General features: G+C 34.5%; 4 protein-coding genes and 1 pseudogene across 7 annotated transcripts; 2 read left to right on the forward strand and 3 right to left on the reverse strand.

The window, feature by feature from the left end:
• The first annotated feature begins 18,524 nt into the window (after positions 1–18,524).
• On the forward strand, positions 18,525–23,518 carry LOC132602872 (GCN5-related N-acetyltransferase 7, chloroplastic). Its single transcript, XM_060315661.1, has 5 exons — positions 18,525–18,909; positions 19,938–20,093; positions 21,783–21,878; positions 22,070–22,190; positions 23,115–23,518. The coding sequence occupies exons 1-5, from the start codon at positions 18,607–18,609 to the stop codon at positions 23,291–23,293; spliced, it is 855 nt and encodes a 284-aa protein (XP_060171644.1). The 5' UTR covers positions 18,525–18,606; the 3' UTR covers positions 23,294–23,518.
• A 1,998-nt stretch (positions 23,519–25,516) lies between these two features.
• On the forward strand, positions 25,517–32,895 carry LOC132602873 (mannosyltransferase APTG1). Of its 3 annotated transcripts, XM_060315662.1 has the most exons (9): positions 25,517–25,887; positions 25,990–26,107; positions 28,495–28,599; positions 28,749–29,035; positions 30,008–30,289; positions 30,905–31,106; positions 31,589–31,740; positions 31,852–32,014; positions 32,555–32,895. In XM_060315662.1, exons 1-9 carry the CDS (start codon positions 25,667–25,669, stop codon positions 32,639–32,641), a joined length of 1,617 nt encoding a protein of 538 aa, XP_060171645.1. In that variant the 5' UTR covers positions 25,517–25,666; the 3' UTR covers positions 32,642–32,895. The 3 variants fall into 3 exon arrangements, with proteins under 3 accessions (XP_060171645.1, XP_060171646.1, XP_060171647.1); XM_060315663.1 differs by lacking the exons at positions 25,517–25,887; positions 25,990–26,107 and adding an exon at positions 26,235–26,291; XM_060315664.1 differs by lacking the exons at positions 25,517–25,887; positions 25,990–26,107 and adding an exon at positions 26,842–26,862.
• Positions 32,896–33,438: 543 nt separating this feature from the next.
• LOC132602874 (VAN3-binding protein) lies at positions 33,439–38,030 on the reverse strand. The gene is made up of 8 exons (XM_060315665.1): positions 37,575–38,030; positions 37,413–37,484; positions 37,257–37,325; positions 36,448–36,805; positions 34,979–35,146; positions 34,759–34,808; positions 34,092–34,149; positions 33,439–33,961 (listed from the first exon to the last, which is right to left on the reverse strand). Exons 1-8 carry the CDS (start codon positions 37,752–37,754, stop codon positions 33,744–33,746), a joined length of 1,173 nt encoding a protein of 390 aa, XP_060171648.1. The 5' UTR covers positions 37,755–38,030; the 3' UTR covers positions 33,439–33,743.
• A 10,191-nt stretch (positions 38,031–48,221) lies between these two features.
• LOC132602748 (caffeoylshikimate esterase-like) lies at positions 48,222–50,217 on the reverse strand (annotated as a pseudogene).
• A 4,897-nt stretch (positions 50,218–55,114) lies between these two features.
• Positions 55,115–56,499, reverse strand: LOC132602875 (transcription factor IBH1-like 1). Of its 2 annotated transcripts, XM_060315667.1 has the most exons (3): positions 56,342–56,493; positions 56,016–56,093; positions 55,115–55,880 (listed from the first exon to the last, which is right to left on the reverse strand). In XM_060315667.1, the coding sequence occupies exon 3, from the start codon at positions 55,856–55,858 to the stop codon at positions 55,280–55,282; it is 579 nt and encodes a 192-aa protein (XP_060171650.1). In that variant the 5' UTR covers positions 55,859–55,880; positions 56,016–56,093; positions 56,342–56,493; the 3' UTR covers positions 55,115–55,279. The 2 variants fall into 2 exon arrangements, with proteins under 2 accessions (XP_060171650.1, XP_060171649.1); XM_060315666.1 differs by lacking the exon at positions 56,016–56,093 and having other exon boundaries at positions 56,342–56,499.
• Between the last annotated feature and the right edge of the window lie 15,590 nt (positions 56,500–72,089).

A 72,089-nucleotide genomic window follows, 5' to 3' on the forward strand; every position in this document is an offset into this window, starting at 1 on the left:
CATGTAGATTTCCTCATTTAGTTCTCCATTGAGAAAAGCTATCTTCACGTCCATTTAGTGTAACTCTAGATCCAAACGTGCAACAATAGCCAAAAGTAACCGAATTGAGGTAAACTTCACAACTGGTGAAAATGTTTCCTCATAATCTATTCCAGCTTGTTAGGTAAAACCTTTTGCGACCAATCGTGCCTTGTATCTTTCTATTGACCCGTACGCTTTACGTTTAACCTTGAGAACCCATTTGTTCCCAATAGCTCTAAGCCCAGAAGGAAGATCGACCAGATCCCAGACTTTGTTGGTTCTCATGGACTCCAATTCTTCTTTCATTGCTTTCATTCATTCATATTTTCCAGATCTTGCCAAAGCCTCAATCACGGAATTAGCTCATCCAAATTATACGGGAGATACTAAGAAAACGTAATCCTCAATCTCGTATGATCGTTTAGGTATACCTTTTCTAGTACTCTTACGCAATTGAAGTTCAGATTCCTCAATAGGATTATGGGATTCAAAACTCCCACTTGGATCAGGAACCGATCCTTGATCTATTTGACTATCAAACATATCTGAAAACATTGTCTGATCATCTGAACTCAACATTTCGTAAAGAGGCTCTCCTTCCTTTATTTCGCCCTTTTTGGGAAAATCATTCTCTAGAAATGTGACATATCGTGATTCAATTTCAGTTATACTTCCATCTTCTAATTCACGAATGAACACATACCCTTTGGAGTATTCTGAGTATCTTATAAAGATACATTTCTTCCCTTTTGAACTCAGTTTTCCAAACTTACCAAAACAATCTTTTACATATGCCGCACAACCCCAAGGTCATAGATCATTCAGGTTCGGTTTATGACCAGTCCATAGCTCATAGGGAGTGGAAGTAACTGATTTAGAAGGCACTTTATTTAGTATGTAGGCCGCAGTTAATAACGCATATCCCCAGAAAGAGATAGGTAAATTTGCCTTCGCCATCATTGACCTTGTCATGTCCAATAATGTTCTATTCCTCCTTTCTGCTACACCATTCTGTTGAGGTGTGTAAGGAGTAGTTAACTGTCTCGTAATGCCTTTTTCATTACATATTCTTCAAACTGTTTTGATAAATATTCACGGTCTCTATCGGTTCTTAAAGTCTTTATACTTTTATCTAATTGATTCTCAACTTCATTCATATATCTTCTAAAGCATTCAAGTGCTTCAGATTTATGAGAAATCAAATAGACATAACCAAAGCGCGTGAAATCATCAATAAATATAATGAAATACAAATCACCAAACCTTGCCCTCAATTCATTGGACCACAGATATCAGAATGGATTAATTGCAATGGAGAATCTGCTCTCTTGGCCTTCCCAAATGGTTCACGCGTAATCTTTCCGGCAAGACAATTTTCACAAGTTGGCATTTCAATTTTGAAGAAAGGACCTTAATGCCCTTCCTGCACCAATCTATTCCTCTGGTCTTGCCCTATGTGACCTAATCTTGCATGCTATGTAATAACATCAACATCACTGTTACTAGAATAACATGTCATTACACAACGGTCAACATAATAGTCATAAGTTGAAGGATTAGAATCTAAAATGATAAAACCATCACAACGAAGTCCGAAAACATAAAAAATATTGTCTTGAGTAATTCTAACACCATTGCGACTAAACTTTAAATCGAAACCAAGATTTAGAAGAACAGACACAGATACTAAGTTACGTCGGATCTCTAGAGCATATAGGACGTCATGCAACATCAAAGATCGGCCACCATGCAAGTCCATTTTGTAAGTGCCTATCCCTTTTACTTCAAGCTTTGCATTATTTCCTATATATATCCACCTTGATCCAAGTGAGACTTGACGAAACTCCAAAAACGCTTCTCGATCATGACTCACATGGTCGGTGGCCCCTAAGTCTACAATCCACACAGGATAAGATTCAGTTAGTAAAACGGTGCTAGAAACATATGTAGCACTTAGAGATGCGTTTTGAAATGCTACCTTTTTCGGCTCGGGACACTTATGAGCGAAATGCCCTGGAACATGGCAGTTGTAGCATTTCATCTTACTCTTGTCTTTCTTCTTGAAAACCCGTTTTCCTTTCTTGGGATTTGGCTTGTTCCTTTTCTTGGAGGGTCCTTCTCCAGTCTCTTTACCGTTTCCGTCATTTTTCCAATTCTTCTTGCGCTTGAAGCCAGATGACTTTGTGTCACTTGATTCTGCCACATAGGCATTAGATACAGGTTTGGCAGCACCAAGACGCTCGTCTTCAAGCTCGACATGACGGGCAACATCAAATTTTTTTTTGATGTTATCATTATAGGTTAAGTTAACCTTCAAGTGTTCCCAACTATTGGGAAGAGACCGAATCACTGCCTGAACCTTCTTCTCATCAGAGAGAACATGACTAGCACTTTTGAGTTGAGCAATCATGTTAGACATCACCCTAAGGTGTTATTTGACATTATGATCATGTCGCTTCTTGTAAGTGTCAAATTTGATAGTCAGCTATCTAAGGTAGGTCACAGTAGTACCCCCATATGTCTCTTGTAAGTGTGCCCACATAACATGAGCAGTAGGGTGCCTCACATTCATGAATGAGATCATCAACAACAGAACTCACAATAATCTCACGTGCAGTAGAATCTTTCTTTTTCCACGCATTGTAAGTTTCTAGATCCCTTATGTGTTAGGCAGTGTTACCCTCTTCTGGGTGAACCAAAACATGGTTAATACCTTCCAGAGCATCTTGTTCTTCCAGTACATACCACATTTTACGACTCCAGATGTCGTAATTTTCACCGTTTAGTTTCTCAACCTTGTTTAAATCAGTAATGATGCTCTTAGATGCCATATCTGTTGATTGAGACAATTAAGCAAGTTTTTCATACATCAATATGCATGTGATATTCACACTCAAGCAAATTAATTCTCATAAATGACTTCACATTTAGTGTAAAATCGAAAGGTCACAAAGTTTCCGATCATCATCTACAGTCTAAACGTTTAATAAAAAAAAAAATCAGTGTGAATATTATTTTAATAACTTTCAATTAAGTCTCAACCCATTTTAAAATAAATAAATGGGATATAAAAGAAAGTTAAACAACATAATTCCATATATTAAAAAAGAAACTCACAATGCAAATTACAAGTTCATAAGGACATGACTCTCCCACTCTGCTTCAAGTATTCGAACATACAACTCAAAATGTTGACTTGGCCAAACCTTGTGATAAATAGCAATTAAAATACTACCCCAAGGTTCTCTGAGGGAATCTACTAATATTGCAAAAGCATCCCAATCCGTGATTACAATAAAATTAGCAAGTACATCACATTTCAACCTAAAAAGTTCAATATGTTCAGGCACTGAAGCATTAGGAGACATCTTGAAAGCCTTAAACTCTTTGAATTTCTTCTCTTCTTCCCTTCGTATAGCCCTTTGATACCTAAGTAGATTTTGCCTCGCCTTCGGGACATTATTCCTTATGACTTCATGTCCACGGAAATGTGTCCTACGACGACGTACTCTTCTACATTATTCCCTTGCTCGATTTCGGGAACTCCCGCTTGGAGTACTTCGAGCTTGTCCCTGTCCAGCCATGTCTGAAATAGGAACAATGAAACAATAAGAATGGACATACCATTCAATATGACAACATATGCCACAATACTCGTAGAAGACAAAATTACTTTTAAGTATCATATACTATTGTAATGGTATGGCTATTAGGAGGTTAAAAAAAACTTTTATTTTTATTTTTTATTATTTAACAAAATTTCAACACATCATAACTCGCTCGTTTTTAATCCGTTTAACATCCATAATATATCAACGGAAAGCTTGTAACGAGTAGATTCTGAAAATATATATCACACATTGTAACTCATAACAATTAATTCCAGATTTTAAATTTCAGAAGCAGTTTTTCATAAAAACTCTCATAATTTTCAGCATAGCTTCAAAAAATCTTATCTTACTCGTTTTAAATCCGTTTTTAATGGGTAATATATCAACGGAAAGCTTGTAACGATTAGATTCAAAAAATATAAGGGTCATGCCGAGATTTAAATGTGTGATGCACTGAAATTAATATTCAGAACGTTTTTTCTTTTGTTTTGAAAAAAATGATTAAAAGTAATCATTAACCTCTTCAAAAAAACAAAAAATCTGAAGCCCTCTTTTATGATATGTTAACAGTGGCTCAAAAAAAAAAAGGAATGATATTTCATTCTAACCTTTTAAACACTGTTAATGAGAAATAAGTATATGGCTTGAAAATTAACTTTGTAATCCTCGTGATGCATTGTTTTCTAAGTAAAAAAAAATGCAATCATGCCATAATCTTGAAACAAGAGATTCAACTGGAAATTAATTAGAATTCTTCTCTAACAGTGATTCTTGGATTACACTTTCAAACCGAACAAAAATTGAAACAACAATTTTCCTTTACGGCAATATCTTTAGAAAGACTAGGAGGACACAATAAAACCTGGCTCTGATACCATTGTTAGAAATTAGTAACAGGAACAAGAATCGTGTACCTGTTAACTGCAGCGGAAAATTCACAGAATCTTTGTTGAAAAATTGCTCCAAGCCAATTCTACTTCATTAGGAAATCGAACACTAATATCCACAAACTAAATGCCCTTTTTGTTTTGTGTGTGTATTCCTTTCTTTAAGAACACCAGATGAATATTTTTCTCTCTTTTTTTAAGAAGAAAACATTCTGGTTTCTTTTAAAGCAAAAGAAGGAGAAGTGGTTACTTGGAAGAAAATGTTCCCACAATTTCACGTTGTTAACGTTTAGAGTAGTGGTAACCTATTCGTAGGAAACTGCTCATTATTATCCTACTAACCGGGTCGGGTCAGCCCAACATTGAGCGACCCGCAGCCCAGCCCATTATCCAACAGTGTCTGAATAAATAAGAATAATTAAGATTTATAACAAAGTCTTCATATCATTAATATATTATTTATTTAAGGAGATGATATTCACCACTACTCCATTCACATCACAACTAACAATTGTTGTTGTCATTCGCCATCCAGTACCATTATCAACTGCCACAATCTTCTAGTGTCCACAACTACAATTCTCATCCACAACCACCATGCTGATAATCACTATCAGGGACGGAGGCACATACGGCTAAGGGGTTTCATCTAAACCCCTTCGATGGAAAATTACACTGTTTATACACGATTAAAATTATTTTTTATGCATAGATAGTAGATGTTGAACCCTCCCCCCCCCCCCCCCCCCCCCAACCCGAGTTTCTTCGTGTTTTTACTTCTTCATATTTTAAACCCTTTTATCACAAAACTCCGCTACTGATCACCATAGTTAGCAGTGAGCAACACTAATCACTATTTGCAATCATTACCACCAACTATTATTACTACAACAAACTACAATTACTTCCAACAATCAGAGTCCGAAACCAAAATGACCCAATAAAAACTCAAATGAACCAAAATACCAAAAAAAAAAAAAAATTGGCACAAAAGTACCTTTAGCGCAGTAAAATACTGCGCTAATGCACTTAACTGTAACGACACCGTTAAGTGCAAATACTGCGCTAAACCATATTTCTCTCTCCCCTATAGCGCAGTAAAATACTGCGCTATAGGACTCCTTATTTTCCCAAAATAGCCTCTTATTACATTTTCACATTTTTTTACGTACTTTAGCCGCATATTAATCATGCTTTGAGACTCCGGAACTTCAATATTTTATATAGAACCCTACTTATTTTTGTGCGATTAATAAGATAGGCTCAATACATCAAGGATACGCAAAAGTTTGGATTATCGTTTTAGTGGTTGAAAAGTGCTTGAAGTCCATTTTTGTTTGAAGACTTGTAGTCATTAGCTTTACGTTATTTATGTTTTAGGGTTTCATGTTATTTTTAAATTAATGCTTAACTTTATTTCGAATGTGTCACTTTTTTTAATTATTAATTTAGGATGTGACACTATAAACTAAGACTAAGATAATATTTATAAATATAAATAGATATGCAAAAAATATATAATATTTACGATAAACTGTACAACACTAACGTATATACACTATCGTGGATGGGTCCCACATGTGGTATGCCTGAGACTATCCTTAGGCCTAAGGCTCATACCATCCCCACCGCCTTCGCCATCGTCTCTATCGCCCTTTTTCCTCTTAATGACCGAGCGCTTCAAGTCATGATCATCTCCTCTTCCCCTAGCCATTGCGCCCTTGACTAAAACGTGCTTTTTCATGGGATCTAGTCCCGCTGGCACGCTCAGAACCTCAGGCTGAGCTGGGTCTGGAAACTCGACCTCTTCCTCGTCTGGAGTTGCCACCGCAGGCGCCGAAGGATGAACCTGAAAAATATATAATAATTAGTACCATTTCTTATTTATTTAATTTAATACATTAACGTTTGTTGAATAATCAAACCTGTGTATCGATGGCGCATGAGTAGGCTCCTGAGGTGGGTCTGTAGGCGTCTGAGATGGGTCTGGTGCTGAATATGATGTAGTCTCCTAGACGAGATGTTGTTCGACGTCCAAATAAAGGTTAAAAAATTAAGTTAACATTCACCTTATATTGAATAAAATTGATTTTAAGTAAAAAGCTTACCTGTGGCTCGATAGTATGCGGATGGACTAGAACGGGAACGTCCTCTGGAATGGGAGCGGCCTCATCTGTCTCATTTACCAGATGGTGTCCTCCAACAGCAGGTCCTCTAGCAGCAGCACCGCGTCCTCTACGTGCACCGCGTCCTCTGGCAGCACGGAGTCCTCTGGCAGGACGGCCTCCTCCTCCAGCAGCACCACGTCCTCCTCTTGGCGCTAGCTGATACTCATCCTCTGGAACAGGCTCCTCCATGCGCCTAAACTCTCCTGCCTGCAGGATACCATCCTCGTATATCCGTACCATCTCCGCCGCATTCCCTACAAGCCCGGGGTAAGACATATGCTGTAAGACATATGCTCTAACCCCAACATGCGTAATCGTTGTACGGCCACCAGCTGCATTTGTGTTCAACAGTAAAAAAAAGTTATTTTTTAAAACGTAACAATTAATACAATTAAATAAATCTAAATACGATAAACTTACCAATGTCTCGTACTGCCCCGCGAGTGCTAAGTATCCTACATCCCTTGCGAGATACAAAGCTGGGTTGCCGATCAATCGGCTTGTGATCTGATGATACCAGTGCATGTAATCCTGAATGGGAGTCAAATGGCCGAGCTCCACTAAAGTGTCCAACCTGTGCTCCCAACGGTGGAGCTGGACAGCCATGAAAGCCAAAAATGCATCAGCAACGGCGGCCCGATCATCTCGCTGGTAGTGTCGCAGCTCATGACGAACGTCAAGGGGTATACTCTTTGTATGCCCAAACCGTCGTAAGATGCGCTCGGGCATGTGGTCCTCAACGATGACCAGGTGTATCAATGGACACCGCGACCTCCATACCCCCTGCCCTGCCCTGCAAAAGGCCGGCAACCCATCTAATATAGCAGCGTACGACGTCCACATAAATAGCCGCATAATATATAAATACAAATTAGTGATCACCAAGTAGAAAAGACGTTTCATTAAATTAATAATGTAAAGTTAAATAGTTTTACCGCATCGTCCGTCATGTGATCAAGCTGGTCCCGGATTGGAAGAATACTGTGGTGCATATCCACATCCCGGTCAAAACCAACTGTCCACCTCCTCGCATAGGACATGACAATATCGAGGTGATGCCTAGGTACGGACTGAAAAGGCAGCATCCTCTCCCACGCCCATAACTGTAAGCGATATTAGAAATATGATTTTTTAGTCGTCGTTTCAAGAGGTTTGTTTACATTAAAGGAACGCACACTTAAAATATTACCTGGAGAAGAGGAAAAAATCCACACACATCGCTGACAACACCAATTGACGCTCGGCATAGGCATCTGTAAAGGTACTCCAAAGCAGCACCGCCCCAGCTGTTGTCTCCCAAGCGGTCCAGATGCTCCGAGAAGACCAAATATTGTAAACTGACAAAGGCACCCGATGAGTTCGAGAACAAGATGCCCCCGAATAATAAGCATGTACAAACGGGCATGACGATCAACAACGTCCTGCTAGGTGTCGTCCTCAACAGGAGGCAGAGCCTCCAAATAAGTATAGAGTGCAGTAATCTGAACCCGACTCCGTCCCGACATCTAGCCCTCGGCACCAGGCACGAAGTGGGTGAGCCTAGTCAACTCCGTCAGCCATGTACTACCATGAGGAGGCTCGTACCGAGTGTATAATGACTCTCCATCTACCCGCAATCCAAAGAGGACCTCCACATCCTAAAGTGTAATCGTGGCCTCACCGGTGCGAATATGGAAGGTATGTGTCTCCGACCTCCACCGCTCAACCATGGCCGTAATGAGAGCCCAATCATGTTGTACCCAACCAACGGACACACAACGATAGATGCCGCCCCGAAACAATATCTCTAAGACGCGGGGGGGGGGGGGGGGGCGCTCGCGTAAAAGAGCCCACACTCTCTGCAACCTACGGGGATGGAGCCTAGTCGATATCCCTATAGTACCAGCCCATAATAACTCTGACCTGTGATTGTCTTGCAAAGACAATACTGATCTATCATCAGGCCTCGGGTGATCATCGGGCCCCGAGAGAACATTCGAATCCATGAAAGAGTCGGGTCTGTAGAAACTAAATTAGTCATTATTCTTGAAATTAAAGAGAAATTATATTAACTAATTAATCATTTGTAAGGAATATGTGAATTATGTTGTATTATATCTTGTGAATAATTAACATGGGACAAACAATAACAATGGCATAATTAACATAATAGGAGATTACTATATTTTGGGGGTATGTAGTCTCTATGTACGTGCGTTGCACGAATAGTTCTTGTCGATTTTTATAATATTATTTATATTCTATTGATAAGCAACTTGAAAAAATAATATCTATTTATTATCTTGAATACAATATTTATTTTGAATGTATAAAAATCAAATATTTACTTCCTCACAAGATTCTGAATATTTGATTTGGTAATTTTGTTATCAATCTTTAGTAGATAGTCTTTTCCAAAAATTATTTTCCCTCTCCAACCAAATATTGGAAGAAAATAATTATTTTCAACATAACTTTTGTCATATTAAATGTGCAGTAAATTTAATATGTGATAGTAAGGACACGAGGTTTTGAATTATGTGATGGCAAAGACTTTTAAGTTAATTAGTTTGGGAATCTAAATTCAGCAGTAATATTTTTTTAGAACTCTATTTTGAATATGTGATATATTTTTAGTTGAGCAAATAGACAACACAAATATGATAAAATTAGACTAAAAGAGTATATTCGTCGACCACATATTTTTCTACAAACTTTACATTTTATCGTTAACGTATGTATTTATGAAATTCATAATAATTTTTATTTCTGTGAACATAAATATTAAAAGAAGAACTTTAACTATTCTTTTTTAGATAATCTTTTTTTATTTAATATATATATATTCATGCTTTTAAAATAATATAGATTTAACAATTCATAATTAATTAACAAAATAATAATTCATTAACAATTAACAATATATCAATTCATAATCAATAATTAACAACTAATTAATTAATAATTGCATATTTTACAAATAATAGTACATTACTATATTGAACAATTCATAAACAATTAACAAATCATAAACAATTAACAAATTAACAATTAACAAAATATCAATTCATAATCAATAGTTAACAACTAATTAATTAATAATTGCATATTTTACAAATAATAGTACATTACTATATTGAACAATTCATAAACAATTAACAAATCATAAACAATTAACAAATTAACAATTCATAAACATATAACAAATTAACAATTCATAAAACATATAACAAATTAACAATTCATAAACATTTAACAAATTAACAATTCATAAACATGTAACAAATAATGAATTAGCCAAAAACAAAAATCGGAACAGTAGCAAAAGCCACTGGCCAGCCCGATCAAGAACAAAAAAAAAAATGAAATCTGAATTTTTTTTTTTTGGAAATTAACGACGATTAAATGTTAAACATGCTTAGAATATAATGTATATAACAAAAGTTCATAGTAGAAAACCTTAATCGAAAAATTTTGTAGGGTTGTGTTAATCGAGTTGTACGCCGCTTTTTTTCAAAATTCGAGCTTAGAATCTTGCTCCTTGACTTAAATATACCAAGAATCTAAACTTTCCCGATGAAAATTAATAGAAAACGACGTATTATGAAGTGAGGACCACCTTGAAATCGCCTCCAATGGCGTTTTTGAAATTTTTTTTTGGCCACTGGAGGGACCAATGGTGGAACCCAATGGGGATTTATGTTGGTTGCTATAGCGCAGTATTTTACTGTGCTATAGGGGAAAGAGAAATATGGTTTAGCTCAGTAAAATATTGCGCTAAAGCATTTAACAGTGCCGTTACAGTTAAGTGCTTTAGCGCAGTATTTTATTGCACTTAAGGTACTTTTGTACCAAAAAAATTTTTGGGGATATTTTGGTTCACTTGGATTTTTATTGGGTCATTTTAGTTCCGGACTCCAACAATCACCACCATTATATATCGTAACCACAATTATGATCTATCAGCTGTCATCACCATTAACTATCACTATCATTCACCATAATTATCAATCGTTACCACCAATTACCACCATCAACCATCATTGTTAACCAATGAACACTGTTAGCCACCATCACCATTAGCTACTACTACAATCGTATGCGCTATCCACCAACATCACCATCGGCATCCACAACCACCACTATTAGTCACCACCCAATAAGATACTATAAAATTATGCATGATTGACAAATATTTTGTTTAAAATTCATTGTTAAGCCTGTTAAACTTTAGCCATATTTCTATTCCCTTCCATTAGAATTATAAAATACTGTTTAAAACAACTGTCATCACTCTCAATAAAATTAGTATATATCGTTCGAGCCGAACTCACTTTTTAAGAATGAATATGAAAATTAAGAGAAAAAAAAAAAGTTAAGAGAGCATCTAAAGAGCGACTAATTAATTACATCTTTTTTGGAGATGTATGACTTTTTTTTTTCCTTTTTCTCTTCGACCTTTTAAAAGTACAGAAGGAAGTATTTATGTTAGTGTTGTCATTTTCACTTTTTCAGTAGCTCTTTGACTAGTAAATTTTATTCTCAATCTAGAAGTATGTAACAAGTAGTCATCATGATGGTCTCTTCATTTATGAACTACAGAAATCACATTCAAAAGTCGTTATAGCAACTTATCATATTCAATCAACGTCAAAGTGGTGAACAAAAGAAGAAAAAAGTTCAAGGAAATACTTAGTCAAATTGGGGAAATACCCTATTTACTAAATTAGGTAATGCGCAATTTTAATGAACATGTTTCTATAATTAGATGATCGTGTAATTATCTAGCTATTATCATCAGCTTCTAACAACAATAACAATATTAACTTCTACTAGTATTATTACTACGCATTAAACTCAAGCAAATTATAATCAGTTATATAAATAATATGAATCACAAACCATGTCTTTTCATCTAAACTCATGTCGAACATATATACCACCTAATTTCTACCATGTTTTGTGTCAAGATTACAACCGAGTTCATATGAAAACTAAGAAAATAAACAATGGCTGGTTGACCATTCCTTTCTCTTATTTTTCTTCTTCTTTATCCTCCATTAAATGTTTTGGAAGTTTGTTAACACAATATCCAAGGAATAAATGAATCTACACTGGCAAAGAAGATTTTGTGATAATTCAGGGGCAAGTAAAACAGAAAGCAGCTTTACAAGTATAAAAGCTGGTTTTTTTTTTTTTTTTTTGCTAAGAAGCACTATGATTTTAATATTTATTTATAGATCAGATATAAGAGTGTTAGTGAGTTTTCAATCCGCAAAAAAAGCATGTCTTGTTATTTCTTTTTCAGAGTTTTACATGGGGAAACATGTAGATACAGCTTATAGCCTGACATTTTTTTTTTTGTAGATTAAAAGTAGGAAGTTGGAACTTGGAAAATTGAAGAAGAAAACAATTATTCCACTAGGGGTATTATTAGCCTGACACTAGATTAGTTCAACACTACACGAACCGACCTGCAATAAAAAAAAAAAAAAAAAAGTTAAAAACTTTGATCAGACCCTAAGGAGGTTGTGGTTATAAATTGAATATTTCTTATTTTAAGCATTAAGGGTTGTTTGGTTTGTAAATACTTAGCTCATTTCAAAATTATATGGAGTAGTATGGAAATCATAACATTCAACTTAAAACATAATGAAATTATTTAATAAATATACTTTTTCTTTTATAGATGTTTGTTCATTAACCATTAGATTAAAGTGGATATCCTGAGTATAGTATAAAATGTGTTTGCTTTTATTTCTACTATATAGAAGCATGGGTTTTACCCATGCTTCGTCGTAAGTCACCCGTGAAAAAAAAAAATAAGGTGGGCCCCATACTAAAAACACCAAGCAATATTAAAAAAAAAAAAAAAAAAAAGTGGACCCCATCATCTTCAAACTCATGTAAAAAAAAATTGACCCCATATTAAAAAAATCAAGCAATATAAAAAAACAAGTAGACCCATATTAAAAAAACAAGCAATGTCAAAAAAAAAAAAAACGTGCACCCCATATTAAAAAATCAAACAATATATAGAAGCATGGGTTTTACCCATGCTTCGTCATCAGTCACCCGTAAAAAAAAAAAATTAAGGTGGGCCCCATACTAAAAACACCAAGCAATATTTAAAAAAAAAGAAAAAAATTGAACCCCACCATCTCCAAACTCATGTAAAAAAAAAAATGGACCCCATATTAAAAAAATCAAGCAATATAAAATAAAATAAAATAAAAAAGTAGACCCCATATTAAAAAAACAAGCAATGTAAAAAAAATGCGTGCACCCCATATTAAAAAATCAAACAATATTCATGTAATTTCCAAAGTATCCCCATTAAGTCAATAATGGTGGATCCATTGCCGCATGCGTATCAACCCATTAGTGGGAGCAAATGAAATTATTTCTTCAAAAGGTTAAGTAGCCAAATCATACAATTTCCTTTCTTTTCTTATATTAGCCTGAAATCTAATCTAGATATTTAACTGTTGTATTTGCTATTCCGCCATGTCATTTATTTGTTATGTTTACTAAATAAATATACTTAAAATATTTATATTTTAAAATAAGATAGAATTTAATTACTTTTTCATTTTTATTCTTACTCTAATAAATGTGAAAAGAGATTAATGTCATAAAAGAAAAAATAATATTAAATGGAGATCAAATATTTAATAAGGTAAATTAGTCAAATTCTAATTCTAATTGACGTTTCTTTAAAAAATCATGCAAAAGACAACATGACAAATAAAATGAGCTAAACCAAGAATATTTACCAAAAATTAAAAAATAGAAGTTCTTCGTTTAAATAGAAAATCAAACTTCTACTTTGTTTCGTTTTAAACATGTAAAATTAATTTAATAATTTGAATTAGAATTATCCAAATCAAAATTTGATAAAAAATAATAAGTATTTTTTAGGTCCAATCTACATACATTAACAATAGAATATTTTACAACTTTAAATTAATCAAATTAAAATTCAAAGTATCAACTGATGCTTAAATATTGCTATTGTTTTATCTTAGAGAGAGGAAAATAGTTTCCTTTTAAACAAGTTTTTTCTTTTAAAAACTATTAATAAATTTTTGCCAACTTTGTATTCGTAGCAAAAACTAATATAATAAAATTTTGGATACGGAGCATAAACTACAATGTTATATTAATCGTGTTTTGAACATAGTATATATATATATGCATAAAAACGGTGCAAACTTATGTATGTTTATTAGCAATATAAAATATATATATATATATATATATATATATATATATATATATATATATATATATATATATATATATATATATATATTACCCAAACACAACTACATACACATAGATATACTATAATCCAAAGTGTTGGGCCCGTGCGCAGCAGGGGCATACGTCGTCTAATAATACTAGATACTTTGGGAAAAGAGATTAGAAGAAGAACACTTTCATTATTTGATTGGTTTATCCAAGAGTATTAGTTATCTCGAGATTTGTTCTCACATTAAGGCTCCGTTTGTCCATAGATACCAAAAAAAAAAAATCACTTTTTTTTGAATTTTGGAGTTGGAGTTGGAGTTGTGTTTAGCCATAGTTTTTTAAATTGTAGTTGTAAAAAAGTGAAAAAAGTGATTTTTTTTTTAAAAATAAGTTTTTTGAGTTTTTAGTATTCTGAAATACAACTTCAAGTTGTATTCGGAATTCTCATGGCCAAACGCTGATTCCGGAAAAAAGTGAAAAAGAATTCCGGAATAAAGTGAATAATTCTTATGGCCAAACGGGGGCTAAGTATGGTATAAAAATAACAACAACAACAATTAACAACAACATACCCATTATATTCCCACAGGTAGGGTCTGGGGAGGGTAGAGTGTACGCATACCTTACCCCTAGCGAGACTGTTTCCGAAAGACCCTCGGCTCAAGTAACGCATAACAAAGCGGTTTGAAAATATGTTATAAAATTAAGCCTAGAAATAATATCAAACTTATAGTATACTTAATTTTGGGATTGCTTATATTAAAATAAAAATCCAATCAAACACAAAACTAAATAATCTCAAATTTATCCCAGCAGTCTATATTTTCCTTTATTTCATGAACCAGTTAGTTCTATAATCTCAAACTGCTTATATAACCAATTTTTGCACTTCTAAGTTCTAACAGTGAAAACTATGTCTGAATCTATAAAGTCAACAAAAGCTTTGGTTTTGGGCTGTTGGGCCGCTTTCCAACATGGGCAATTCTTTTGGGGTGGTCTTTAAATTTTGCCCCTCATATTTGTGGTCTTTAAGTTTTGCCCTTCGCTTGGATATCTGAGGTTCTGGGTTCGAACTCCCGCTCAGACATAAAATAAAAAAATAATTTCGCAAGACAGGGTTGGGGAGAGTGTATGCCGAATTTGGCATAAAGTCCTTAAGAAAAAACTAAAGTTATGCCGGAGGCGGCATAACTTTTCCTCAAGGCATAGTTTAGTTATGCCTTATGGGGCAAAACTTTTCCTTAAGGAACTATGCCTTATGGTGCAGACTTTTAATTAAGGCATAACCAAAAGTATGCCCCATAAGGCAGAACTTTTCCTTAAGGCATAGACTTTGCCTTATAAGGTAAACTTTTAGTTATGTCTTAAGGAAAAGTTCCGCCTTATGGGGCAGCCTTATGGGGCATACTTTTAGTTATGTCTTATGGGGCATACTTTTAGTTAAGGCATAACTAAAAATAGGCCCCATAAAGCGGAACTTTTCCTTAAGGCATAACTAAAAGTTTACCTTGAAAAGTAAATAAAATAAAATATATGCCTCAAGGCAAAGTCTGCCCCCTTCGACATAACTTTAGTTTTTCCTTAAGGATTGTATGCCGGATCCGGCATATACTCCCCCAGCCCTGCCTTGCGAATTTTTATTTTATTTTTTGCCTGAGCGGGGGTTCGAACCCAGAATCTCAGGTATCCAAGCGAAGGGCAAAACTTAAAGACTACAAATATGAGGGGCAAAATTTAAAGACCGCCCCAAAAGAAGGGCAATCCGTGCAAAAAAAATGTTCCGACATTCAGCGCCAGCCTCAAGCTAATAGGGGTCATTTGCACTTTTGGCCCTATTTTGTGCTGGTCTTTATATTTGGTCCTTCAAATGGCTAGTCTTTAATTTTTTCCTTTCAAAATCAAACTTATGCCTATAAGGACATAACTTATGCATTATAATATCCACGAGTTATGTCAGCGCCCTTAAAAAACTTATGCTCCTATAAATATAAGTTCAATTTTGAAGGAGAAAAATTAAAGACCAACCCATTTGAAGACGAAAATTAAAGGCCAGTCCATTTGAAGGAAACGGACAATTCACAGGAATGCCCCTTATTTGGGATGGTCTTTAATTTTTGCCTCTCAAATTGCTGGTCTTTAATTTTTTCCCTTCGCCTGGAATATCCCGAGGTACTGGGTTCGAACCTCGGCTTAGGCATAAAAATAAATAAAAAAAATAGCAAGGCAAGGCTAAGGCAACCTATGCCGCATAAGACAGACTTTTCCCAAAGCCTTACCTTGCAAAATTATTATTTTTTAACTGAGCGGGGGTTCGAACACAGAATCTCAGGGTATTTTCGGCCACTTTTTTAAGCGAAGGATAAAAATTAAAGACCAACAATTTGAGGGATAAAAATTAAAGACCACCCCAAAAGAAGGACAATCTGCTCAAAAAAATGGAAGGAAATTAGGAAGCCGTGCAATTACTCGAACGAATAGGGCTGGGTTTCAAAACCATATAACACAAAAATAGAAAAGAGCCCAATTGGTTCTTGGTTTTGTGTTTAGAAGATTTTCTGAGATTGTTCAAATAACTACTCCCTCCGTCTCAAATTATTTGTCGCCTTTTTGTTTGACACGTTCTTTAAGAAATATTAATTAGGAGAGCTATTTGACTAACTTTATCCTTATTTATGTTTAAGTCATAATCTCTATCTATTAAATGTTTACTTTATTTATGTGTAATCTCCATTAATGACAAAATTATACTAAGTATAAAATGAGGAAAAATAATTAATTGTTCCTTGAATTTCTAAAAGGATAAATAGTTTGAGACAACTATTTTTAGTAACCACGATAAATAACTTGAGACAGATGAAGTACTATGGTCGTTTGGTACGCGGAGTAAATTATCCCGGGATTATAATCCGGATTAATTTATCCCATCCGAGAGATGGATAAAATTGTCTCAATGTTAAAGGGATAAGGTGGGATATCCCATCATCAAGTTTGGACTCATTTTATACTCTGTTTGGTAGAAGTTATAAATTAATTTCAAGATAAATTTATACCTTTACCAAACATGGTACAAAATTAATTCTAAAATTAGTACTGGAATATTTCACCTTATATCGTATACCAAACTGCTATAATGATTCTAAAGTAGTGCATCTATCGACAACATAGCAAGAGTTTACCATCCCAGTGACCCTTGGATATGGGGATCTGTACATTTTTAAGCGCGGAATGCCTTTCAAAGCACTGGTCTTAAATTTTTGCTCCTCAAATTATTGGTCTTGAATTCGTCAGGGCAGAGTTTTAGGTTCAAACTCTACCGTAATAAGGCAGAATTTGGACAAAATTCTGCCTTAAAGCAAACCTCTACCTTAAGGCCTAGTTTTTGCCTGAATAGACCTAATTTTACAACAAACCTCTGCCTTACGATTTTTTTTTTACTGAGCCGGAGTTCGAACCCAAATTCTCGGGGTGTCAGACGAAGGCCAAAAATTAAAGATCAATGCCTTTGAAGGGAAATCGTGCAAATGACCCGGATCTCTATGGAAACAATCAAGATAGCAATTGCGAAACTAGTATTGATGCAGGGGTGATAGAATTAGCCCATGAAAACATAATTTGTCCAACCTGTTTAAGTTTGTATCGGTCAATGACTTGTGGGTAATTTACCCCCTCGCTGGGGGTGGTCTTTAATTTTGTCCTAATTTCGCAAGACAGAATTTGTAAAGATAGAGGGCAAAAGTTAAAGACCACCAATTTGAGAGTCAGAACTTAAAAACTACCAATTTGAAAGGCAAAAATTAAAGACCACCCCAAATGGAGGACAATCCGCACAAAAAAAAAAAAAAAAAAAGATGACTTACCCATTTCAATCCAATTCATCTAAAAATTGGCCTGACATGCAAACTAAATTGGGTTGATATATAGTCTAAATTGACTTATAAAAATCTTATTGGAATATTTTTTTATTTGATACGTTATCAGTACATAATTATTATAATAATAAAGAAAAAATATGTCAACCTTTACCACACGCAAGTTGATTGAAGGGGACGTGCCTTCTACTCCTCCACTTAGAACTTAGAAGCCGTCTTTTGCACTTCTAATTTTCCTATGTAATTATTTACTTTTTCTTTAAGAAAAATTAGGAGGAAAAGAAAAAACTACTCCCTCTATTTCAATTTGTTTGAACCTATTTCTTTTTTAATCAGTGTCAAAATGAATAACCTCTTTCCTAATTTGAAAATAAATTCACTTTATGAATAATTTATAACTATACAAATTTTCAAGACTTATTTTGAACCACAAGTTTCAAAAGTTTCTCTCTTTCTAAATGTCGTGTCCAGTCAAATGAGTTCGTATAAATTGAAATGGAGGGAGTATTACTTTTGTTCTAAAAAAAATATTTTAATTTGACTTAACACGAAATTTAAGAATAATTTTTTTTTTTTTAAATGTATGATCTAAAACAAATCTTAATATTTATGTGACCGTAAATCATCTCATAAAATTAAATTATTTTTAAACATAAAAATATAAAATAAGGTATAACAAGTGTTACAAGTAAGAATCTCTTTTAAATCATAACATAGTCCAACCAACAAGACACTAAAAAAGAAAAAGAAAAAAAAATTCAAACAACTAGAAAAAGCTTGGACCATAACAAATCAAACCAAAAAAGAAAAAGAAAAAATGGCAATCCTCATCTCACCATTTTCATACACACCAAAAACTTCTTCTCTTTACATTAGTCCCAAAATATCCAACTCCAAAAATGGCTATAATTGTAATAATTACAGTAGTACACATTTTGGTTCCACTATTTTTTGTTCATCTCAACTTAAAGAAACTTTTTCAACAACCCCACAACCAATCTTGATTGATAAATCATATTTAAATGTATATGAAGCTAAATCTGAAAATGAATTATGGGCTGCTTCTTCTCTACGTGTTAGAACTTTTTATGCTTTTCATCATGATACCCTTAACACACAAGTGAGTTTATTGCTCTTGCTCCACTTTTTTTTTTTTTAAAAAAATTAGTTATTGTTAATGTAGTGTTGAATTTCATTGTAATTGATGTAAAGATATTGTTGATTTAGCTGCACAAGTTGGTATTTTTATTGTTAGTTTCTTTATGTGTGAGATTGTGTATTTGTCTCTCCAAGAATATAAAGAATCAACCTTTTAATTTTAACTTTGCTTAATTGTGTTGAATATCATTGTAATTGATGTAAGAGTTTGTGGATTCAGCTGCACAAATGTCATTCCTAGTTCAGTTTGTGGTGTTTCTCTTTTTCTACTTTATCAAAGAAAAAAAAAGGTTGGATTTTTTAAAGTTTAATATCTTTATTGGTAATATTTGGCATTTTAATGGTGTTGAATTTCATTGTGATTGATGTAAGAATTTCATTGTGGATTCTTTTTGACTCAACAATGTCCATTCCTAGTCCAGTTTATGGTGTTTCTCTTTTCTACTTTATCAAAGAAAAAAAGTGGATTTTTAAAGTTAATATCTTTACTGTTAATATTTTGTGAATTTGTCTTTCCAAGAATTAGCTGCACAAGATTATTGAATTCTCTTATCTTTGACTCAACAATTGCCATTATTAGTTCCATTTATGGTGTTTCTCTTTTTCTACTGTATCAAAGAAGAAAGGTGGTGTTTTGAAGTTAATATTTTTATTGTAATTTGCCTGAGAGCTTGTGTATCCTTGTGTTAATGTAATTAATGTGAGGAGCCTGTGAACTTTACCTTTCCAGGATTAATGGGTTTTTCCTTGTTTATCCAAGAAATCTTAGTTTTCCTTCCTTTCCATTTATTTTTATGGCAATGTCTGTTCCAGTTAAAGAAAAATGTTATCTTTGTTCTACGAAAATGTTAATTGTAGTCTATTTAGTTTTTCCAGCAACTAAGATAGCTGGCCCCTCATCATTTCAAGTTATGCCTAAATTTGCTAATATTCTCGCATCCTGTTAAAGTATATACTGATGGTCATATCCTCCTTATCAAGTTCTATTAGGATCATACAAAGTACCTGACTGAACGCGAGTTTGAAGCACTGACGGAACGTATTGCTGGGAAAAGAGTCGGCTTTGGAAGAGTTTCTTGCATCAATGCCACCCTTCCATTTTCAAAAGTCTCAAATGTTGCATATGATTTGAGTACTTCTTGTAAAGTAAGCATCCTTATATTTCGGTTTCTTCGCTTTATCTTGTTTTAACCTTCCTTAGGAAAGTATCTTTGATTGTTTATGCAACTAGTGTTTCTAGTCAATCGGCCTTAGCTTTACTGGAGATACTATAGGATTGACAATGGACATGGATTATTCTGGCTGGTTTCTCTTTTAGTCCCTTAGATGAGGCTAATGTTTTCTTATAAAAAAGAAAAAGACATGTTTTTTTGAAGCTTTAAGGCGGTTATTGTCCAGAGTCCAGTGTCAGAGCCATATAGGCCGAAGGGTGGTCAGTTGAACACCCTCCATCGGAAAATTATACTACATATATAGGTCAAAAATTACTTTAGGTAGATATATATTAAATCTTGAACTCCCTTGACGAAATTCCAGATTTCGCCAGTGGACAGTTTTATGCTGAGGTTGCTAGTTGGCCCAACTATTTTAACTTGATAAAGTTGTTACTTGTCTTCCTCCTCAAAATACTTGATAATTCATCACACCTTGTAGGATTTATTGGATCTTGTAGAAGTTGTTGAAATTGTGACCTTTTGCTTTGCGACTCTCATTAGCAAGTGCCTTGGACGAAAGTCCTCATTCACCTTACCATCCCAACTCTTCTTTCTTCTGTGAGTTTTTCCTTACTGCCTGACCTAGGGGAGATGTCGTTGTGCCTAGCTGCATTTGCAAGACACTAATTCAATGCTTCTTCCTCCTCTCCTTCCTCAAAGATGTCCTCACCTTATAACTTCCTAACCTATTTGGAGAGAAAGTACTACTTCCAATAACTTGTAATTGCTCAGTAATGTTAATAGGAGTACCAGACTTCCTCTCCTTCCTCAAAGATGTCCTCACCTTGTAACTTACTAACCTATTTGGAGAGAAAGTACTACTTCCAATAACTTGTAATTGCTCAGTAATGTCAATAGGAGTACGAGACTATAACATTTCAATGTTAGAACACGCCAATGCATCAAGAAGTTCCCTGTCCTTACCGTCAATTTTCTGAACACTAGCAGTAACACCACGTGATTATTTGTACCTGAAAAAGGATATTGTTGCTGCCCAGTGGGTAGTAGTCAAAGGTGTGACAACGCCAACACCCTTAGGGCTCTACGTACTAGCCATCAGGAAAAATCATATGAAGCTCATAAGAAATTTAGCAAGCTTCTATTTCAGCTTTCTAAGAAGGTTTTAAAACCTGTTAAAGCTTCTGATGTTAACTGATATTTGCATGAAATCAAAAGAATGCGTAGTTACTTTTTTTTTTTTTTGGGAAGTGTAAGGAATACAAGATAAGATTTCAAACTATAAAAGTAAAATACCAAATGAAAGTCTGAAGTTGTGTGGAAGAAGAAAATAAGTACTATGTACAAGTTTATATTCATCCCAAATCTGACGTGGATTCAGTTATTCTTATTTGGATAAGTTGACATAGATGTCATCTTTTTTCTCCCTCTGTTGTTGTTCTATTTGTACATGATTTCGGAATGATCTAACCAACAAGTTATGCTGTAACTTTTCTTGCGATCTTTGTCTCTTTTGGAATTCTGTGAATAATGTATATGTTTCTAAGGATTCATAGGTATAATATATCTACTGTACATTATTGCTTGCATCTGTATTAATAGTCAACTTCAACTGTACTTTATGCAATAATATTTAATTTCTTTTAGTTTCCATTACTTGCAGTTTTCTCAGGATAAGTCAGATCTGGTTGTCGTCGGGACACTGGATATTAACCAGTGCATCAGGCTTCCTGATGAAATCACAGGAGCGAAACCAAAGGTATCATAGGACACATGCTAGTTTATTAGGCGTTTATTCGCTTTTTTTTTTCCAATTCATTTGTCATTGATGTGAAAGTTCAGAAGATATAGATATTGTCTGCATTTGCAGTGTTTATTGAATCTTGCATTTCTCACAGCAAGGACACTTTTTGTATTAGTAATTATATCATTCTACTGGCATTCAAACAGGGAATCGGAGCTGATTTTGCCAGGGGATATTTGAGTAATGTATGCGTTGCTGGAGAATTGCAAAGAAATGGCCTCGGCTACGCTCTTATTTCTAAAGCAAAAATGGTTGCTAAAGACATGGGTATTTTCTCTGCTTTAGATATCCCTCAGCTTTACCGTGAATACGTGTTTGCACTTTACTATATATGTGTACAACAACAACAATTTCGCCTCCGTCCCTAACAAGTTGGAGTTGTCTGTTTGAATCCTCACTATTCCATTTAAGGTTAACTTGTGTCATCATCACACCAAATAAAAATATAAAAGTAACTAAGTTAAATATCTGTAAATAAATGTACCAATTTTAATAATAATAGTAGAAGTCTTTAATAAGACTAAAAACCTATTCCCAACTAGTAGATATCACTTATATGTTCTTTTTCCTCCATTGTGCCCTATGTTAGTTAAGTCTGCATTGATTTCATGAAATAGTAGGTTTTTCTAAACAACATCCTTCCATGTGATTTTAGGTCTACGCCGTCCTCTTTTAACGCCTTCCTTCACTATAGTTTCACACCTAACCGGTGCACCTATAGGTCATGCAAGACATGACCAAACCATCTCAAGCGACCATTTCTCATTTTATCCTCAATGTGTGCTACTTGCACCTTCCGGTAAATGTGGTATGTATATGAGGATTCACCTTGAATTGACAAGTTTTATGGTGGTTGTCAACCTACCGCAACCCTCCTCCTTTATCCGGGCTTGAGACAAGCAATGTGAGCAAGCTCACCACAACGGAGTTACCTTATATATACATCTATGTATATAAACACTATCGTTGGCTAGGGTTTCCTCTACCGGTTCTTGAGCTTCTAACAGGTCTGTCTCGAAACAGTGCAATATTTTGTTGCAAGCATCATTTCTTATTTCTTAGATGCATTTAATTACTAAACACCTCCTATTCTTCTTAATTGGTTCTTACTTTCCTTTGGATTCGCAGGAACCTGGTATGTTTTTCGTCGCATTACAGTACTAAGGTGTTCTTTTTTGCGATCTTTTTCAGGAATAAGTGATTTATATGTCCATGTTGCCATCGACAACGAGCCAGCAAAAAAGTTGTACATGAAGTGTGGCTTTGAACAAGAGAACGACGAACCTGCGTGGCAAGCAAGGTTCTTAGATCGACCTCGAAGGCTTCTTTTATGGACAGAACTCTCCAATTCTTCTGATGTTTCAGTGTAAAATGTACACAAAATGATGATTTTTAACTCAAAAAAGGAAAAGGCCCTCCAAGAAATCAAAAGTTTGAGGGGCTGTGGGGAAAAAGAGAAGAAAATTTCCACATTGTGTCATTTCTTGTAGATTTTTATTGCAAATAAATTTCCCATGTACAATCATATTGAACATGTAAAAAAAAAATTGTTTGTTTGCTATATGCATAAATATTCCAATGTTTATTTGTTGATTTATGCCTCAGAACATTTTCACCTGTTAATTTCACCGGAGACATGATATCTGTTGGAAACTTTTAAAGGATTTAGCTTATGTTAAAGAATTTATACATTATCAGTCCGATTTAACTATAGCAAGTAATGTACCTTAAATTCACTTCTTATGAGGACCAAATACAACCAATTAATGTAAAGAAAACTAATTTACACTAATGTCTCCTTTTTAGGCTATAATTTAGATTTAATCCTGTGAAAATGTAGCCCTTCAGAAATTACCGCTCTGGACAACCTTATTCTCGGATATAATGTTTGCTCATATATTGCTCATTTTACAGACTAAACATTAGACGTCGATCTATTATTTGCAATAACTTATAAAATTTTAGACCGTGATATAACATTTTCTCATAATATTTTCAGTTGTTCAAAATGGATCTTGAGACGGTGCTTATAAATTATTTTAATAAGGATAATCGTGCTTGGGTACAAATTGAAGAGGAAATGAACACAAGTGAAACTTAAAATGTACTCCTTGTCTCAATTTATGTGACATTCTTCACTTATCGAAAGATTAATTTTTGAATTTAAATTTAATTGATCAACACAATATTTAAGTGAGAGTGATGGAAGTAAGGATGAGGAGGAACGTGTCTATTTCGGAGAATCAGTTCAGATTCGATCACGGAAGTCATTCACCTTGTGAGGAGGTTGGTGGAGCAGTATACGGAGAGAAAAAGGGACTTGCATATGATGTTCGTTGACCTAAAAAAGACATACGACAAATTCCCGAGGGAGGTTTTATGGAGATGTCTAGAAGCTACAGGTGTTCTTGTAGCATACATTAGAGTGACTAAAGACGTGTATGATGGAGCCAAGACCCAAGTAAGGACAATGGGAGGTGACTCGGAACACTTCCCAGTCATGATGGGTCTGCACTAGGAATCTGCTTTTAGCCCGTTTCTATTTGCCTTGGTGATGGACGCACTGACACGTCACATTCAAGGGGAGGTGCCATGGTGCATGTTATTTGTAGATGGCATAGTACTGATTGACAAGACGCGAAGCTGGAGATTTAGAGACAAATCCTGGATTCTAATGGTTTCAAGTTTAGCAGGACTAAGACAGAATACTTGGAGTGTAAGTTCAGTGACTTGATTCATATAACAGATGAGGAAGAGCGGAAGTTTCAAGTACCTGGGTCAGTAAACCAAAGCAATAGGGAGATTGATGATGATGTCACGCATATTGGAGCGAGATGGATGAAATGGAGGCTCGCATTTGGCGTTTTGTGCGATAAGAATGTGTTGTTTAGACTTAAGGGCAAGTTCTAGGAAATGGTGGTTAGACCAACTATACTGTATCGGGCGGAGTGTTGGCCAATTAAGAAAGCTCGTGTCCAGAAGATAAAGGTAGCAGAAATCGAAATACTGAAATGGATGTTTGAGCATACCAGGAGAAATAAGATTATGACTGAAGTGATTATTTCGGATGAATAGGGAATTACATCGCTCTTTGATCTGCAGAATAAGGCTTAGGAGCTCTCTTTTATGACAAAGATCTCTCTATACCAAGGAAGCAATCATAATGGATTAAAGCCCTCATTTCCCTTCAAATTAGTGATATCTATCTTTAGCTTGGAAAATTGTGGTCAAGCCTTCCCTTTATTCCTCGGATTCGGGATAAGGGGGCAGTGACCCCTATGGTGGACAAGATGCTAGAAGGAAGGTTGAGATGGTTCGATCGTGTGTAGAGAAGATGTGCAGATACTCCAGTGAGGAGGTGTGAGAGTTCGGCAGTGGTGGGCCTGAGAAGAGGGAGAGTAGGCCGAAGAAGCCGTGCGGAGAAGTGATTAGGCATGATATGACGCAACTTCAACTTACCGAGCAATATTAATACCTTTTTTACTCAAAACGTAGATCATAGACTATAAAATTCATTTTTTCTTATATTAACATGATAAAACATATATTTTAAAATATTAAAATTCACATAGTTTGAATATATGAGAATTAAAATGTGTCACTTGGAGTAAGGAAATAACTGTTTGACACTTGACAAGGATCATTCCAGTGAAAAAAACTACTCAAATCTCCCTCCTCTTCCTAACAAACAAAAATTCCAATTTCTAAATCTTGAAAACTCATCAACTCCCATATTTTTCACTATGAAACAAAGAAAGAATAGTAATGTTTCATCCACTGATAACAACAACACCAAAAACAGCCCCAAAACTTCCAAAAACAACAAATTGACACACCCTTTATTGAAAAAAGTTTTTTTCCTATGTTTGATTGTTAGATTTGTTAATGCTTTATTGGTTCAAACATATTTTAATCCAGATGAACATTGGCAAGCCCTTGAAGTTGCACATCAAATCTCATTTGGGTTTGTGTTTTTTTCCCAATTCTTGAAAAAAAAATGTAACCTTTTTTTTTTTTTTTTTTTAATAAATTTGGATTGCTGATTTTTTTTTTTTTTTGGTTGCAGATATGGACATTTGACATGGGAATGGGAAAAGGGTATAAGGAGTTATTTGCATCCAGTGATATTTGCTGCTTTGTATAAAGTTCTTGCCTTTTTTCATCTTGACAAACCTTGGTTCATGGTAATTATTAGTTACTAATTGTTTTGTCAATTTATTTTTGTGGGGTTGATTATTTTGAGCTAAAAAGATTTAATTTTGATTGTGTAGCTCTGCAAAAAACAACATTTATTGATATATATTTTGAACCTCAGTATATATATATATGTATTTGCCTTTTTTTCAGCTTGACAAACCTTGGTTCATGGTAATTATTAGTTACTAATTGTTTTGTCAATTTATTTTTGTGGGGTTGATTATTTTGAGCTAAAAAGATTTAATTTTGATTGTGTAGCTCTGCAAAAACAACATTTATTGATATATATTTTGAACCTCAGTATATATATATATATGTATGTATGTATGTATATATGTATTTGCCTTTTTTTTCAGCTTGACAAACCTTAGTTCATGGCAATTAATTAGCTTTTCCAATTTTATTGGGTTTGGTTAGTATGAGCTAAATCTGAAAGATTAATATTTTATTGTGTAGCTCTGCAAGAATCAACATTTATTGATACATATACATTTTGAACCTCAGTATATGTATTTTTGCCTTTTTTTCAGCTTGGTAAACCTTGTTGTATGGTAAGTATTTTAATTGTTTTTGGATTTTTTTAATTTTATTGGGTATATTTTTTGATTGTGTAGCTCTGCAAGAATCAACCTTTATTGTATTTTTGGGTTTGTCTCATAAAAATGAAAATGTAAAATGGATATACAACAGGTGTATAAAGTTCTTGCCTTTTTTTTTTAATCTTGATAAACCTTGGTTCATGGTAATTAGTTCATTTTTTTTTGTCAATTTTTGGGGTTGATTATTTTGAGCTAAATCTGAAAGGTTGATACTTGATTGTGTAACTCTGCAAGAATCAACCTTTATTGTGTTTTGGGCTAAGTTACTCGGACTCTTCAAAAGTGTTGCCGCACTAGTGTCGGATCTTCCAAACACACTACTTTTGAAGGATCGGACACGCACCCGGCAACATTTTAGGAGAGTCCGAGTAACTTAGGTTTTGGGTTGTCTATAAAATGAAAATGAAAAGACACACACACAACAGGTCTTGTGCAGTTGAAACCTCAGCATATCTATTTTTGTGCTGGCTCCTTAAAAAGAAAATATTTTGGTAAATGTTATAAATTCCAATCAGTTTTCGTTATGTCTTTAGTTTATCAGCTCGTTTTGTGAGTGAAATCCATAAAAATTAGTGCAGAAGATATGTAACCTTGCAGCACTGGGTTCATTTGAACCCAGTACTTACGTAATGGAGCATTAATTTATGAGTAAATATCCATTCAAATTACATCAAATAGTATACACAAGCTCATAACGTTAGGGGCATATATGAACGGATAGTATAATGGAGAGAAATATTAAACATTTTTCAATAGTAGAAGGGAAAATATGACACTTTTCCCAAGATTGAATCGATAACTTTATATCTTGGATTCACCTCTGCTTACTGTAGTGCAATCTGTATGTGGTGTTTGGGGCTGCAGTAGCATGTGGTGTGAATCTTGTAGGCTTTATGAAACTCGAAAGTTTAGGAAGTGAATAGAACTGTTGAGATTGATTATTGATATTTCTCCTTTGGTCGAGTCTAATTTTCGTACTTTTCCTATTTTGGGTTATCCAAAATTTTAGTCTAACTTCCCAAGAGGATACATTATTCAATACTTTAACGTACTACAGAAAAGATACCATTAGATACTTCTTCAGGTTTCAGCTTCTCTCCAACTTTTGATCTACTGTTGTATAAATACAACAAAGCTTCAACTTTTACCTTAATACGTGTAAAGTTAGGACGGACGGAGTACCAATTTTGTAATTCCTCTCCCTGTAATATCCACTGTTATACTCTAGAGTACACTTTGTAGACAGCTTATCTCTGTTACCGGACTATCCATTTCCTTTACTTGAAATGCAAATAGTGCAACTAAAAGTAAGATTCAGTATATGCGGCATTTTAATGGGTGATTTTTGCTCTTGGCTTTTCCACATTTATAGCTTGTTTGGCCAAGCTTCTAGGAAGTCAAAAGTGCTTATTTTAGAAAGTTGAGGTGTTTGGCCAAATTTTTAGAGAAAAATTAAGTGCTTTCGAATAATAGCAGAAGTTGCTTTTCAGAAGCTAACTTTTCTCCAGAAGCACTTTTGGAACATTGACCAAGCTCAAAGTACTGCTCTAATATTGGCAAAAATGCTTTTCAAATTGGTTAGCCAAACACAAACTGCTACTCTCCAAAAGTATTTTTTTGAAAAGCACTTCTGACAAAAAACACTTTTCAAAATAAGCATATTTTAGAAGTTTGGCCAAACAGGTTATTAGTTTCGTTGTTGATAGTTGCTTTATATAAGTGTGTGAGTTAGATGTTCTTTTCCGCAGTGCTTAACAAATCTCTGTTCTTCCCAGATAAGGACTCCACGATTGCTACAGTCAATTTTTTCAGCTTTCGGGGACCTCTATTTGTTTAAGCTCTCTCAAGAGATATTTGGTGACCGTGTTGCGAAATTCACGGTATCCTTCTCGTCTGTAACACATACCATTTTCTTGATCCTTTTTCTCTTTTTTCTTCCCTTGAAGATCCACATATGCTCGTGGTCTATTTGGTGTTTTATTCATTTAACTGCTGATGTTGACACTGAAGTACTTAATTTTGTATGCAGCTTTTTGCCCAGTTGACAAACTGGTTCATGTTTTTCTGTATCACACGTACTTTATCCAATAGTCTGGAGACTGTTCTTACTATTGTGAGCCTGTACTACTGGCCTTGCATTAGACCCTCTTCTAGTAAAATTTCTCGGGGGTCAAGAAAATGGGCTTTAGCTATAGCTGCATTCGCATGTGCAATCCGACCTACAAGTGCCATTACATGGATCTATATTGGTCTCCTAGAACTGTACCTGACACGGGATAGGCTGAAATTTGTTCTGCTTGAGGTGATTCCTATTGGGTAAGTATCATTTCTTCTAAGGACTGTGTCATCATATTGTAAAGATATATACTATTAACTAGGCAAGCCAAGGGACTAAAACGAACTCAGTAACAGGATCTTTGGTTTTATTCCGTTGGTGATATGAGCATTCACTTTCAGCTAAAGTTTCCCTACCCCTTAAAACTAATCCAAGCTGATTGGGTAAGGTTTAGAGCCCGTTTGGGTTAGTTGATTGTAAGTAGCTGATAAGCATTACGTGTTGAGGTTAATTTTATAAATAAACAGTTATGCGTTTGGATAAAAGTGCTTGAACTTATAATAAACAGTTGACATGTTTGGTAAAAAAGTGTTGATAAGTTGTTCTTTTGATAAAATGTCTAAAATATCCTTAATTGTTTTACAACTTATAAATCGTAATGTATCTTTGTAAGGAAAAGGATGAACGACAGATATGGAACAGAGAGGAAGTTAGGGATTTTGTTTGGAAAAAGCATTCTGAGAATTAAAAAAAAATATCAAGGATAAAATAGTAAAAAAATTGGTCAAATTAAAAGTGCTTATAAGTTGAAAAACCATAAGTTGGGGATGACCAACTTATGGCTTATGGCTTATTAGCACTTGGAGTGTTTACCAAACGCGTAATAATCCAAAATATGCTTATATGCCAGTTTGACCAGCTTGTAAGCTAAGTCGAACACCCTCTTATTCATTTTCTTTTTTGTTTTTTTCAACTTCCACATCTGCAATATATCATACTTGAAATTGCTCATGGTTTCTCTTGCTTAGCAAGAAATGACGTGGATATGAATGAAGGAAATGGAACACCTATAAAACCACATACTGTCTTCACCAATTTGCTCTTATCCATAAAACTTTTAGATTTGGAGACTGATAGAACTCATATTTGTCTTTGCAGTTGATCTATTGTTCTTTATACTATAAAATTACATACTGACAAAAGCGTTTACCACTTCTAATGCATGGAGTCAGGACATTAATTCTGGGATTCACTTTTCTGGTGGATCGCTGGATGTATGGGACTTGGGTTCTCGTGCCTTTGAACTTTCTGAAGTTCAATTTTCTCTCTTCTGGTGGAGACTACTATGGAACTCATGTGTGGCATTGGTACTTCACTCAGGGTTTTACAGTTATGGTCTTCACATTCTTACCGTTTTCGCTTGCTGGCATTTTCAAGTCTAAGCAGTGGAAGCTATCTGGTCTAGTTGCTTGGAGTTTGGCAGTTTATAGCTTGTTGGGTCACAAAGAGTTCAGGTACTTGTTCAGATATATCCGTCTTTCTGTGAGGAAATGACAAAAATGGTCCCTTATGTTTGAGGATAGGTTTAAAGTAGTCCCTTAAGTATGAACTTAACAGTTTTGATCCTCTAAGTTTGTCGAAAGTTAGCACTTTTAGTCTCCGTCAAATATTTATCGAACTTTGTGATTTAACGAGAACTATGAAAAATGAGGAATTTAGCGGGACATCACATTTAGAGGTATAATTTTTTTAGTTTCTGCTATTTTTTATTTATTGTAGAGTCTGGTGCAGCTTTTTGAGGTATAATTTCTGTTTTTAATGTCTTTTTAGTGTCTAGTGTAGTTTTTTGTGTTGTATATTTTAGGATTTGACGGGACTTTCTTGATGTCTATAGTTAAATATTTTTTTCCACTGTTAGCGTCAAATCTAACACACATAGTTCAGTAAATATTTGACGGAGACTAAATGTGTTAAATTTTGGCAAACTTAAAGGACCAAAACTGTTACGTGCATACTTATGGGGCCCTTTTGAACCTACCCTCAAACATAAGAGACCATTTTGTCATTTTCTGTCTTAGGTGTAGTTGATTGACTAAGTTATTGCTGTTCTCTAAACGGTTTGAAAACAGGTTCGTCCTCCCTGTGCTTCCAATTGCTTTAATGTTTTCTGGCTACTGGTTGGCAACAATTGGAGAGCCTGATAAGTCTAATGGCCGAGGTAAAAGATCTCCAAGCACTTATGGCAGATGCTCAACAAAATTGCAACTGGCCATCCTGTTCCTAGCAGTTAGTAATATTCCAATGGCATTTTACATGAGTATGGTTCATCAGGTATCTCGACAGTCTTGACTTTCTTCTCACCTTTTGCCAAAAAAAAAAGAAAGAGAAAGCTTTAAAGCATATTTCCACTCATTATTTCCTTTATGATTAAGCTTTAAAGCTCGATGTCTGTAGTTTTTTTTTCTCTATCTTTGTTTCGCGTTATCGCATGAGAAACTTTCAATTTTCATGAAATTTTAGTAGGTGTTTGGACATGAATTGAGTGATATTTGCTAAAAAGTAGTATTTGCGGCTAAGTTGAAAAAGGGTATTTGAAGCTGTGTTTGACTGTTAGGACATTCATTTCACTTGAAAGAATGTTGAAGTTTTGAGAGGGAAATTCTTGTTTTACTTGAACAACTGGTTCAGTTTTTTTCAAGTTTGGAGTGAAAAATTGGCACAACACCAAACAGATTTTTGAAAAACAAAAACTTGGAAAAAATATATGTCCAAACGGGCTCTAATAATATCCTATCTGTATCCTCTTGCTGCAGAGAGGGACAGAGGATGTGATGAACTATCTCTCTGGAGAGGCGTACAATGGGAAAGTGAAAAGCATCGTTTTCTTTACACCGTGTCATGCCACACCTTACTACTCAACTCTTCACCGTAACATTTCCATGCGTTTCTTAGATTGCACGCCAAGGTATGTTTATATACTGCCAATTTACTCTGAATGTCTTAGCCCTCTCTGGCTATCCTCTTTTGTTTTGGTTCGACATAATTGAACTTTTGTTTATGCCATTCCTTTCTACAGTGAAGACAAAGGAGCTCTAGACGAGTCTGATCGGTTCCTGGTGGATCCAGCTGGTTTTGCAACAGAATTTGCTAAGAACTGGTCTATACCTAGCCACATTGTGCTCTTTGACTCACAGGAAAAACTACTAAAGGACTTCCTAGCTTTGCATAATTTTGAAGAGGTTTCTTTTCTTTCATCTTGATCTACTTCTATAACAGTTTATTGGTGTTTTCGGTAGGAGGTCAACATTTTCCAATTTTCCCATGTTCGGTTGGTCAAAATTTTTGGAAAATATTTCTCTAGGAAAAGAAGTTCCTTAAAAATGAGGAAATTGAATTCCCTAGTGGAAGTAGGAAAAACAAGTTTCACAAGTGTCATTCCACAATAACTGTGTCCTCCCCGTCCTCCAACACACCTCATCTTCACCCCCACCCCGGTAGCCACCACCCCATCCCCTACCTCTCCGCCCCCATCTTTCGTGTTATTTGTCTAGATTATATATAAGTGCTTTTAGGATAATTTTTGCTTACGTGCTGAACACTAGAAAATAATTAAGGAACCCACTTATTTTCCAAGAAAACATTTTCCTTCATACCGAACACACCTTATATTTTCTCTCTCTTTTTTTTTTTTTTTTTTTTTTTTTTTTTTTGGGTGTGTGTGTGTGTGGAAAAAGTGGGAGTGCAATGTGATCATTCAAGTATGTATGTGTGGTTGACAGATAAAAAGGTTCTTCCATGCTCACTTCAAGGTGGATCGAGAACTTCAGGCATCTGTTGCAGTGTATACACGGAAAGAAGGCCAGTGATTCTGTCCTTGATGAGCAAAATAGAATCTACAAATTTTGTTTACTTTTCTTTAACTACTTTAGGTGTAAATGCTTTCTAGTATCATTTGCCTTTCAGTTTATATTTCTATTCTTTTTTCTTTTGTTCCTAGAGAGAATGATTCGAGTTTCAGCTATTTAGCGGAAATTTTGTTTTAAATTAAGTTCTGTCAGAAACACCAAAGGAAAAGGCAGGAAATATATGGAAAGAAGAAATGATAATTTTGACTCAGCGACTTTTCTTGCCTCCATGTCCATGTTTTAAGTCCCTCTAGTACCTGTCTCTATTCATATATCTGACTATGTATGATGTCAGTCAAAACTCTCTATAACAGTGTCGTTTGTTCCGATATTTTTTGGCTGCTATAACGAAATGTTGTTATAGACGAACATATAATATAACCTAACATGAAAAGTCAGTTCCACAAAAAAATGTAGTTGTTATAGTGAAATGTTGTTGTAGAGGATGACTGTTATAGAGAGGTCTGACTAGATCAAAATATTTATGTAGGTATTATGATATGCAGACAATATACTTCCTCTGTTTCAAAAGAATGATACTATTTCTTTATTAGGCTCTTCCCTAAAATAATACATTTTCTTTTTGTAAATTTGAGCAATTTAGCTTGAACTTCCCCTTTTACCCTTCATGACAAGCTTTTATAGCCACACAAATGTTTGGTTCAAGACCACAAGTTTTCAAAGTCTTATAACCACACAAGTGTTATGACATATTTACGACCACAAGTTTCAGAAGTCTTCCTTTCATTCTTAAGCTCCGTTCCCAGTCAAACTGTGCCGCATAAATTGAAATGGAGGGAGTATATGTTACTTAATTCATCAAATAGAATGATTATGATTGACTGAAGAAACTGCTATCCAAGTGAACAAGGTGAAAAATGAAAAATCATAAAAGATTGAAGCAAACAATACGATCAACAAACATGTTAACTAATCCGAAAAACAAGAAACCGATATGTAGCTATTAACAGATCTGATAACTTGGAAGTTGCTAAATACTATAACCTATACAAGACAAAATTCATGCTGACAGATATGCTGATGCCACAAGTCTTTATTAAGATTAGCTTTTGTAAAACTGGAGGTCATATTTTGTAAATGAAGTAGAGAGTGTCAGCATTTGGTTAATAGTCATTGACCAAATTCTGTATCGCTGGTAATCATCCATCATATCTAGCTTGATGACTCCCCTGTTTGTTGTTAGTACAATAAGATAGCAACTATCAGTTTCCGCTCCGTTTGAATCCTTATAGAGCTCGGCATGCAGGTCTAATATAACACCTAAAATCAGATGTGGAGGTGTTAATAAATTTGTTAACTATATAAATAGTGTAACAGAAAGCATTGTGTACAAATTTAATGTGAGAAGTGCAAGAAAAGTGAAGAAACAGCATTGCATACTAGGACATACTTTCGTTTTGACTTGAGAAGGCCTTCAACATAGTTGGTTTCCTTGTTCTTAGGATAGCCTGTAACATAAGAACGGGAATTTAGGTTATGTATTGAAAACGATGTTGTCAAATGCGCACTTAAAGCACAATTAAGCCCTGAAGCGAGGCACAAATATGTTGAGCGCTTCGCCTCGCTTAGCGGACGCTTCATCCTTGCCATCAAGGCTCCAAGGCATACTTTTTCTTGCCAAAGAGTATAATCCGGAAGAGGCAATACTAAACAATTGATACTTCACTTTATCGTATTTTTTTCAATTTCTTTTTTCATATATTCTTGGAACAGCACTTCCATATTTGTATCTTTTTTCCATTTGCGCCTTGCTTCGTTAAAGCCTATGCTTTTTGTGCTTTGTGATTAAAGCCCCAACCGACCTTTGAGCTTTTTTTGTGCTTTTCGCCTTTGATAACACTGATTGGAAGTTTGGAACACATCATACTGAGATCTTGTCCATGACTTTTACTCTTCTTTTTATGGTTATGGAGAAGAGAACGGTGCTTTAGTTTTTGTTTTTGAAGATTGTTATTATTCTCGTTGAAATTATGACACTGCTATGTTGTTGAACTCATATAGTAGGTAACAAGTGATTATCAGCTGAAGAGATATAAGGATTTCTATACTGTACACACCTTAGCTTCACTATTTAAGATAATGGACACCGACCTTAGCTTGGATCTTCCTGTTCCACATAGCAAAACACAAAAAAGCATCAGCTTATGATCCAACAAAGGAAAATTTTCAGAGAATCAGAATTTCAGTCTTTACTTTTGCATTAACTATCTTTTGTTTGTATAATTTTGCTACTGAATCTGGGAAAACCATATATTATTTATAGAGAAATAGACATACCGTCTGATTTCTCAATATAGAGCTCTGCCCCTTTGGAGAGAATTGATCTGCACTTCTCGTAGTTAAAGTTGTAGTCGTTGCTATCTTCAATTGGGAGAACTGGTGTGCTTCCATTTAATATATTCTTGTAGCCAGATCTTGCTTTGAGCGTTTCTGCTCCTCTGAGTGCTGAGACAGTAGTGGTGCAAGTGGATTTTTAGATACTTGTTTCACGCTGTATCTTTATCTCCCCATGAATCGTAAGTTTTACTAACAATTGAAGATGTGACTAACAGATGCTAAGCTAGGTCCCAAATGATGCAGTTACCTTTATTTACTTACTTTCAGCCTATGTTGCTCGGACTCTCCAAAAATATTGCCGCACCCGTGTCAGATCCTTCAAAAATGCACTACTTTTGCAGGATCCGACACACACCCGTCAATTTTCAAAGAGTCCGAGCAACATAGCTTTCAGCAGAGTAGAATCCAGTTGTTGTATGATAAAACATTTCATTGTTGAACTCCTTGAGCTTGCTCAGTTGAAGCAGAATTCTATTATAAAGCTTGGTCCTTTCTAGTTTGCGACCACATGGTGCCCAAAAATTTTGCCTTTAATTTTATATTTGCTAGTAGTAGCTTGATCTTCACTTTTTGCCAAGTAAGCTTTAATTGTTTGACTTATGAAGTGTCTGGCCAAAGCTTTTAGAGAAAAAATAAGTACTTTTGAGCAGTAGTAACTATTTTTTAGAAGCTAAAAAAGGTAGTTTTTTCCCGAAGCACTTTTGAAACATTGGCCAAGCACAAAGTACTGCTCTAATGTTGACAAAAGTACTTTTGAAATTGATAAGCCAAACTGCTATCTCCAAATGTACTTTTCCAAGAAGCACTTTTCAAAATAAGCAGATTTTGAGAGCTTGACCAAACAAGCTATTAGTCAGCTGCAGTTTGATTCTAGATCTGAATTATTAAAGAAGTGAGTATGATCTTTTAAATCTTCTTATAACCTATATTGCTCAGAGTCTTCGGAAATATCAGCGGGTGCCTGGGGATCCTCCAAAAGTAGTGCATTTTTCAGGATCCAACATGGGTGCGGCAACATTTTTGGAGTCTGATAGCGTATAATCTAGTTAGCATAAAATGAAGCATGCTTGCCAAAAACATAGCCGTCTTTATGTTGAGCTGCTGGCTAGTTGGTTTCATTAACAACTGAGTCTGCACATATTATACAGTCAAACCTCTCTCTACCAGCCTCATTTTTTCCGTTAAATTTAGGCTGCGACAACGAAATGTTGAGAGTATATAATATAACATAACATAACATGAAAGATCAGTTCCACAGAAGACATGGTTATAATGAAATATTGTTATAAAGATGATTGCTATAGAGAGCTTGTTATAGTGAAATGTTGTTATAAAAGACGATTGCTATAGAGAGGTCTAACTGTATTTGTGGTCAATATGCATTTTAAGAGGTGGAGAGAAATCATTACAAGTCGTAGCTGCAGCTGTAAGTGTCAAAATTTCGCTCGCGCTTGTACCAGTCATGGCTGAGCCAATGACACTGCTAATTTGTTCACGTTTTGCCCCCATAGCTTCTGCCACTTTTGCGCACTGTGCTGCAACCAATGCAGCTGCGGAGGCCACAGCCGACTCCTTGGTACGTCCCGACTCATCTTGGTTCAAGTTTTCAGCAGCGATGGCGGCTAAGGCAGCTGCAACACCTGCAACTGATATCGCTGCATGTACTTCAGCTTTCTGTAATCTCTTCTCTTCTTTCCTCTTCTGCTTAATTTCTTTGATCCATTTCTTGATTGACACATTCTTTAATGGTCCTATTTTCCATGGCATCTGCATTAATACAAGCTCTCTGCAATGAGTATATTTTCACCATGCTGCTTTAAACCAATAAGTGTAGCTCTGGTGATTGAGGCTGATTTACGAAATGTCCCTTTTTCAAGTCACCATTTAGACTTTGTGCCTATTTTAAAAATTTGTGCAAATATAGCCTTCCAAAAATTACCTTTCCGGGGTAAGTTAGACACGGGTCTAATGTTTGCTCATAAATTGCTCAACCTTAGAGACAAAAACATTAGATCGTCGTCTAACATTTGCAATGACTTACAAAATTTTAGACCGTATTCTAACGTTCTCTCATGAAATTTTCAGTTTGCTTAAAAGGGATCTTTAGACCATGTCTAAAAGGTTCATAAGTTGCAAGAGAAATAAAAAGAGGATCATTTACTAAATAGCCATTCCAGAAGGGATAACAAACGAAAATTTCTGGATATTCTGAACTTACCCATTTTTTCTGGAAATAGCTGTTGTAATTCACCTCTGGATGCATTGCTTGCTGCATCCATATCCACGACTAACGAACAAATGAAAGTATGTCATATGAGCCTTGTCGGAAAGAATCTGAGGTTGATAATGCACAAGGTTTTGTATTCTGTCTTACCTTGACGTCGTTGGATTTCCATTGCGGAATTGACTTATCTGTATCATCCATCTTCATGCTCTTCTCCATCTTCTGTGATACCAACATGATATACTAATGCTATATACGAAACGTTGATATTTTGTAGTTATGTTAGAGATGATTTGACGATGATTTACTTACCAGAAGAGGTGGTTTATTGTCGATGGTTAAATTCTTGATCGAGTTTTCGTGTAGAATGAGAGCATGATCTTGCATCTCCGGCTGGAAAGCTTGAACCGCGAAGTTGCACCAAGTGCGCGAAAGGAAGTCCATCGTCTCAGGATGTGCTTGTGAAATTGTTGGATTTGAATCGAGATCCATCTCTTTTTTTCAACCAAGATCGACAGTTGCTCTATAGTTGTTGTAAGGTGAGTGAAGTTTGATAGAATGCTAAATTCACTTGGAGATATAAATAGACATGAATTAGATGGAAAGTTCAAAAGTGTTAAATCACCTCTTATTCTGAGCTATTTTGTTGGATTATCATCATAGGGTCCATCACATCTATAAAGTGGCAATTCATATCTTTATTATCAATAAAAAGCCAGCATCCATGAATCATTAGCTTTGCTCGCTTAATCCCCCTAACAATAAGCCACTTTTTTCTTTATAATAACAGTTTGTTAAAGTTTATTTTGGTATCTTATTCCAAAAGTGCATGTGTGAATATGATTTCTTGAAAAAGCTATGTTATTTTTCTTTGTATTTATAACATGGCCTTGGGGACAACTTGCACGTACCTCAACTATTCCACTTGGGACCCAGGGGCAGAGCCAGGTTGGGTCGAGGAGGTTCATCCAAACCCCCTTTGGCCAAAAATTACAATATATATATACGAGGCTAAAATTATTTTTTATGTATATAAAGCAGATGTTGAACCCTCCTGACTTCTATATGTGTTTACATCTTTATATTTCTAAACCTCATTAGTAAAAATTCTAGCTCCGCCACTGTTGGTACTTGCCCCCTCTCACATGAGAAACGGTAACTTTGCCCACCAGTTCTTAAGTAGATGGGAAAAATTCACTCGACATTTTTTGTCCGTTGAGATGTGAACATTGGGAGCCGTTTGGACATAGAAATATTTTCCTTTCTTCCAAATCATTGTTTGATTTTAGGCTGATTTTGATTAGTTTTTTATGATGATTTTTCAAGTTTAAACCAGTTCTTCAAGTGAATTCTTTTTCCACTAACAAAACTCCAACTTTTTTCAAGCGGAATGCATGTCAAACACAATTTCAACTTTCAAATATCATTTCTCAACTTCAACTTCAAAAACACAGTTTTTTTTAAATTTCAACCAAATCTATGTCCGAACCCTTATTGATCTTGCATAGTTTTACATGCTTAATTAACCGTTAGACCACACCCTTGCCAGCTTCCCAAGTTTTTGTAGAAAATGCTAAAGAATTGCTTTGATGAGATGTTACAGACAGAAAGATTATGAAAAGCTAACCCCTCTTGATATTTTAATGATATAGCCAAACCCCTTTTTGGGTCTCCTCTGATATTTATAAATTGATGTAATCATGGTTGTAGAAGAAAGGGGACCCAAAAGGGGTTCTGGAAATCAATAGATGTTCTTTTGGAAATTGCCAAAATATTTTCCATTGAGGTTTCTAAACATGCTAACCACTGTACAGGTATGAAAGCTTGTAGGATAATGAAAATACTACAGAGAAGCTAGCATTAGGTCCCTTATGTTTTATAACTTTTAATTGGTACCATAAGTTCAAGCTAAGATCAATTACTTTTAAGATGGCAAAATACCTAGCAGGATCACAAGGTAGAGCTGTCTTAGGGCCATGTTGTTTTAGCTTTTTTCTGTGTTGGAATTATGTTATTGGAGGCCTAGAATCTAGATTGTATTTTTCAAGTTATAGGTCCTTTAGATCATGACAGATAGGAGGCGTAAGGTGTTCATCCGAATCTCCTTTGTTGAAAAATTAAACTGTATATATAAGGTGGTCAATTTTTATTTTTATTTTTTATGTATATGTAGTAGATGTTGAATTTCCTTAATTTTTTGTGTGTCTACTTCTATATAATTTGAATTTTCTTAGTGAAAATCGCGCTCCGTCAATTAGATGGCTAGTGTTTCATTTTGTTTTTACTTAATGAGTGTCTGAATCTGAATTATGAATTATGTAGATCTCAATTTACCAAGTGTATCAATTTTTTTCTTCTACTACTACTTTGCTTCTGATTTGTACTGAATCGTTAAGGCGTTCACTTAAAGAATCATGTGAATATGACATTTTATCGTTACTCTATCCATCACCATCACCACCACCACCACCACCAATCCAACCACTACCACCAACCACCTCCATTCATAACCATCGTTGCAAACACCTTCGTCGCTAGTCAACTTCACAACCAGTCACCGCCATCAACCACCTCATCCACTAGCCTTCGTTGCATAATGACCACTGCAAACCACCACCACCAATAGTCATCTCCGCCATAAATGACCTCCATCTCTAGCCTTATTGTACAATAATCACCGCCAACCACCATTTACGAGCTCCCTGACTAGCCTTCTTGTACAAAACAATCAATGCCAACCACCACAACCAAACCAGATTCATATTTAAATTTAGACGTCTTAATCTTAATAAAAATTAATTTGACCATAGTTCAGGTTAATATTATTTGAAACTAATGATTTTGACTAACAAAATCATAGGCACAATTTATCTTTCCATATTGCTCCTTGTTAAATTTTCGAGATGGAAACTACTTTAATTTCTAGCCCCACAACCCCCCCCCCCCCCCCCCACACACCCCTCCCCTCCTAATGAACAAGTCGTATTTCCACCTTTTGTGTAGGATTATAGTGTGAGCTAGTACTAATCATGTTCTAAAACATTATAACCAAGCATGCGCAGGGCCAACTTTAGCTTAAGTTAGTACATTATATGTATATTTTAGAATACCTTTTATCTTATTATACAATCCAATAGATTATTCAAGAAAATGACTTTTAAAGAACAAGATTAGCTTTTTAGACCGTAAAGGAGGTTTATGGAATTAACTTTCCTTTTAAGATTTTTTTTTTTTTTTTTTGATTTGTGGGGTTTAATTGTAAGTGTGATCATTAGGGCTCATGTGATAGGAAGAGTATATGTTAGCTATCTAATGCTAATTTATGTGATTAAGACGTCCACCTAGTGAATAAATCAATCATGTTCGTAACCATGCATGAATGTTCCCTTATATCAACGATCTTTTTGTCTCCCATTAAATTAATCTACATCAATTAGCAAGAAATTTTAATGATTAACTAATATTAAGAGAAGGAATCTTTTTCCTTAAGAATTCTTAATTTCACTTAATTGGAACGATTAGTAGAAAGCAAGGATTAAAAAAGATCTAAATCAGGATTAAGATTTAAGTTATCTCCACGATGAAGCTTTAGGAATTTTCTCAATCATGATTAGTACTAGTAATTATTTCTATGTAAAGAGTGGAGTAGATATAAAGTAGAAAAATTCTAAATAGTATTATGAGACGGTGAACTTTAATCATAGAATTAAAGATTATGATACACGTAAAGAAAGAAATTATCAATAGCCCATTAGGCTCAAGTATAAACACTAATAGATGAATTTCAGGTTAAAAACAGTCTAGATATAATATTTAGCTAATGTATTAAATAAAATGTCTAATAAAGCGGGTAGCGTGCTGCAAACATCTAATTCAGACTATGGTTTCGATTAATATCATTTGACATCTCAATTTTTTTTTATAATAAGAAATGAAATATTTGATTTGCTCTTTCACCTTAGTTAAAGAAAGATAGTTGTTCGTCCAATAGAGCTTAACCATGAATAGGGGGAAATGGTGTTGCTAAGCCGGCCTTTTTGGAATCCGTCTAAGTAATGTGTGCATCATTATGCGGAACGCAACTCATTTGACTCGTCTTATTGGTGTGACCCATTCGAAATAAGTAATTTCCAAATAAATGTGAGAATGGATTCCCAATTGTTTTTTTGTTTACGTTGGCCTGTCAATAATTTCTTAAATTAGATCTACTTAATCTAGAATAGAACGTGCAGTCCTTGAATTATCTTCATACCATGCCCTTGTGATATACACGAGAAATTAACGTCTTCTTAAAGGTTTTAATTTTAGAAATTAAAGAGGCTATTTGATAAATTGTAGTCTATCCTCTCCATATTGTGAATATGTGCATCAAAAGGTCAAATATTTTGTTCTTATAATGATTTAACTAGGAAACTAAACGTTAGAAAATAACCTAGTGGTAGTTTATAACTAGTGAAGTTAACTTCATCATTTAATTTTTTTAAATGATATTTTTTATTTTTATAAGAAAGAAAAAAATAAAAAAGAATCATGTAACCTTGATCGATGTTTTACTAAGTTAAATTGTCCTCTTTTTTTTTTTTCTTTTCTTTTCACTTTGAATGATAAATTAGACTTCAATATACATTCCTTTCACGTTTAGGAGAAATAAAAAAAAAAAGTAAAAATGAACCTACTTTAATTTGTTACTTGAGCCAAATTTTACTCAGATTTCTGTCACATCTATCTTAAAGACGAAATTCATGGCGAAGAGCACAATATGTTTCATATTGACAAAAATGCCTAGTTTTATATTAAAAATAATAGGAAGCCGATCTTTTCTCTTTGTCGATCAAAACTATTTAATTGGACAATCAATTTATTTTCAAGGGATAAAAAATTCTCTAATTTCTTTTAAAAAAATGATTAATACTCAATATGAATGCTAGCTGGCCTTAGGTATGTAGAGAGTTGAATTGGAAAACAAAAATGAAATTTAATAAATGCACATTAAAATATTAAAACACCATTACAAATAATCTTAACAACAATTGACATGTAAATCATTCTTAAAACCATAAAACGCTTACACTTGTGATAGTTAAAGTTATTTCATGAGATCAAATTTAGAATGTTTCGATCTACTACCCTGATTTTTAGAAGTTGTAGTAAATATGAATAAGTTAATGTTTCAAATTAAGTTTGCACCACATTCTAAGGCATTAGTATGTAAATATTGTTTCATTTCTCTCGAATATTACAAATCAACCATAGCAAAAAAGACGAAAAAGTGTGAAATTGAGAATACAAGAGAATGGAGATTAAAGACACTAAGGTTCTTATCCTCGATCTTCTGTTCCCTTCATAGCTATTGTTATCTTCCTGCAAGTCCTTTCTTCATATCACTGATATGACTATTTGGTTGCTCCATCATACTCATTTCTTCACCGTATCATAATATATATAGTTTGCAAGATTACTTTTATTTTCTCTCGAATAAAAACTACAAACAAAATATATAAATATGTGTTACAAATCAAACATAGCAAAAAGACGGAAAAGTGAGAATTGAGAATACAAGATAATGGAGATTAAGGACGTTAAGGTTCTTATTCTGAATCCTTGGCTGCTTCTGGTCCCTTCATAGCTATTGTTATCTTCCTACAACTCCTTTCTTCATATCACTGACTATTGGTTGCTCCATCATACTCATTTCTTCACCATATCATAATATATATAGTTTGCAAGATTACTATTATTTTCTCTCAAATAAAAACTACAAACAAAATATTAAAAATATGTGTTACAAATCAACCATATAATAAAGACGGAAAAGTGAGAAATTGAGAATACAAGAGAATAGAGATTAAGGACGTTATGGTTCTTACCCTGGATCCTTGGCTACTTCTGGTGACTTCATAGCTATTGTTATTTTCCTACAACTCACCATATCATAATATATATAGTTTGCAAGATTACTATTATTTTCTCTCGAATAAAAACTACAAACAAAATATTAAAAATATGCGTTACAAATCAACCATAGAAAAAAGACGGAAAAGTGAGAAATTGAGAATGCAAGAGAATAGAGATTAAGGACGTTATGGTTCTTATCCTGAATCCTTGGCTACTTCTGGTGACTTCATAGCTATTGTTATCTTCCTACAACTCCTTTCTTCATATCACTGACTATTGGTTGCTCCATCATACTCATTTCTTCACTGTATCATAATATATATAGTTTGCAAGATTACTATTATTTTCTCTCAAATAAAAACTACAAACAAAATATTAAAAATATGTGTTACAAATCAACCATAGAAAAAAGACGGAAAAGTGAGAAATTGAGAATACAAGAGAATAGAGATTAAGGACGTTATGGTTCTTATCTTGGATCCTTGGCTACTTCTGGTGACTTCATAGCTATTGTTATCTTCCTACAACTCCTTTCTCCATATTACTGACTATTGTCTGCTCCATCATACTCATTTCTTCACCGTATCATAATATATATAGTTTGCAAGATCACTATTAATTTTCTTCATTTAGTACAAACAAAAAAAAGAAAAAAGAAAGAAAGAAAGGCTTTGTAAATGAAAGGTTTTAGAAACTTAAAATGGAGGCAGCAGATAGTTGGTATGAAAAATACACTAAAATAAATTATTGCATTTACAAAATTTGCTGTTATTTTGGCTTTCGTAAGGGAAGTTGAAAGAATGAAGGGAAAATGGATCATGTCACCTAAGTTATACCACCTTATATATGGAAGTTTCATTTCTAAAGTTTAATTGCGTATTAACTATACTGGTAATTATTAGCATTAACAAAGCATTAGTGGGGAATACCAACGTTAGTGTTTTTGTTAAAATATGCTTGCTGGGCTTCTTTTGGGAAGGCTAACGGACTGCAGTAGTAATAAAGACCTAATAAAAATTGAATCTCTTATTAAGCTTGTTATTATATGGAATGGGAAAGGTTGGGGAGTAATAATTCAGATTTTTTGTTACAATAAAATGAATTAAAATAGGTGAGAAAGGCAAGAAAAGGAGAAAAAGGATAAATGCCAATGAATGCCACAAAGAGGTGTCACATCGGATTGTCTATGCCTAGCTTTATATGATATATTGATTACCGAAAATATAAACTATGAGGAACCTGTCTAAGTAATGTGTGCATCATTATGCGGAACGCAACTCATTTGACTCGTCTTATTGGTGTGACCCATTTGAAATAAGTAACTTCCAAATAAATGTGAGAGTGGATTCCCAATTGTTCTTTTGTTCACGTTGGCCTGTCAATAACTTCTTAAATTAGATCTACTTAATCTAGAATAGAATGTGCAGTCCTTGAATTATCTCCAAACCATGCCCTTGTGATGTACAAGAGAAATTAACGTCTTCTTAAAGGTTTTAATTTTAGAAAGAGGCTATTTAATCAATTGTAGTCTATATCCTCTCCATATTGTGAATATGTGCATCAAAAGGTCAAATATTTTGTTCTTATAATGATTTAACTAGGAAACTAATCCTTAGAAAATAACCTAGTGGTAGTTTGTAATTACCGAAAATATAAACTAAAGTGCCTCCAACAAAAAATGTGACGAGATGGTTGAAATCTCTTCCCCCTTAATTAATCAGGATTTTGAATTCGAGTTCGAGTTCTAAGAACTGAAAACCATTCACGAGGAAGTACTAAGCTTATTAGGCATACTTAGTGGGAATCTAAATTAGTCAAACCAGTATACTAAGATACCGAATGCTTAAAGACGAAGAGAAAACTAAATTGGCCTATGTGGTTTTGTTAGTGCGACACATAACAATGATTTTATAAAATAGTAAGGTAGAATATATTGACAGGACTAAAAAAGAATAATATTAGGGCTTGTGTAACAGGGAAATGAAACTTCAATATTTCTTGAAGACTAATACTATATTCCGTCCTAAATATTTGTCAATTTAACTTTTGAAAAAAAGTAAACTCAGGTTTAGCCAATCACATTTTTTTTAAAGGTGTCTGCGACAAATTTCTGACACGTTATGTGAGACCAACTTTGCCCCTCATTTCTATCTCCCAAAAATTACCTTCACAATATCCTTGATGATTGATGACATGGATAGATTTGACTACTTAAAAACAAATGTCTGGTGTTTGATGCACAAGGGCGGAGCTAGGGGATACAAGGGGTTGTTTGAACTCCATTTGCAAAAAATTTACACTATGTATATAAGATCAAGATTATTTTTATGTATATATAGAGTAGATATTGAATTTCTTTAGCTTCTTAGCATGTTTATTTCTATATATTCATTCAAACTTTCCTATTATCACTACTATATTAAGAGTGGGAAATAAATTTTTGCGCAGTTATAATGTACTAAACTTATTTGGGTCTCACAAGTATAATATTGATAGGAGAACTTCAATCAGTGAAGGAAAATACAACAGAACTTGGACAAAACAAGAGTATTTTGATTCAATTTTACCATGAAAGGACAGGAAAAAAAACAACAAGAGCATGTTTGTTAATTTGTTTTTCAATATTGACAAGGACCAGTCAAAAAAACAAGAAGAAGAAATGCAAACACAAAATGAAAGAAATAGTGCACATGCCTATAAAAATAAATCACGTTAGGGAATTTCTGTCGGCCAAAACTATTTTGATTAATGAAAACTTGTGGGTAGGGGTTCTGCATTATATAGTTTTTTTTTTAGCTTTAACTCTAAATTGTTTTGTAAAATTTAAATCAAATCATGTACAAATTGCTACTAATCCAAAACTACTACAAGAAAATAATACTGGAATTAGCTACGAAATTCGTTGTTAATCCATTGCTAAATAGCTCATACTGATAGAACTTTTTGATAATCTGTCGCTGATCTGTTGCTAAATAAGATTAGCGACGAATTTTGTTGTTTAGTTTCAGAATTGTCCATCGCTAATTCTGAGTGGTGTATATATTTGTCCTTGATTCACAGTAAACACCAAATTTGTTTAGTATTCCATTTGGTTTATTTTATGTGTCTTAGTTTAAATAAGCTTCGCTAAAGAAGGCCAAAAAAAAAAAAAAAAAAAGTCTTGTAATGTTACACCAGCTATGTGTATAATATAAGGTAAGTGTGTTGATAGAACTTGTAAAATCAAATCTTACACCACGCATTACTATTATTTTTCTTGGGATTCACTCCTCAATTGTCCACAAATGTATTTCAGAACCACTGTTAGCTAAGTTGCTCACTATACATAAACTAAAGGTGGATTTAAAAGTACAATAACATATGAGTTCACGAGGAACTTTTATATATATATATATAAAGAAATTGACTAAATATTTAGAAATATTTGATTATGAAATCAATTAGTATTGTTTATCAATTTTGGGTGGTTTTTAAAAATTCATAAACTTCAAATTGAAGTGATAAAAGCAATATAAGACAGAATAATGGACATAGTTTGTGAAAAATGGCCACAATCCTATGATATTCTCATCGCATACCAAAGCCCTAGAGCAAGCAAAAGGTTGATCTGATATTGAAATTAAACATAATTTAATTGCTACTTTTGACAAAATAATGCTCACAAGTCACAACCATTAACATAAATAAGATGCTTTCCACCATAATCCAGCAATATAATTCACTAAAAAATTGTAGTGAAACATTGCATTCACATGTAAAGGTGTCAAAATGGGCTGGCCAATCCAGCCCTAAAGGGCCAAAGAATTAAATGGGCTAGGACGGGCTAGCCCTTTTAATTGAAGGGCAGGCAAAATGGCAGCCTAACCCAGCCCCAAGTGGGCCGCGGGCTAGGATGGGCTAGCTCTTTAAGTTTTTTTCGTCTTCCGAAATAATATTTTTTAAGTGATTTTTGGTACAATTTGAACATGAAACTTTTACAATATGAAATACAATCTTCTACCATCCATTTTTGCGCAAATCCATATCATAGAAGAAAAAACATTCAAGGGAACAAATACAAATTATTATTTTTAATCAATAATTCAGATCACGTTCAAAAGAAATTAAACATAATATAAATTCTAAGATTAAAAAGTATTACTCCAGTTTCTAATTACTACTTAGTAGTAAGTACATTCTTTTTTCTCATTACTTTTTATCTTTTTATTTAATTTACTTATATTTTTTTTAAATTAATTAATTTATTATTCTTTTCTGACCTCAAGGGCTGGCCTTAGTCCAACCCTTGAGGCGGACGGGCCAAGAGAGGCTGGACTTTTGAGCCTCACTTCTATATGGGCCAAAAAAATCTTAGTCCAACCCTACTAAAATAAAGGGTTGGGTTGAGCCGGCCTCGCGGGCCAAGCTTGACAGCTCTAATTATCACATGCAAACATCCAATCTTGATTTGTCTATTTCAAGAGCTTGCTTAAAAATTTCTCAACTTTGCATTCTTAATGAAAGAATGACACAACAATGAACTGAAATTAAATACAAAACCACCTGGAAGGTGAGATGGATGAAGTTCTCACCCTTAATTAGGGGTCTCGAGATTCAAGTAATGCAAATAAGAAACTTATCTTAAGGAGTGTTTCTGTTTATCATAAGTTGGGTGAATCTGAATTAGTTAGACCAGCAATATTCGGACACCAAATGCAGAAAAATAAAGAAAGTCACCCAACTTTAAATAAATATCGCAAAACAATTTCTCGTAACAAAAAAGTCACTCAACTTTTTGGATTGAAAATGAACTAGAAAACCATCGAGGAACAAGTAAGATAATGAATTTTTCACCCTTAACTAAAGTTCTCATATTCGAATCCTATATGAATGAAAAAACTCATGGTAAGGAGCTTTACTTTTAGTTGGCCGTACACACACAAATTCGAATTAACCATTCCAGTAGTTTCCGAATCTTGACACACAAAGAAAAAAGAAATGAAATAAAGAAATTCGTGACATGAGTGTTTCCTACTTTAGTAGGCTTTACGCAGCGGGAATTTGAATTAATGATTGACTTCAAACTCAAGATCTCTCATTCAGCCATGCCAACATATCATTACGAACAACCTCAACATTTTCATCAGTTTCTCCAAACAACAAGGAATGGACCATCCCGTCATAAATCTTGATTGTCTTGTCTTTGCTTTTATCCTTTTGGTACAATTCTTTGCTCACTTCAGGATCAGTGACAACATCATCACTTCCATGTAAGACCAAAAATGGAACACTCACTTCAAAAAGTTTAGTGCTAACATAATCAGTCACACGCATAAGCTCAACAACAGTACCCAATCTTGGTTTTCCATTATAGCTATTTGGGTTCATCCCTGCAATTATGGGTGGAAATATTAGTCCATGAAAATATAATTAGCGAACCCGTCCACGTTTAGACGATTCACTAATTCTTCCACTTATTAACTCAATCTATATATTTTGACCCTTCTAATTTACCGCAACTTTTAGTTGTGCTGATATGTAGCTCATATTGACCCGTATAAAATACCTTGTCAGATATTTGTTTTAAAATATTTTCTTATTTGATAAGTTATTTATAGTCATAATAAACAAAAACACGTATAATTAGGTACTTAAATAAATTAGAAGAACTAACCTAAATGGTAGTCCATCCAACCGCTTAACTTAAAAAAAGACGATAGATATAATAATATATGTATAATTTATGTATTCAATTGTGTATAATCAATATATAATCTATACATACCGGTTAGAGAAAAAGTAAAAAGTGAATATGTTCAACTATAAGAAAACAAACAAATAAATTTAAACTTAGTAACAGTTAGACGGATTGAATTATGATATGTTGTTTGGCCCATTTCAGACCAAATAATTTTTGGCGGGTCAAATTCAACCCAGTTTGATCTGCTTAAATTGAGCTTAACCTGTCCATTTGACATCCTTACCTGCAATAATTCTCTTTTCTGGCACTTAAACAGATTTCTCCAAAAGATCAGCAGTTGGGACGATGGCCAAAGTAGGTGCAAATCTTGAAAAAAACTTCAACATTTGAGGAATTGGCCGTTTAGGTCTCATATTTTCTGAGATTTTACACATGGGTGCTCTTAAAATTGCACCATTGAACTTGAACAAGCTACTAGTACTGTTGTACTTGAAATGGATTAATAGACAAATTGCACCACCCATTGACTCACCAAAGAGGAATTTTGGCAATTCTTGAAATTCAGGATTTTGGGCAAGTACAAAATTGAAGTATGAAATACAATCATCAACAACATGATCCACATTAGGTACATAACCTTTTAGGCCTTGTGATTTTCCATGGCCTTCAAGGTCAAGACCAAAACATGCAAATCCATTTTTGGCTAAGAAAATTGAAGTTTGAAAAATCCAACTTATGTCATTTCCATAACCATGTACCATAAAAATGACACCTTTAGGATAAGAAGTGTTTGTGGGTAGCCAAGATTTTGTGAAAAGTGATAGGCCTCTAGGTGAATTGAAAAGAGAATTGTTTGATTTAATGCCTTGTAGAGTGTAGTATTCTTCTTCTGGAGTATTTCCCCAGTAATTTAGTAGTTGTTGAGTATGGACCATTTTTTTGCTCTTGAAATGAGGACTAGTGTGTTCACTATTGTGGAAGTCTTCTAGTTGATGAATAGAGTCAAAATGTTCCATTGTCACAATTGTTATTGGTCATGTTTTTTTTTTTTTTTTTGGCTGTTCTTTTTGTTATGTTATTTTAATATTTCAATTTGATGTTTTTTAAAGTGTTCAGGGACCAAATTTTGGAGTGGATTAGTATAGTATAGCCTGGAACACCAACCACCTCCATGAAGTTAACCACATTAAGGGTGGAGCTATAGTTGGCGAAAGGTGATAAATTGAACAGTTTTTATCGAAAATTATATTATGTATGTATTTGAATATTGTTTTTATACGGTCAAACTTCTTTACAAAGTTATAGTTATTTTGGATATTTTTTAATTCGCATTCTCCTTACATACGCTTCACAAAAATGGATAGCACTCTCTAATATGAAATTTTCTATTTACAGTACTTGAATTCGAAACCTTAGTTAAGGGTGAAAGAATCATCCATCTTACCTATCCTGGGATGATTTTCTAAGTTAGTCCATTTTTCAGTTCATTATTGTGTCATTCTTTTATTAAGAATGCAAAGTTGAGAAAATGTTAACCAGGCTCTTGAAATAGATAAAATCAAGATCGGATCGTTGCGTATGAATGAAAGGCTTTATTACAACTCTTTTGATGAATTATATTGTTGGATGATGCTGGAAAGCATATTGTTTGTGACTTGTGAGCATTTTATTGTAAAAGTCAGCAATTAAAGTGTGTTGAATTTTAACATCAAATATACATTTTGCTTTGCTATTGTGGCTTTGGTTTGTCACGAGTGCAAATATTTTAAGTGGGATTGTGGCCGTTGTGCATAAACTATGTCCATTATTCTTTGGATATCTATGCTAAACATTAATTATATCTTAAACTGCTTTGTGTTAAGGGCGGATTCAAAAATTAAAATTTATGTCATAACGACCTTAAGTTAATAGACAATGATATTTGGCCATTCACGATTATTTTCGACAGGCCTGTGAATTTTAGATAACATATAATTATAAACAAACAAAAAAAAAAAAACGATTAGAGTATCTTATATGCCCTTAAAACTTCAGACAACAACAATATCCGAAGAAAAATGTGAACAAATAAAACAAATAAAGTCAAGATTATACAATAGTCCGGTAAAAGTTTTGAACAAGTGAATAACATAAGCAAGGTTTGTCAATCCGACATGATTTGTCTCTTAGTCGTTACTTGTGAATAAGACAAGTTTTGCTCATCCAGGTAAACCTTTGTGAACAATTTGTATCAAAGTTATGTTCGTCCAACATAACTTGTGAACAAGGAAAGTTTTGTTATCTGGCAAGACATAAATACCAAAGTTATGTCATGAGGTTAAATAACAGCGCAAAATATTCTTTTTGTGCAAATCTCCCCAACAATTAATCGGTCTTAATAGTTGAATTGCGCAAAAAATAATAGGGCAATTCGCAGGAATGCCCATATTTTGGGGAGGTCTTTAATTTTTGCCCTTCGCCTAATACCATGAGGTTTGAGGTTCGAACCCCGGCTTAGTCAAAAAAAGAAAAAAATTGCAAGGCGGAATTTTGTAGCAAAGTTAGGCCTATTCGGGAAAAAGTTAGGCCTCAGGCAGAATTCTGAATGCAAAACTCTACCTGCAGGCAGAGTTTTGCAAGCCAAAGTTAGGCCTAAGGCATAGTTTTGCAAGCCAAAGTTAGGCCTCAGGCATAGTTTTGAATGCAAAACTCTACCTCAAACATAGTTTTGCAAGACAAAGTTAGGCCTCAGTCATAATTTTGAATGCAAAACTCTGTCTTGCGAATCCAAACCTCTGCCTTGCGATTTTTTTTTTTTTTTTTACTGAGCTAGGGTTCGAATCCAAAACCTCGGGATATTAGGCGAAGGGCAAAAATTAAAGACCACCAATTTGAGGGGCACAAATTAAAGACCAGTGCCTTTGAAGGGCAATCCTTGTAAAAAAAAAATTGAAAATAATAATTTCCTAAAGTTACATTTTCTGTTAATGTACATTACAAAAGCAATCGAGTAAAGGCAGTTTTGACCCATTGCAATGCTGGGCTTCAAATTGATTTGTATATGGCCCAGTAGAAGCAGATAGCCTTTTATGTAACTGGGCTCCAACATAATTTTCATAATTTGGTACTATAGGACATGTAATGAATTTGCAGGATTGTCCTTCGCTGGGGGTGGCCTTTAATTTTTGTCCCTCAAATTGACTGTCTTTAATTTTTGACCTCTGTCTTTGCAAATTCTGCCTTAAGGGCGTCCATGCAAATTCTGCCTTTTGCATGGACAGTTTTGCAAATTCTGCATTAAGGTAGAATTTGCAAAGGCAGAGGCCAAAAATTAAAGACCACCAATTTGAGGGCCAAAACTTAAAGACCACCAATTTGAAGGGAAAAAAAAATTAAAAGACCACCCCAAATTAAGGACAATCTGTGCAAAAAAAAGCTGTATTTTCATGTTAGCGTTTTGATATTAATCTAGATCAACTAATTTGCCAATACAATTCTATTTTAGAGATTCTTCAATGTCTAATAACACGTTAATGAGTTGTTTAAGTACTACCTCTGATATAACTGTTAACTGTATATTATTTGATGAAAGAGTTTAGCTTGTATACATCAAAGTGTAGAGATTCTTGTGGTGACCCTAATTGCAACGAAATCATAATTAACATTTGTTGTGATCCTAAGTCGATTGCCACCACAAATTATGCATTTGTGCAACCTTTAGTCACCACTAAAAATTGGGCATTTGTGTTGCGGAGACTTTATATATATTTTACAATTAAAGTCGCCCTTTCATTGAAGCAGCCAAGTCAGTAGCTTCTTCGACAATAAACCTCTTGGGAGTCTCCTTTATTGAACTATTATACCTACGAAAACCTCAATAAAGCAACTTGATGAAAATGCAGCTAGAGGGACGGGAAAGCTACAGCCCTCATACGTAGGGGTAGGAAAAGTCGATTGAATATCTTAGCCATTGGAGGGAATTTAGCCCCCATACGATCCTCAATTCTTGTTCACCCTGAATGATTGTGTTGGGTGAATTGTGACCATGTACGATCATGTCAGATGAGCAACAATCGCTTAATCACAACAAAAATTAGCTTTCAGTGTTGACAGTTAGAAGTCGATCACCAGGAATATTTTTCAATGATGAGACTATATATTTGTCAACAACTAAAGAATATAAGAAAACAAGAAGCGTTTTCTTATTTTTTGTGATATGTTATTTCTAAAAACTGCCCTCTCTCTTGGGTCGCCCACAAAAAGATATTGGTGATGACTTTTTATGAGTTTGTGAGCTGATATATTACTTCTCTTAGGGGTCGTTTGGCTGGGAAACAAGTTATCCCAGGATTACTTATCCTGGGATAAGTTATCCCGAGATTAGTTATTCATTCCCGCAGAGGGATAAAATAACACTACAATCCCAGGATTAGTTATATCGCGATTTTATCCCAACTAAATGTGCTTGAAAAAGCAGCTTTCAAGGTCTCGTCGCTTCGGTAAATCACTTGAGCCCTGATACATTTTCGTAGTCTATATAATTAGAATTATGATTTAAGAGTATCCATTAACTATAGTCTAAAAGATATAGACCATCAATCAGTTGATTCGTTCTAATTCATTGAAGCTAATAAAAAAAAATCGAGTAGCTTGCGGGCCGGTCGTCATTGCACACTAGCTGGTCAGTGGGGGTAAGAGAGTGTTCCGTTGGTGTTCTCAGTCTCGAAGATGTGAAAGCGCGTTTATCTCTATAAGAAGGGTGCGTTCCGAGGTGTGAAGTGGGAGAGAAGGGATGTCACAATTGGGGTTTTGAATAAAACGACCTTTTAATTTTTCATTTTTTTTTTACGTTTTCATATTGAAAAAGTAATAAGAATGAGAGGTGTTAAGCTTTTTATCATCCTGGCGTCGAGCTATTTTTCCGCAGGACCGCCCGATTTGGATTTGTACATATAGGACAAATGCTTCCATTACCATTTTTTTTTTTCAATTCATTTTATACAAGAACCTTACCAGGGCTTGACATGCCGCGAATCCTCTTGAAAGAGAGGGGTGCCTTCGGGAACGCGGACACAGGTGGTGCATGGCTGAGATAAACTCATCTTAAATTTAATCCCAAAATTATTTATCTTTTATCTCTCGTACCAAATGAGCCAATGTCTCGAATCATCATTAATGCTCCCAAGTCTCTTCACGGGTGTTTCATGAAATCTTTGACATGATATCATGAAACTTTAATTTAATAATTAAAAGGAATCTAAGAGAAACAGTTTGTTTTTTTTTATACTTGTAATAACTAATAAGTTACAACATCTATTTTCTTTTATTCTTTGTTTTTTCTTCTATTTTTCTTTAACTATAGTGTTGTACAAATTAAATTAACAAAAGCAGAAATGGCGGGAAGCACCCAAGGTATAAATATAATGTTGATTTTTTTTCACTATCACCTTAGTAGCATCAACCTTTTTAAAAAGCACTTCATTATTCTGTTTCATCTTCTTCTTTTTTTAGTGCAGCTCCCCATGGTCGTCAAATTGATATAAAGAGAATTAGTTCAAAGTACTAGATGGAAGTTGTGTTCTCATTTTTAAACATCATTGTGGTAGCAATTCTAAAGAAAGATTTTCTCAAAAATCAAAATAACTAATTAGGAATATTAGTTGTTGCTAGAAACACACGTTTTTGGAGACGAACGTTTCCCTTGGAATCTCATACAGGCAAAGGCGGATATAACTCTTTGACTACGATTTCATCTGAATCAATAATTTTAACATGACAATTAGTTCAATATTTAGAATCCTGAAAATTGATTCCATTAAATTTAAATCTTTAATCTGCCTATGCTGACGGAAATAATTCGTGCGATATAAATTTCTAACCCTCCCTACCAAATGGAAAAAACACTTTTGCAAACACCCACACGCATATATATACATTCACAAAAGAGTTGCTGAATTTTATGCATAATTATAATGGCCATGATTAATTTTTGAGACGTGATACCATATTACCATTAGCTTATTGTAATAGTTTTTCTTAAAAGAAAAAAAAAAGGGTTCAATTTTTGGCTTCTGCTTCTTTTATATAATTACAAGAACCATTTGAAGAGGAAACAAATTAAAAGAACTTTTAATATTTCTCATTCAAACTCTTGAGAAGAAGTTACACCATTCAATGATGAATACCAAACAGAAGATATTGATTATTAACAAGTCACAATATTTCTAAAAGATAATTCAAACTCATAGATACAAGGAAAACAATAAGAGGAACATAAATCAATTAAAAGCTTTAATAATAAGTAAATTTTAACTTCATATAATATATAATATAGCTCATATGTACATTGTTACATCTTCTTTGTATTATAAAAAAAAACTCCACAAGAGTAAAAACAAAGAAATAAAAGAAGGAATTGATCATTACTTCATGATTTAAAAATATTGAAAGACGAGAAAAAAACCTATGAACTTGTTTTTGGATCATTAATCTCATGGCTAGCATTATTAGCAAGATGCCTCATAACATCAACTTGAACTCTTAATGAAATAATATAATCTAGGGTTTCTTTAATTAAAGAAGCATCATCCATATATTCTCCACCAGGAACAAGACTTTTAAGAACTTGTGTTCTTTTTTTCACCAATTTTTTTGCTATAGTACTTGGAGAAATCTTTCTTGCTCTTCTTGAAATTTTGCAACTATTTCTCACAATTTTCTTGCTTCTAACAATTCTCTTTTGAGACATAGAAATTCCCATTGAAGCTTTCTTGAAAATAATTCGCTTAGAATTATCATCATCATTTCCAAGAATATTTTCTATGATGATTTTGTTTGTGTCATCTTTTGAAGCATTGGCCATGAGGGCATGGCTCCAATAAGTAGTGGATTTTCTTGTAGAAGCCATTGCTATATCTGCTGAAACTTTTATAGCTTTTCTCCTCTCCATTATACTCATCTTTTTCTTTGTAGCACTACATATTTGAAGACCCTTTATCCATTTCTTGAGAAATTCTTGCTTGAGTGAACTAGGATTCCTCATTCTTCAAAAGAAAAACTTGAAACTACAAAAGGGAAGAAAAGAAAAACATAGAAATGTTAGGTTCATAACTATAAAACCAAGAAAAAGAAGATTAAAAAAGAGTTAAGACATATCAAGAGATTCTTGAAACTAGAAAAAGAAGAAGAAAAAAACTCACTACATTAAAAACTTAAATTGGCTACGAAATTCGTCGCTAAATAGCTCGTAGCTACTAGAATTTCTTGATAATCCGTCCCTGAAACAAAAGATTAGCGACGAATTTTGTTATTTAGCTAATTCCGATTCTTTTAGTTAGTGATATAAAGTCACTCTACATTTACATGTTCTTGCAAGTATACAATTTGGTGTTATAGAACTAGAAAGAGGCAATAGAAATGAATGTCTATAGCTACATATGATAAGAACATGCAAGAAGAAAGAACATAAACATGACTAATATATGACTTTATTATAAGGTGTGAAGATTTGAGTAAAATAACATACCTTAGTGATGAAATTTTCTTTATTTAATGGAACCAAAGATCATTCCTTGGAAAAATTTCAAAGAAAGAGGTGACACAATATGTAGTTCTTGAAGAAGCAAATGGAGAAAAAAACAAGAAGAAATGAGAGAATGGAAATTTGAAGGAGAAGGTAAGTGGAGAAAAGCCAATTTATTTGTTCAAATGAAAGGGGGTGGTTGGGTTGGGGGTAACATGCGAGGGAGGGGGTGGTGGGCCAATAAGAGAAGGACACAGCACATGCTCTCACATGGAGGCCCATGGCCCACTAAGCAAAAAAAACCCTAGAAAAGAGAGCGAATAATAATTATTATCCAAAAATCTTGGTTTAAGACAGAATAAAAAGGTTCCCTAAATGCCATGCAAAACCTACCATTTGTAACTTAATTTGACTACAGAAGGACATTAACATAAATCCCCACATAATTATATTGCTCCATGAATTATTCTTTCATCCTTCACGGGGAGAAGAAGGAAGAGAAAAAAAGAAAAGGAAAAACTAATTATACTTTTTCTTCTCTTTATTTATTTTGAATAATTTCTTCAAGAAATAGATCTCTATTATTATCCAAGAGCAATAAATTCATTCCCTGGATTAGTATTTCTCTTTAATTTCCTTTCTATGATTTTCCCCCCTCAAGTATGAGGAGATCATCTAATTACAAAATTTTTTGTGGTTTAACCATCTGGTATTCGAAGCCCACTGGTTCAACGAATTCAAATTTGTATGATGTAGGCCTATTAAAAGTGAAACACTCCCTACCAAGATGAAATAATGCCCACTGACCACTTTTCAACACTGTCTTTAAAGAATAGCCACAATATCATGGAGTTTAAAATTTCACAGCCGAAACTCCATATTAATGTATTAATAAGGGTTTCACCTCTCACAATTTGAAACTTCATGACAGTGACTGTATTTCGATGAAAAGTGGCTATTTATTTATTTTACTTCCCTCCACCCCTCACCAGGGTCTTTCTATTTCAAGAGCTCAAACTCGATCGGGACCTTTGATTAAGGGTGGGATCCCGCCACTTCACTGCACCCTTGGTGTTAAACTGTGAGGATATAAGTGGTATTAATAAAGAAACTAAAAATGAAGAAAACTTGTTTGAGTGAAGTAGTAAACACGTTTATGAATTGTTTGTTCTTGTTCTTGTTGTCATCCAATTTGACTAAAGAAACAAATGATTTGGTGCCATCTAATATATTTGATGCAGTGAACCTGCATCTAATACTTTAGAAATTGTAGGCCTGTTTGTTTCTATATATAAATATAAATTACACATAAATATATAATATATAATAGTGACACTCTAGGAAACTTTCAAAACATGATTAGGGCAAATGTGGGGTAAAGAGAAACATAAGCGTCATTAGCGGTCAACTATATCTTTTTCCCTTCCTTCCCAGTGTTCCTTTATCTTTAGGGAGAATTAAATTAACAATTTTGATCCCTCAATTATTGATATATTCTGATGTTAGTCCTTGCGATATATGACTCAACATATGTAATCTTCAATTGACCACAATGTGTGCTTTTGATCCTTTTATGTAGGAAATATGTTACATTTAAACCTACTTTTAGAAGTATATTACCCTCAAATATGAATTAACAATACAAGTTTAATATGAAACATGAGTAATCAAACAGAAAAACGATTAGTAATTTTGAAAATTTGTGAACATTCATAATCAAATGGATCAAAAGTTTACATTTCAAGGACTAAAATTAGAATTTATCAATAACCGAGGGACTAAAAATGTTATTAACCCTTATCTTTATTTTGTTTGGTCACTCTATGTGGATAGAGAGGGTGGGAGTAAGAACTGTATTTCATATTATTTGTGTATTTTAACTTGTTGCAGACGAATTTAAATTATTCTTTAGGTCACTAATATCACTTTTTATGGATAGTTACTTATAGTTAATCTTTTACTAGTGATCTAATAGTATAAAAAATTCTTTTACACGTCAAAGAGACTATGGACGAGCTATATATTTTCCGACAGTGCAAATCTCGTTTGAACATCGTTCTGAAATTCTTGATTTCTGACCAAATATCTATGGAAATGTGTAGGAAATTAGCAAATTTCTAGTTGTGGAAGTTAAACTTGTAAATTAAATAAGCTTATCTTTATTTTGTTTGTTCAATCTATATGTGGGGTGTGGGGGTTTGGGGGGGGGGGGGGGGGTTGGGATTAACAACGGTAAAAGTTTATATGCATTCGGTGTTACATCAATACTGCTTATGATTAAGTGAAAATTTTAGGTGAGATGTATGTCAATTAACTATGGTTTAATTACAATAGTGCATGTAAAGACTCGTGTTATGTATTTGTTGAGTTAACGTTTTACGGGTTAAGAACTGTATTTTTTACACTCAGTATATATAGATTGTAACCTATTGAACTCACTCCCAATATTCTAAGTCTGCCTTTCTAATAAATCCAACATGAAAACACTACTAGTTCATAAAAATTAGGTACAAATGATTGATTTGGGGGATATGTAGTTAGAGACTAAGTCAAAGAACCTTAAATATAAACAAAGAAAAATGAAGGTAAGGAGTAAGCCTAATTCATAATTTGCTTCACAAAAATGTCTACGTAATTTCAAACTTTTAATGCATCCATTGACATAGATACATTTTAATGAACAAGGTTTGCTACAACTAGAAACTTTATTATCACTATAATTAAACACAATATATTTGCAATACAAAGAATCACACATTAATTAACAGCATATTTCAATGTTTCATTAGTAACCCTAGCAACAAGAAGATCTAAAAGAACAACAAGAGATTGAGATCAAGTATCGTACTATTAAAGCGGATTCATAATTTAAACTTAATGGGTCCAAAATTCTGGATTATTTAAACATATGATTAGTTTATACCTTTATATTTGTACTATTTTTCAAGCTTTTTCACATGGCACATATAATAGTCTAAGTCCTCCTTTGTAATAAATGCAACATGCAACCGCTATTAATCCATAGAAAATCGATACAAATGATTGATTTGAGGAATATGTAGTTAGAGTCAGAGACTTAGTCAAAGAACCTTAAATATGGCTTTGAATTTTAATTCTTAAAATAAAATAAAAACTGAAACTAGTCATAAACTTTGTTGCTAATTTACTTGTAACCTAAAAAAAAGTGTTGATGATTTGTTACTAAATAGGAGTTTAACAATAGAATTTTTCCATTACAAATTTCTGTTGTCGTTAGTATTGCACAGAATCACAAGAATGAAAAAATTTATTTAAATTTTTTGAGATATCTATTACACAATAAGTACCTTGACTAATTTTTTTTAAAAAAAAAGACTTGGCAGGATCCAGAAAACATGGAGAAGTTGGGGTGTGGGGTGGGGGTGGGGTGGTGGATAGTGGGTCCTACTTGCAAAAAATTCTGAGAGTGTGCATAGGTTTTGGCTTTGGCAAGAAAGGAGAAAATTATTCACATGGTCTCCACATGGGAGATTTTAAAGTATGGTCTTGTGATGAGAGATGAGAGAATGTGAGGGCCTTTTTATTTGTGGCTCCAAGAGTACAAAATCTCCTTCAATGATTAGACATGTCTCATGCTTGGCATAAATCAAGAAATTTATATTCCTAATTAATAATAATATATCATAGTAAGATTTAGACAAAGGTTTATTTTCTAACACCAAATATAGTTCATTAAATCTTGTGTGTAAAAGATGTAAAAAGCTTTATCCCTTGCTTTCCAGAGATAATTATGAATTGACTAAATAATTAGATTCTCCCGAAGCATTAGCTAAACTACCTTAGTTCCCTTCAAATCAATTAATAAGCTTTTTTATTGTTTCAGGTCGCCACCCCACTTATTAGAATTAGAATTTTTTGAGTGGGGTTCTCAGCTCAGTAAGGAGAGAGTTGTCCAGTGGTCAAAAAAGGTAACACCATTAAAGGGAGAGTTGATTGGTCCATAGTCTTTTCCCTCCTGAACTTAACCACTCGGTATTTGAAGCTTGTTATTTCATTGGATTCAAATTTGTGGCGAGTAGGTTCATCAAGAGAGACAACATTTTCTATGAAAGATTCTCCACCCATTTCTAGTTTCAATCTGAAAATTCTGGTTGATGGTGACAAAGTCTCAAGTCAACTAGTTCAACGGTAAAAAATATACATTATTTATATCGAGTCAATAAATACAAGATATGTGTTTTTTCTATACATGTTTATCACTTAACTGTGATTAAATACTTTTTTTCTTCTCAATTGATTTTTTATTTGTTCAAATTAAATCTTGGTTTAATATAATTACCTAGTACGAACAAGTTTTTACCCTAAACCAAATCTCTCTCTTATTGTTTTTGTTTTCTCCAACAAAACACGTAAAATAAATTTTTACAGTTGAGACTTTTGCCGGAGTGTCGTAGACGTAGTGAATCGCGAGTGAAAAAAACAGTTATTAACGGAAAAAAGGACACTACATTATTGGATTAAGAAAAGGTAGTTTAGCATAAACAACTCTCTTTAGTATAAATAGAATTTTATTAAAATAATAAAAGTGTGCCAATAATGGTAAATAAATTTTAGCTTTTTTAGTAACTCAATCCTTCTTTTCATCGACGCCAGACTCAAAATAGATTACATGAAGAAAGTAACAACAGGAAGCATATCTAGGTATTAGTAGAAATTAAAAGATGATCATAGATTGTATAATAGTTTTACTTCGATACATTGATTAAGTGAAATAATTTTTATTTGAAGTTTAAAATAAACTACAATAAAGATAAAAAAGGTGATCTATTATATAATAGGTTTTAAAAAATATAAATAACTCTTTCCCCTGTAACGACATACGAATAACAAGCTAGACATTTTGAGCTTTGAGAATAAAATACCGTAATTTTAGTGTATATAAATTACCTCCATTAGAGCCTACAACAACAACAAAAAAAAAATTAAAATCTCATAAATTAAAGTGGTTTGGGGAGGTAGTGTGTACGCAGACCTTACCCATATATTTGGGAAGGTAGAAAGGTTGTTCTTGATAGATCCTTGGCTCAATGAAAGATGAAAAGGAGGCAATAAGCATAAACAATAGCAAGATAAAAGATACCAGAGACAAAAGAAACAACATATAGTGTAATAGAGTTATAAATATAAGAAAATACCAGAGTAGTACTAATATCCCCGGGACGGAAATGAAATACACGCGACTACCTACTAACCTTTTAATAGCTCAGTTAGTTGACTACCTGAACTTTCACCTTGTTGGTGAGAGTTCGAATCTCCACGTAATTTTCTTCCCCATTTTCCGTTTCCATACCCCCCTAAGTAATAAAAAAATTATTAAAAAAAAAAAAAAAACCTCTACCCTAATTTTCGACCTTTAAATTCTCCAATCAAGAGTCAATGTCTCATGTGAGCAGAGAATCCGAAATAGTCGGTGCAATAAGTATTAAAGATCGAAGGGTTAAACAAAAAACATTTGAAAATCAATCAAATGTCCAACTTATATTTGATGTTTTAATTTTAACCGACTTAATCCTGCGCAATATCTTCATTAAAAATATCCATATTATATGTATTTAATCTCAACTCACACATGCGAAGACAGTTAGGGGTCCAACATAAGAAAGAAAAGGAATTAAAGATCCACCGTGATTTGCGGCTATTCTCACATGAATCCTTTGGCCCTTATTTTCTCCAAAACACACAGTTTAATTAGATTTGCACACGAAAGCACCATCCACCCATGGATTTCCCCAATCTTAGGCTTCATCAATCTTAATGCTCATATCCCTTATATTTTCCCAGAGTTAATTTCTCATACGGTCACTCAACAAATATTGTTTTGTAATGCAAAAGTTACTCAATTGTCATTTCATCTGAAAAATCACTCAATTATTTTAAGCAACATTTCCGATAGATTTTGCTGATGTGAAAAATTTTTCGAGCCAATTTTTTAAAAATAAAAAGGGCTTTATTCCGGTAAAATAGAAAGCGGGACACTTTAATGGTTAATTAAATGAAATAGTTTTTTTTCTTTTCACATCAGCAATATCTATCAGAAATATTGCTTGAACTAGTTGAGTAACTTTGTAAGTGAAATGTCAATACTTGATTGAGTACTTTTCTGTTACAAGATAAAATTGAGTGACTTTCTGAGGTAATTATCATTAGTTAAGTGGTTTTGTATTACAAAACAAAGTTGAACGACTTTCTGAGAGCTGCTAATTGAGTGAATCTGAGAAATTAACTGTATTCTCCAAATATCTCCTAAACGGAAACTATATCAAGTTAATATACATTAATAGTTGAATTATAGTTCAAATATTTATTGGACTATAAAATTCCATGAATAGACGATGCTCTAGATCCGCCATAGCCCCACTCCCAACCATCTTCCAATCAAATCACATACCTGGCAGCCTCTTTTTTATTTTATTTTTTTATTTTATAGATAAATTAGAATTTCCAAGAATATGGTTGAGTGATTGAGGCATCTGGGTTATAACCTATAAGACCATGACTTCAAATCTCAGCTACAACACTCAATGTGAGCTCATACGCTTTAATTTTAAGGGACACGATTTATGATTTAATAAGTAACACATGAACATGAACTTGTGTCATTTAACAACACGTTTAGTGAATTAACCAAAGTGTATGCAAGTTTATCAGGATAAAACCATTTGAAAATCCCTTGTTTCATTTTAAATTGTCTGATTTCGATTTTAGAAGTTAATTTGAAAACTAGACTGATCTTTTGGGCGGATTACTTTGCATCCATTCACAGAGTTTAAAAGTCAATCAATCAAACCTCAATCATAAACTAGTAAAACATTTGCTATATAAATCCTTTATATCCATTCCGTTACGTTAATTAAGGTCTATATCATGTAGCAACAAAAACTAAGGTCTATATCATGTATTTAAAAAAAAAAAAAAAATTAAGGACTATATCATTTCAATGCCTAATAATTTTATCTTTTAAGATACATTAAAACGGGGTCTTAATGCTGGACATCCAGTTTACGGAGTAATATAATATGGGTTGCCAAATTTTAGGATGAGTGTTACTCGAATGCGATGTAATTACACAATGCCAAATTAATATTCTCTTAAATGATGTAACTGCATCGACTCTCTGTTAGATCTCTAAAACTAGAGATCGACGCGGAAAATTGATGAACAAAGCCTAAAATAAGAGAGAGAGAAGAGAGAAGTCTTATTTCATCTGTCAAATGTAAAAGTGCCAAAAATGTACTTCTAGAATATCCCAAAGCTTATATATGTACATGTGTTTTCAAAATTACAGGGACTGAATAGCAAAAATAGTAAACATAATATTTGGACCGGGTCTTCATTAAGTTGGGCCAATCTGCTGAGATGGGCTCCGGTCAACATCCCCCTGCAAGCTGCAGGGTGTAAACACGGCCAGCTTGGACAAAAATGAGTGATGAAGTGGACCAGGCAGTGCTTTGGTCAACATGTCAGCTAACTGATCAGCAGATCGCACAAAATGGAGAGAAATCAGGTTAAAAGTAAGCAATCTCGAACAAAATGACAATCAATTTCGATATGTTTTGTGTGTTCATGGAAGACAGAATTTTTGGCAATATGTAAGGCAGCCTGATTGTCACAAAATACGGGCACAAGAGAAGAGATAACCAAACCAAGATCACCCAACTGTCGCACAAGCCATATCACCTTAGCGACCACTTTTCTCAACGCCCTATACTCTGCCTCAGCAGATGAAAGGGAGATGGTAGGCTGTTTCTTGCTTTTCCAAGAGACTGGACAACCACCTAATGTAATGTAAAAACCAGTGACGGACCTTCGAGACAGGGCACATGCAGCCCAATCTGAATCAGAGAATGCCTCAAGAGAATAAACAGGAGCAGATGACAATAATATGCCTTGATAAGGAGCATTGAGGAGATACCTCAACACATGAATACCAGCTAACATATGGGGAATCCTTGGACAATTGAGAAACTGGCTCAAATGTTGGACAGCAAAAGACACATCAGGTCGGGTATGTTGTAAAAAATTCAATTTCCCAATGAGTCTTCTGTAAGTAGTAGGATCAGATAAAAGGTCACCCGAGTCAGGGGTCAACTTGACAGCAAGGTCCAAAGGTGTAGATACAGGTGTAAAGCCGGAACACTGAAACTCTTCCAACAAATCAGAGGTGTACTTATGCTGATTCATCAAATAGCCAGAAGGATGGACAGTGATCTCCAAACCCAGAAAATAATGAACCAAACCCAAATCTTTAATTTTAAACTGGGCATCAAGGAAGGATTTAAGAGCATTCATCTCAGAAATATCAGAACTAGCCAGCAAAATATCATCAACATACACCACTAGAACAACCAAGGATGAGCCAGACGACTTGGTGAAAAGTGAATAATCATTCTTACTTGGAATGAAGCCTCGTGAAATCAAAGCTTCAGAAAATTTTGAAAACCATTGCCCGGAAGCTTGTTTGAGGCCATATAAAGACTTCTTGAGTTTGCAAACCAAAGGAGTAGAAGAAGGTGAACAAGAAGAAGAAATATGAAGGCCAGGTGATATTTTCATATAAACGTCTTCATGGAGATCACCATGAAGGAAAGCATTGTTAACATCTAACTGGAAAACTGTCCAGTGTCTCTTAGCAGCAATAGACAAAAGGCACTTGACAGTGGTGAGTTTGACAACTGGGGAAAAAGTCTCATTGTAATCTATACCTTCCTTTTGAGTATTACCCCTAATCACAAGCCTAGCTTTGTATCTTTCAATAGTGCCATCAGATTTCTGTTTGATTTTGTATACCCATTTACAAGGAATGGCCTTTTTGTGGGGTGGAAGGGCAACAATATCCCAAGTATGGTTTGCTTCAAGAGCCTGAAATTCCTTTAGCATAGCCTCTTGCCAAGCAGGTTGAGAGGCATCCTATTGGAAAAATTGAGGCTCATGCAGTTGTAAAACATCAGAAGGGATTTTAGAAGCAGGAAGAGAAGAAGAGGGAAGAACAGAGGTACAGATGTAGTCTGCAAGGTGGGCAGGGGTGTGTTTTGGCCTGGTACTCTGTCTAACAGGCAGAAGAAGGGCAGATGACAGCAGGGGAGGTGGACTAGGGGTTGGTAGAGGAGAAGGTAGATCAGGTGGAGTGGGATCATTTGTGGTAGGGGTAGGAATGGGCTGAGGTTCATCAGGAAGATCACAGAAAATGTGATCAGAAGGAGGAAAAGGAAAAGAAGGTGGATTATAATAAGGGAAGGTATCTTCATGAAACATAATGTCTCTAGAGAAGAAGATGGCATGAGTGGAGAGATTGAGCAACTTGTAACGTTTTTTACCACAAGGGTAACCTAAAAAGACACAAGGAATAGATCTTGACTGGAATTTGTCCCTCCCAGGTTTAGGTGTGGCAGCATAACCTAGACAGCCAAAAGATCTTAAGTGATCATAAGTAGGAGGGGTGCCATGTAGTTTTTCAAAAAGGTGTAAGGTTGAGTAAAACAATGGATGGTAGTCTATTGATCAAATAAGTGGTTGTAAGTACACAGTCTCCCCAATATTTCAAAGGAAGTCTAAACTGAAATAGTAAGGCTCTAGAGACTTCTAAGAGGTGTTTATGTTTCCTTTCCACAATCCCATTTTGTTGAGGTGTATGTGGAATTGTGGTTTGGTGAGAAATCCCATTTTCAGAAAAAAAAATTGTTGAAGTTCAGTACTGCTACCCAGCTCATAAGCATTATCAGATCTAAAAGATTGGACAGAAATGTGAAACTGAACTTTAACCATGGCAACGAATGCTTTTAAAACAGATAAGGCATTGCTTTTGGAGGAAAGAAGATGAGTCCAAGTTGCCCGAGAAAAATCATCCACTAAAGTTAAGAAATATGTAAAACCATTGTATGTTTGAGTGTTATAAGGCCCCCAAATGTCAATGTGGACTAGTTGGAAAGGAACTGTAGTGTGAGTGGTGCTCTCATGAAAAGAAAGCCTTTGTTGCCTAGCCTTGGGACAAATATCACACATGAACTGTTGTTTAGGAGACATTTTATCAGACAAAAAAGGTATAGATTTCATTTTATGAAAAGGCATGTGTCCCAATCGTTGATGTTATATCCCGTATTTTGTGCATTCGGATGTTTCAAGATAGTCGTGGTAAGTTAAGGGCAAGGCTATTTCCCGGAATTATTTTAATACACAAGTTGTTTATTAGTATGGAAATATTGAGAAAGGCTAGGGGTAAAAAGGGAAATTCACAAGGTGGTTCATGGTAATATTTAGGAAGGCTAGGGGCAAAAAGGGAAATTCAAGAAGGTTCTAGACAAGGGCCACCTTGGCCGTGTGGTGTGTGTGTGGTCCCCACCCATGGCTTGGCCAATTGCCTTGAGCCATGAGGTGGGGCATGTGTCCACCCTTTTATGGGCTATGTATTTATATATATAGAAGGGTGCTTACATAGCAAGACATATTAGTCATCTCCCACAACTCAAGAAACTTGGAGAAGAAGATGGAGGCATTCGACCATGGCTCCCAAAATTGGTGCCATAGAAATTGATCAAGAAAAATAATTTTCTTCTAGCATTTCAACCAATTGGAAGGTCCTCATTAACATGAAGGAGTTGTTGGAGCAATCAAACCATTCATTTATGCAATTCACAACCCTAGCCGAGTAAGAAGATAAGTGGAGAAAGGTAAGGTTTAATCTTCTCTTTCATGTATCATGGATGATTTGTGAGTGTTGTAGTATGTAGAAATGGATGAAATTCATGAAAAATATATGTATGTTGGTTGCGGCCGAATAGGGATATGTTTGGTAGGATGTGATGAATTGATTTTATTTAGTATTTTGATTGTTGTTGTTGTGGATTCCATGAAAAAAATGAAGGTTTGATGGCTTGAAAAGAAGTTGTAATCGTTGTGGGATTGTTGAAGAAGTTAATGTGGCATTAGCATGAATTCTTATATTTGTATGAATGATGATGTTAATGTGTAGATTGTTGGTGTAGTTCATGAATTTGGAAGAAAGGAATGTGTTGTTGTTGTTCTTATGGAGTTGGGAAGTTTCGGGTGGTGTTGCATAATGGTTGGGCCGTTTTGATCATTGCGCGGATTGTTTGAAGTGTTCTTGAGTTTTGTTTGTAAGGTCTTGGGCAAGTATTTGAACGTGTGAGCACTGATGTTGGCTTGATTGTATGTGATTGAATTGAATATAAGTGAAATGTCGTCGAATTATGTAAAAGGAGTTACTAACGTTAGAATGCAATTTGAATTAATTGTTGAAGTTGTTAATGTGGTTGTTGGTATTGTTGTTGATGATTTGGCCGAGTTAAATTCTCGGGGTTGGTTGAATTTACAGGGGAAATGCTGCCGAAATTTCGGCAGATTATAAATGAATTTATTTGAAGGACTAAGACAAGTGTGTAACGAAGAGTCTAATGATTGTGTAAATTCTCTTGAATGTATACTAGCAAGCTTGGGCGAATAAGCGTAGCTAATAGGACGTGGAACAGGTATGTAAGGCTTAACCTTTCTTTCTTTTGGCATGTCCTAGAGCTAAGTAAGGTATGATACGTATCTTGGGATAATTCTATTCTTGATTCCGAGCTTGTTTACGATTCTTATTCACTTCTTGATATGAGTATACTTAGTATAGTCGAGATTATTATATGATTGAATAACGAGCAAAGCATAAAGAGTTCTTGTTTTTTAAAAGAGTTCTATAAGTATTAATGTCCCTAACTTTCGTAGACAATCTCGGATTGCTTTAAAACGTTCGTAGAGGGTTTTGTAGTAAATGATGGTCATAACTTTCTTATGCAAACTCGGATTGACCCGAAATGTGTTTACGATCTTTCAAGTGTCGTTTTGTGTACTTATCCATCGAGTCTTAAAAATTGATCTGTGTGCATATAGTTTCTCATTACTCTGCTCGTGCATGCCTCAATGTATCTTTCACTGAGTCCCGGGCCAGGACACGTTCTCGTGCGTATTCCACTGCATTGTTCACCAAGTCCCTCACTAGAGGGCCGGGACACGTTATATATATATATATATATATATATATATATATATATATATATATATATATATATATATTATGATATGATGACATAATGATACGGGGGTGTCGGCCAGGATGGCATATGATGATTCTATTCACCGAGTCCCTCACTAGAGGGTTGCGACACGTTATATATATATGTGATATATGATATTGACATGCATGATTTTTCATTTCAAAAGGTCAGTGTATTGATGTTTTTAACAGTCATACTTGTTTCTGGTAAATCTTCGTTTTAGTTATGACCCTCTTTACTTTATTTCATGCCTTACATGCTCAGTACATATTCCGTACTGACCCCTTTTTCTTCGGGGGCTGCGTTTCATGCCACGCAGGTACACCCAGATGAGTAGAAGACATTGCTAGAAGATGTTCCAGTGGGATTGGCGAGCTCCATTTCCTCCCGGAGTGTTGCCGAGTCTGAGTATATATGTTACGATTCCGGATTGATGTTAGAGACTTTGCAGACAGAGTCACGTATGTGGGTCGTCAGTCTTGTAAGCGGCTCTGCAAGCCGATGTACCATTTTGCGTTATGTTACAAACTCCATATGATTACAAATTTTACTTGACTTGAGAATGATGGAAAGAACGTTTCGGAAAGCCTTTACTATGTATTTCATTTTTATTTGATTTAAGAGTCCAAAGAGATTACGTGTGCAGTAAGAGTCAGCGGGTTCGTTCGGCCCTAAATAAGGGTCGGGTGCCCATCACGCCCTGCCAAGGGTAGGGTGTGACAGTTGATGCCAAAACAGATTAGTCTTATTTACATTATTGCGAGAAGTACAAGTAGAACAATGATCGACAGAAGGAAAGTCAGATGCAGATGCATTGCAATTGACAGAAGCAGAAACAGTGGAATGTAGACAATTTGTATTGAGGAAGTATAGACCATTGGCAGCTCTACCAATTTCCAATTGCCTCATCAGAGAAGGGCCCTGTAGAGTGCAATGAGATTTGGTAAAGAGTGCATCACAATCAAATTGAGTGAGTAGTTTGTGTACTGATATGAGATTGAAATGGAAAGAAGGAACTAATAAAACTTTATGTAGAGTCATATCAGTTCTGAGGTGCAAAGAACCAGTAGAAATTACTTTAACTTTATATCCATTAGGCAGTGTAATTAAAAAGGGTGTGATAAGGGGTATAATGTTGTGAAGAAGATGTTTGTGAGGGGTCATGTGATTTGCGGCACCAGAATCAATGATCCAGGGATTTGTACCTAAGTTTGACACTGCACAAGCATGAAAAGGAACATAATGAACTGCAGGATGGGTGAACACACCTGCAAAGTGTGCAAAAGCTGAGTTTTCAGATTCAGAGAGATGAGTCTGTTGGAACCTTTGTTGTAGCTGTTGGTAATGCTAGAACTGATCCTTTGTGAACCAAGGAGGAATGGTGTGATCAGGTTTAATAGGAGGATAAAAAGTATCTAGATGAGTTCCATCCTCTTGAACACATGAGGCAGATATCTTGTTTTTAGTAAACTTGTAGTCGGCTGGATAACCATGCAATCTGTGGCATTTTTCAATACTATGGCCAGGTCTCTTGCAATATTTGCAAAATAGTGAAGATGTAGGGGGTTGAGCATTGGTAGGAGTGGGAGTCCTCTTAGGATCAAATTGGAATCTTTGAGTAAATTTCTACCATGATGAGAAGCTGAGGCATTGAAGGAAGCTGATTCATTTGAAAAACTGGAAACATAGGCAGAAGTTTCCTTCTGTTTTTCATCATGTTGCAGCATAAAGTAGGATTTACTTAAAGAAGGAAGTACAGGCATCATTAAAATGTTGCTCTTGCAAGTAGAATAGGACTCATTTAGGCCCCCAAGGAATTGGTACAATTTTTGTTCTTCTATGAACTTATTGAGTGCCCCACATGTACAGACAGGTCCCACATAAGATGTACTCAGTTCATCCCATAGGGCACGCATCTTAGTAAAATAGGAAGCAATACTGGAAGACCCCTGGGCAGTTCCACTGAGTTCTTTTTGAAGTTGAATGTATTTACTACCATTTGATTGACCAACCCTCTCATTTATATCTGTCCAAATGTCCTTGGCAGAGTCAAAACCTATAACACTACAAGCTATGTCAGGTGATAGAGAATTTGTGATCCAAGCTATAACCATATCATTGCATCTTTCATAGAAAGGAAAAGTTGGTGAATCAGGATCTGGTTTAGGTGTTTTTCTTGTGATGATCCCCAATTTGTTCTTGGCGGAAAGTGCAGTTAGCATATTCTTACGCCAAATAACAAAACCAGTACCATCAAAAGGAGGAGAAACTAAGTGAAATCCAGGGCTATCTGAAGGATGAACGTAAAAGGGATGAGTAGTAGACACTGTGAATTCCTCAAAACCCTGAGTGGTAGTTTGATTTGCAATAGACATTGTCGAGGAAGTACGTCAAGATCGAGATAATCGCAACTCAACAATCATAACACAACAACCAAATCACATAATATCTAGAACTTCACTAGTCGCGATGTGTATAACAACCACAACAGAGCAATCAATTGCACAATAACCAGAAATCCACCAATTGTGATGTAAATTATATGCAAACCCTAGAATTCGACTAACATACCACAAAATTGTCTAGAAACCTACAGATCTGGTAGGAAAACCCTAGAATCGTTAACACATACAATATATGGGAAGAAATAAGAACAGTTAGCGCCCTTCTTCGCAACCTGAAGAAGTAAGGCCTTGTATTGCACTTGTCGAATCGAAAAAAACCCACGAGAATCACCAGAACCAGCGATTATTTTGTTCGCCGAATCAGATTCACCACGAAAAAACACCAAACCAGCAAAAGAACACCAAAATGAACCACAAAAATCATGAAGAAATCAGAATCGATGAAATATTTCTCAACAAAAATTCTCACGGGTACAATCGGAGGATAGAGAAGATCAAGAGGATCACGGAAACCCGCTCTGATACCATGTTAGATCTCTAAAACTAGAGATCGATGCGGAAAATTGATGAACAAAGCCTAAAATAAGAGAGAGAGAGAAGAGAGAAGTCTTATTTCATCTATCAAATGTAAAAGTGCCAAAAATGTACTTCTAGAATATCCCAAAGCTTATATATGTACATGTGTTTTCAAAATTACAGGGACTGAATAGCAAAAATAGTAAACATAATATTTGGATCGGGTCTTCATTAAGTTGGGCCAATCTGCTGAGATGGGCTCCGGTCAACACTCTCCATAAATTAATAAAGGTGTTCCTAGAATAGAAACTTTTTAGATATGTTACCATTAGGGCGGATGGAGAGTATATTTTATGGGTTCATTTGAAATCAATAACTTTGGCTCAAACATTATATATATGAAAAAATATTCACTAAACGAGTATAAATAATATATTTCGAACCCAATATATTAAATGGGTTGTGATAGGATTTCAAACCTCGAACCCATAAAATTTAAATCCAAAATCTTCATCTGATCACCATGTTATGAGCTACAAAAAAATGAGTAATTTGCGAAGGTTGAAAGTTGCAATTCGCGGAGATTTTAGCCTCTTCTAGCAATTAGTGGAGGCTAAAACCTTTGCGAATTGCAACTTTCAACCTCCGCAAATTATCCATTTTTTTTGTAGTGCGATCTACCAAGCTGCTCTTCTTCTTCTTCCTTTTTTGAAACTATTTGGGGGTATGGGAAGGTGTTGG

This window comes from Lycium barbarum, chromosome 7, assembly GCF_019175385.1.
Source record: "Lycium barbarum isolate Lr01 chromosome 7, ASM1917538v2, whole genome shotgun sequence".
Classification (NCBI taxonomy): Eukaryota; Viridiplantae; Streptophyta; class Magnoliopsida; order Solanales; family Solanaceae; genus Lycium; species Lycium barbarum.

Excerpts from the sequence above, each read along its gene's own strand:
- LOC132602874 (XM_060315665.1), bottom strand. The coding sequence starts at position 37,754 with ATGGATCTCGATTCAAATCCAACAATTTCACAAGCACATCCTGAGACG. Across the intron at positions 37,326-37,412 it reads GGAAATCCAACGACGTCAAG|TCGTGGATATGGATGCAGCA; the intron begins GTAAGACAGAAT and ends TTTGTTCGTTAG. Across the intron at positions 34,150-34,758 it reads TCTTAAATAGTGAAGCTAAG|GCTATCCTAAGAACAAGGAA; the intron begins GTGTGTACAGTA and ends CTTATGTTACAG.
- LOC132602875 (XM_060315666.1), bottom strand. The coding sequence starts at position 55,858 with ATGAGGAATCCTAGTTCACTCAAGCAAGAATTTCTCAAGAAATGGATA.
- LOC132602872 (XM_060315661.1), top strand. The coding sequence starts at position 18,607 with ATGGCAATCCTCATCTCACCATTTTCATACACACCAAAAACTTCTTCT. Across the intron at positions 18,910-19,937 it reads ATGATACCCTTAACACACAA|GATCATACAAAGTACCTGAC; the intron begins GTGAGTTTATTG and ends AAGTTCTATTAG. Across the intron at positions 20,094-21,782 it reads ATTTGAGTACTTCTTGTAAA|TTTTCTCAGGATAAGTCAGA; the intron begins GTAAGCATCCTT and ends CATTACTTGCAG.
- LOC132602873 (XM_060315662.1), top strand. The coding sequence starts at position 25,667 with ATGAAACAAAGAAAGAATAGTAATGTTTCATCCACTGATAACAACAAC. Across the intron at positions 31,107-31,588 it reads ACATGAGTATGGTTCATCAG|AGAGGGACAGAGGATGTGAT; the intron begins GTATCTCGACAG and ends CTCTTGCTGCAG. Across the intron at positions 32,015-32,554 it reads CTTTGCATAATTTTGAAGAG|ATAAAAAGGTTCTTCCATGC; the intron begins GTTTCTTTTCTT and ends TGTGGTTGACAG.